Source organism: Salmo trutta, chromosome 34 (genome assembly GCF_901001165.1).
Source record: "Salmo trutta chromosome 34, fSalTru1.1, whole genome shotgun sequence".
NCBI lineage: Eukaryota > Metazoa > Chordata > Actinopteri > Salmoniformes > Salmonidae > Salmo > Salmo trutta.
This window is the reverse complement of record NC_042990.1, coordinates 2571170-2643258: the sequence shown is the minus strand read 5'-3', so window position 1 is coordinate 2643258 and position 72089 is coordinate 2571170. Positions and strand designations below refer to the sequence as shown.

At 43.4% G+C, this 72089-nt stretch overlaps 1 protein-coding gene across 1 annotated transcript; it reads right to left on the bottom strand.

The window, feature by feature from the left end:
• Positions 1-35796: 35796 nt before the first annotated feature.
• Positions 35797-60185, bottom strand: LOC115173307 (TGF-beta receptor type-2). The gene is made up of 7 exons (XM_029731290.1): positions 59853-60185; positions 54625-54775; positions 53729-53919; positions 48484-49256; positions 47915-48056; positions 36488-36612; positions 35797-36277 (listed from the first exon to the last, which is right to left on the bottom strand). Exons 1-7 carry the CDS (start codon positions 59923-59925, stop codon positions 36017-36019), a joined length of 1716 nt encoding a protein of 571 aa, XP_029587150.1. The 5' UTR covers positions 59926-60185; the 3' UTR covers positions 35797-36016.
• Positions 60186-72089: the final 11904 nt, after the last annotated feature.

The following is a 72089-nucleotide window of genomic DNA, read 5'->3' as shown; positions in this document are numbered from 1 at the left end:
TAAGATGGAAATCAAGAGGAATCAGAAAAGCAAGCACATCAAGTTCCAGCGTTAACCACTTGCCTTGCCTTGCCTTGCCTTAACACATCTGCATTATAATGCAAGCTAAAAAAGTTACAGAAAAGCCAAGGTTAGCAACTTACCAAATGATAATATCAAAATGATAATAACTTGACGAACATCACTTGCATGTAAAAACACAGAGACAGGATGTTTTGTCTCCTTTGCTTTTCAAGAGAGCCGGTCATTTCGTTTATTATTTTGAGTCTCTTGAACAGATTATTTTTCTTATTTTACAAGCACTACAATGTTGCAAACAGAGTTAGAAACCACTTAAATGTTTCTGTGTGAAAGCAGGGACTTTGAACAATATAATGGGCTAAACAGCATGCAGTACTCAGAAACATGCATGCATTGACTCTGTTGACCTCTACCTATTCTAACAGTGCTACAACCTCAGGAACAGCACAGCATATGCAGCTGTGCATCACAATCACAAGTGGAGAATAGACCTACTAGGTGAAATTGAAACAGTATATCTATGTATTCTGACCAAGGACACCATATTTTGTCAAGCAAACAAAATAAGACCTGAAAGCCTATAGTACTCTCCAAGGTAAAAATGCATAATATAGAGACTTTGATGTGCCCTTTTCAACATGTTCACATAGTCAACCTACAGCTGGGTTGTAATCCTGTATTACAAAGGTAGCAATAAGTTTAAAAAATATATATAAAAGTGTTATTAAAGGCACCTGCATAATTGCTCTATTAAACCTGCCCAAATTAAATAATGTTTCTATGGCAACATAATATTAATCCAATTTCACCAAAGCGTTGTTCATTTCCTTTTAACACAGACAGCTTTTGGTTCTGTAAAGTGGTGTTGAAGGGGGCAGGAAGCCAAATGAGTTCTGGTGTTAATATGTGGGTATCAACTGTCTTAACCCTGGCAAGGGGTGAAATTTGCTCTGAAAGTGTGTATGCCTGAGAGTGTGTCACATTGACTATAGTCTCACTTGGCCAGATTTACAGCACTGTAAGTAGTAGAAGGCAGACAACGTGAGACTATGGACTCTGGCTTGCGCAACATGCCAAGATATTCTTGCAATATATCAATCATCCAAGAAAAAAAGGTCATGTTAGTTAGGAGTACTTTACACTCTTGGGAAAAAAGGTTCCAAAAGGGTTCCTGGTAGAACCCATTGGTTTCAGATATAACCCTTTGGGTTCCATGTAGAACCCTCTGTGGAAAGGATTTCACCTGGAACCAAAACTAGTTATTCAAAGGGCTCTCCTACAGCCGAATAACACTTCTCTGTTCTAGACAGCACCTCTTTTTTAAAAGCGTAGGAAGATGCCTCTGGAATGCCCTCCCACACCACCTGAAGTCACCACGGACTCTGGGCTCCTTTAAAACGGGCCTAAATATCTTTCTCTTTAGGAAGGCTTTCTGTTGATAGCTGTGCTCCTTGGTGTCCTTGTCCCTTGAAGCGTTTATTTTGTGGAAATTATTCTGTATAATGAGAAGCACTTTACAAATGCAATAAATTATTACTATTATTATTATTATTATTAAGGGACATTACAATTAAAAAACAAAGCTTGTCAGATCTTTCAGACCTCAAAAGTGGCATTTTGGTGAGATAAGTCCACATCCCAGGCAATCTATTGTGTAGATCCAGTTGTATGCCACATACCCAAATTAATGAAAACGGTAAGCACCATACATTTCCAGATCTTAGACAATCTTATCTTTTCAGTTTGTGGTTGAGGCATACAGCTGGATCTGCACAATAGATGCAACCTTTCCAGTCCCATTGAGATACTTAACTGCAAAAACTTGGAGAAGGTTCTGGCTCAGAGAGAACAAACAGCTCATCATGCACATACTCACATCTACCTGAGCATAACGAAGACATCAGTTGTTTAGCAGTATATGTCAGCCCCTGAAGGGGATGCTGTGTTTTTACCTCCTAAAAGTATGGCTGCCTCTTCAACAAGCTCCCTGGCTTCGTTATAGATGGGAACTGCTCCAAGCTGCTCCCCATGATGCCTCTTGAGGTTGATAGCCTGCCATTCAATAATGAGAAATGTTACACGTGAAAAACAGTTGAACTTGGCCTAACATCATCCCACAGACAAAAAATATGATTCAGATGTTGAAAACAAGTGTGCCTCCAATTTCCAAGCTGCCTCGGCTGACGAATAGCTTCACTCTGAGATTCTTGAGCGGCCGAAGCTTGCCATTTAATTTGAAAAACAACAGATTTATGGGATGTTACTTGGGTGACACCTCCAAAACTAGACGGCAATATTCTGGCAGAAATATTCTATTCAAGAAGAGCACTGAGTTACATCAACCATGATGACGAATTATCCAAACAGGTTCCATGTTGGCTTTAAAGGGGCAGTGCAGTTAAAAACGTGATATTTCAGTTTTTTAAATGATAATTCCACACCATGAGGTCAACATCTTTAAATTTTTTGTGTAAAGCGCTGTTTGAATAAATTCCTGGAACTTTAGCCTGTTCAGGTGGGATGGAGCTTTTGGCCCACATCATGACATCACAATGTGATCTGTTTATAATAGACCAATGACTGTTCATTTGGGTAAGGGAGTGCGCTCTAAGACCATTCTATCAGCCAATCAGGACTGTGTATCTAAATATCTTCACATTTGTTTCCTAATCCCCACACAATCAGACTGAGCATTTCAATGGCCAAATGAATGCATATTCTATTTTCATGAAATAAACACACAGTGACGTATTAGACATACCGTGATGATTTAAAAATACATTTACAAAGACTTCATGGCTTTAAGGTCACATTTCACCCTAAAGTCAATGTCAATGATACAGAAAAAGAAAGTGAATGAATGATGAGCATTGTCAGCGAACATGTAACTGACCTCAGACATATAATCAGTAGTATGTCACAAAGCTGATTGTTAGCTAGAGGTGGAAGCAAGGTTGTTAGTGAGAGTGTATTGACTGTAATGAAAAAAAGATAACTGCAGGAGCCAGGAAACAATATGTGTGCAAGTGTATTCTATTGGAGTGGTGACCTGTATTAGGAATGCATACTATTAAGTGGCCACAAGGGGGGCCCCTTCAGGCTATTCTATAGTTGAAAGAGAATCCCACAATACATGAGTGAACCCTTTAACCCACTTTTCCTTCACCTTTCCTCTGACTTTCCTCTATCTTTCCTTTACTGACAGTGAAGGAATGTGTCATGTTATGTCCCACAATGATACAAAGTGTAGGATTGTAGAGGTTAATTCAAGGCTCTTCCAGGTTTCTATTAAAACAGTTGGCTCATGATTTGTAGTCAGAATAACCTGCAGGCCTAGTCTGTTCTATTTTTCTCATCAAAAGCCATGCAGCAAATGAGATTCAATACAGAGCAGCCCTCAACCCAGACTGTGCCTCAGTGGCCTGGTCGTGTCTAATCGATTCTTCCCCGGTCGCCCTAGCTCCGTCGTCTCACAGTGCACCATTCACGCCTCTGTAATAAAGTTAAACTGAGCTGGCCTCGTGGAGAAAATGAGGGAGGGAGAAATGGAAAGAAGGAAGAGAGGCGAGGAAGGTGGAGTTAGGCTGTCTGTCAATGCGGCTAGCTGCTAGGCGGTGAATTCACCAGCGACTATGCGTCTGTGACTTGAGAACGCAGTGGCCGAGAGTGATATCTTGATACCATTCACTCACAGCAGTGCTGCTGTGTCACCTGCTTGTAAAACATGGGAGACAAAATCTATTCAATTCATGATACAATGACCGTGTCCTTGGTAAGTTCTTCCTCTATTGAAGTCTAAGTGACTGGACAAGCCACATTAACTGGATAGTCCACACAGACAGAGGCAGTGGAGGCAGCTCTCTCTCCTTCTCCCTTCATCCATCCATCCTCTGACCCCATTCAAACAAAGAAACATGTCTGAAACGAAGAGCTGGGCTAAGGGCTCCTAATGCTGTAGACTTATCTCTGTTGCATCTCTGTTTCTCCGGGATGATCCGGGACGATTGGAAATCTTATCCTAATGGCAAATCAACTAAGTTACGATTTGGAGCTTTTCTACTTAACTTACTGTGCACTGCTACAGTAGCACAAGCCTAAGGGAATGCCTAGCAGAGCATCAACTAAACATCATATGATCCTATGGCTATGGGTTGATGTAAGCGAATCCTATCATAGGCTTAGGTCAATGTTACTCATGACATTTGCTTAATGAGGAGGGTAATGGAGTCACACTCATATTATTGACTGAGCAGCTGAAAGCCGAGTTGATATTCAGTTGTTCTCTGCTAGAATTATTTGTGTACGTTGTCCTCCCCACACTCAATCTTCCCTGCTGTTGCTTGTTACTCTCACCAACGCATACAGTACATCAGCTTGCTATGACAGATGATGTATGATGAGTTGCCATGGTAACGCAGTGTCTCCTTGATAGCAGATTTGGCCGTAGCTCGTCTCTTGCTGCGCTTGGCATTACATCAGCAGAAGTGAAAGGTGTTTTGGCCGAGCATTTGTTTCCATGCCCTCTCTTGCCACCCACTCAAAGGGTTAATCGGGTTAGCGAACACTGTGATTGGAGGGCTGGGGGTATAGAGTGATGGGTTTAGTATTATGCAAAGAGTTATCATGTGTCTGTGTGAAATATTATACTGTGCCTGGTAACAATGTTAAAGGGTAAGTGGAATTGCATGGTGATGTAATACCAGAAAAAAAACAGTGTCTGTGTGTATGTGTGTGTGTGTGTGTTCCAATTAGGGCACACCAGGTGACAGAATGATTCAAGTGTTTGGTTGGTTGGTCAATGGCTATGAGTAAGATATTTAGAAATAGAAAGTCTTTCATTTCTTTCTACCTCAGCCCCTACATTAATACTATTCATGAGACATGGGCATAATAAAAATGCCTATGTCTCATGAAGTCATGAATATGCACACAATATCGTATACAAACAAGATACTGTTATTTTGCCATTAGCCAGAATTCTCCAATGAATGAGGCATGTACTTCTGTGTTTAAACAGCAGCTCTGACGTCATCTGCTGATACTTTAGATACGTGTGAATGTCTTATAGGACAACCCTGCCCTCTACAGGGAGAAATGCACATTGCAAGAAGACCAAATATCCTTAGTCAAATTTCAACATAATGAAATAATTATATTTGCGATTAATATTGCATTGATTAATAACCTGCTTCGATTATTGAATACTTTTTATATTCTCACTGTGAGATTCCTCATATAAAAAAGTATTTGAGCTACTTCAACGTGTTTCGTGAATGTGATGCAAAACATGTCTGATGTTGATTGATGTAACACATGAAGTCATGTTCATATGATGAAGCATAGGCTGCAAAAAGTTTCATCGCATCAACATTTTTTCGTTGATCGTTAGGTTGCAATTTTGTTACATTGGTTTGGCTTGTTGCAGACACTGGCGCACATAACTATTTGTGCGTTCGTAGTGAATCTATTTCATCAACCCAAACCACACATATTAACCCCTATGATCCAGATGAACCCCGAAACGATAAAAAATTACCATGTAGTGTTAAAAAATATATATTGTAATGACCTGACTAGATCATGAAGGAACAATTGTCCAGACAGAGGATGGAGTTAACGAATGGACGGTTTATTAACCCAACTTAACACAGGCTACTGTTTGGCCGTAGCCCACGCCAAATAAATGAAATGTACACTACAAACCAACCGTGACCTTCTCTTGTGAAGGCCAGACGTAAGAGAGAGAACAATGGCTAAAACCCGGTCTTAACTTCCAATGCTCCATCCCCCTGCCCAACCCCCCTTCACGCCACTCCGCCAACCACCAGGCTGCCCGGTATCTGAACATTCCAGGCATTCCCGTGATTGGCAGATAGCAGGTTGATTGGCATGAACCCGCGAACACTGGTAAGTACGACACAACCCACTAATAGCCTAACACCTAACCCACAACTGTCTGTGCGGGTCGCTACAATATATACATTAGACTAGCTGTATTTTGCTTAAAATGACCATCATTTATTTTACCTGCTGGACAGCTAAATTGCGAACACAGTTCTTAAAACAATAACCTCCCGGGAGTTAAATAAAGTTGCTCTGATATGTTAAACAAAATTCCCTTTGCATGTAACAACAGTTTCCCCCGTATTATTTCGGCATACCGGTAGGCTACATGTGTTGCTTAAAAAAGAAAAGTATGCAAGTTCGGTTAGTCATTCATTTTGGCATTTGACGTCACGCTGTTGAAAAGGCATGTTTTGTTCATAGAATTAGAATAATTGAATAGGATCTCTATGGTTTTGTAACCCGCATTGTCATTAATTTTGGCCTATGACGTTACGCAATTTAGATAGGGCCTGAAACTGGGTTAAGGTCATTCAACATCAGTTGCAACTTCTACAGTTATTAGTAGCACCTTGATAGTTATTATAAATCTAATAATGATGTGTGTCAGTTCACTAGACCCTCAGTTTGCAGCCAACACATGGTCACTAGTAAAATGCCTCAGAGGAAAGTGATGCCCTTTCCTAAATTATCCATGAATTGAGATAGGGATTTGGATTTGTGACTACTTAATTCTCTGTACTGGCCAGTGATTATAACGGAGATTCTGATCCAACAATAAATTCATACATTGTGCCGCTTACCTGCGAGGATAGAAGTTCAATATGTAGCTATATATATATATATATATATATATAGTAGGCTAATGTCAACTCGCTGGCTCATCGTTGCCAATGAAAGGAAGTTAGGCTAGCGAGCAAGCGTTTTAACCAGGTAGCCAAGGGCATGATACACTAGCACAGGATGCCGCGCGGTGAAACACCTCTTCCCATTCATTTCAATGGAAGGAAAGCGGAGAGGGCGGGGGACTTTTGGGTGGTGTGGGAGGCAGTGAAAATAAACTTTACCCAACTTTATGCAAATCACCAGCAGCGACCGCTGGACGATGACCAATCATATCGAGTAGTTCCCATGATGAATTTGACGCTATGTGACCCAAGGCTGGAGACTTTCTTCAGCAAAGATGGCTGACAAAAATACTGGGATGGAAGCAAATGTGATTATAACGTCATAACGAATCATGCTAAAAATGTACAGTTGACAGAAATGTTAGTTAATATAGAGACAAATGATTATGCATATTTTTTATCATGAAGTTAATTTACGAAAATCCCGATTTAGCAAGCTAGCTGATTAGCAAACATTATCCATTTAGCTTTATGGGTGTTGTGGCATGAGTATGAAATTGTAATTCTGGTTGTTGGTTTTAGGGACTCCTGAAACAACCAGCAAACCAGGCTGTCATCTTGTGAGACAGTGGATGTAAAGAATCTAGCTAGCTAAAGCATTTACTGCAAGTTGAATGTACAATTTTGTAAGCTTGCCTTGCTGATATTTGCCATGAAATGCAGATAGATGAAATAACGTAGCTAGCCAACGTAGCTAGCCAATTTAACAAGTCGAATGCATGCCAGCAAAGCCACTACACAACAACACTAAACAATACATTAATTGCACTATAACGGTGACAAACGGTGCCCACAAACGGCCTACCTAAAGCAATGCCAACATCTTACCAGTGCTACACCTGGCTATCAGCGGAGCCTTGTCTGGCAGCGAAACAGTTCATTCAGCCTGTCACGTTGTTTAAGTGATTGGAAACAGGCACAGGAATTTGGTGACGTAGACCTCCGAAACTGGTGCATGGAATGAGCAGCAGTACCAGGGCATCCGTGACCGTCCCCCCCCCCCCCTTTGTTGCAGTGGAATGACACCAGCCTCAGGGACGACCACAGGGATGCGTTGCAGGTCGGTCAGGGCGCCGATGGTGAAAATCCCTGGTCAGTGAAGCATCCAGGATGTCCACCAAAGGAACCCAGCACCGCTCCTTTGGGCCGTACCCCTCCCCTGATGCACTGCATCAGCAGTGGGACGACACCGGCCTTGAGGATGACCACAGGAACGCGGTGTGGGTTGGTCAGGGCCAGTTGCAGCTGCCAAAGTTGCGTCGGCTTTGGACGGACCAGTTGCAGCTGCTGAAGTTGCGACAGCATTGGACGGGCCAGTTGCAGCTGCCGAAGTTGCGTCAGCTTTGGACGGACCAGTTGCAGCTGCTGAAGTTGCGGCGGCGTTGGACAGGCCAATTGCAGCTGCCAAAGTTGCGGCAGTGTCGGATGGGCTATTCCCGCTATCTCCATTTAGGGTCGGTTATTTTGTCACATTGTATAAATGATTAGAGACAGGTGCAGGAATTTGTAATAGGGGGGTTTAATACTCCACCCAAAATATACAACATGCCATGAAATGGCACTGGGACGATGCACAAAACAAACACACATACAAAAACACAGGGATGTAACCCAAACAAAAGAGTGAGGTAAAACCTCTAGTAAATACACGGGACAAGACCCGTAATATTTTACACGGGACGAGACCCATAAAAACAAGTTCACAATACACGCAGCACAAAAGCCAAAATAACAAAGCACAGGTACTAACGGACATGGGAACAATAACCGACCAGACAATGGTGAACAGAGGGCACATGTATACAATTACTAATCAGGGGAATTGGAATCAGGTTGCGTAATGAGACAGTTCGGTGACGCCTAGAGGCCAGTGACGTAGACCTCCGGAACTGGTGCATGGAATGAGCAGCAGCAGTACTGGAGGAATCCGTGACACAGCCTCATTTACTGCCTTAGAAAACATAACAGAAATGGCTGACTTGCTTAAACAAATGTGGTTTCTGATGACAATTGAGATGTACAAACTATGTCATAAGGGGACGATAAGCGGATAAGTGGCAATCCGCTAGGATGGACGTAGTCAATATAAATACTAGTTTAGCACTTTTGAAATGTACAGCAACAGAATTCAGAACATGGGCCGTTCTTACTGTGTTCTCCCTGTACACCAAGTCAGAACCATAGGATAAAAAGGAGCATATAAGCTCTTACAATATTCAATGATTACATGTCTCTAAAACAGGTTATAGGCACCACCAAATCAGAACAGTACGCAAAATTAAGAGGGGAAAACTGACCAAATTATTATGGTGAGTATACATATCATCCTGGCATATTACATAATTTATGCATCAGCATACAATACATTTTTAGACTCACCTTGTGCTGTGCTCACTTGAACAGGAAGGTGGCGTGGCGGTATTTCTGTCTGGCATTCTCTGGATTTATGGTGCTTTCAAAACAACTGGGAACTCGGAAAAAAACAAAGTCGAATCATGATGACATCATTGATCTTCAGGTTCTAGCTCTAGAAAGAGGCCGGATTTACAATTTCGAGTTGGATGACCGTTGAAAACGTATTTTCACAGTCGGAGCTCATTTATTCCTGACTTCCCAGTTGTCTTGAACTCACTGAAGTCAAGTTTTCGCAGTTCCGAGTTAACAGTGGTTTTGAGCGTGGCACAAATCATGCTTCATTGACAGCATGGCCAATGTTGAATGTTTATCATTTTAAACTTGGAAAAGAGCCCCTCAATCCCAGATTTGGGCACACAGCTACTCCACTGTCACTGATTCCTTCCAAACCACTCATTATTGAGTTTGCGATTTCCAACTTGTTGTGTAATGTTTATGTCCAATGGCCGATGAGCACCGATACGTTTTATCGATAATTTCTCTTCATTATTTATCTTCATGTGACAAGGATTAAAAAGGATTTGCCAGTAGATTGTCAACTTGATTCATGATGATGACTGCCAGCTAAGATTTTGAAAGTAGGACGTTGACATGTCCAATCAAAGCTACTCTACATATAACGTGATTTGATGTCATTTTATCTGTGGCCAATGACCTTGAGCTTTCTTGGATGGGCACTTCTAATGTAACTCTATGGCAGCACCCACAGGGCTAGAATTTTCTAGCTCTACCCTTAGACTTGGCGGTGACGTAGTGTCCTCATCAGTGGAGAGTCCCCTGAGGAGGACGGGGAGGACCATCCTCCTATGTGAAATTTAATAAAAAATAAAAATAGTGAAACATTAAAAAAGTTATCCTTTTTAGATAAAACTATATTAAATATATTCTTATGTCACCAAATAATTGATTATATAAAGCTTTTTTTGCAATGACGATCTACAGTAACTTCAACAGCACTGTCTGGGGTAGCACAATGGTGCAGCCGGAAGACAGCTAGCTTCCGTCCTCTGGCTACATTGACTTCAATACAAAACCTAGGAGGCTCGAAGGCCTCAGCCCCTTCCATAGACAGACATGGTAATTATGACCACTTCCGGAGGATGTCCTCCAACCAATCAAAGCTTTTGCAGTATGAACTGACATGTTGTCCATCCAATCATAGAATTAGGATCAGATAATTAACCTATTGAGTTGTATTGGGATTGTGCCACAGAGCATTATGGGGGTTCTATGTGTTGAGATGCTTAGCGATATTGTTGGATAGTTTTGATATTATTCAATTCAAATTTGTTTTTTCAAATTACAGGAGACTGAAGAGGTATATTATAAATTGTTTTCTTTGTTTTAGAACTTTATTTTTCTGTCCAGTTAGTGCAATGTATTAAAATTAGAATGACCAACACTGCCGAAAATGTTGTGGTCTTTTTTTGAAGAACCCCTTTCATTCTCTGGGGTACACAGAAAGGGTGTGCATTAAAAGTGAGGGTTGACCTCTGCCTGAGATCAGTTTCATGAAGAAGGATGAAAAGGTGAGGGCGTTCAATACCACCTTGTATCAAAAGTATAGCTGGTTAACAGGGAGCCTTTCATCAATACGCCTGTATTGCTGGCCTTGCCTGCGTTTTTGGGCATGCAAGCATTTGCTTTTAGAGGACACGACGAGATGGAAAGTTCCGCCGACAAGGGCAACTACAAGGAGCTTGCAGAGATAATTGCATGTTACGATGCTTTATTTGCTGAACATATCGAACTTTCGACTGTCTTTACTGGGATGTCGAAAACAATTCCGAATGATTTGATAGCTTCCATCGCATCATCCACCTCTTGACGTTACCCTAGGATAGGGGGCTCCACAGCGCATTTAAAAAAAATTCGTGCCCATTTTAAACGGCCTACTACTCAAACTCAGAAGCTAGGATATGCATATAATTAATACTTGTGGATAGAAAACACCCTAACGTTTCTAAAACTGTTTGAATGGTGTCTGTGAGTATAACAGAACTCATATGGCAGTCAAAACCCCGAGACCGATCGAAACAGGAAGTGGAATTCTGAATTGTGGACTCAACTTCACATCTTTGCCTATTAATCACACCGTGAGCTATGGTTCATTGAGCACTTTCTATTGCTTCCACTAGATGTCCCCAGTCTTTACAAAGTGGTTTGAGCCTTCTACTGTGGAAACTGACAGAATGAGAGTCTGTTGAAATTGGTCACAGGAGGAGGGCCATCACCATTATGACGCCGGCGGCCCTGTCTACCCCCTCCTTTCGAAACGTTTTGAAACACAATGCAATCGTCCCCCTCGAATCTTATTGGCTCTCTTGTTGAAACAGGCCCTGAAGATTTATGTTATACAACGTTTGACATGTTTGAACGAACCTAAATGGGGGAAAAATGTTTTTTTTCTGTCCCGCGGCCGACGAAGGTTGCTGTCCCGCGGCCGACGAAGGTTTTGGATACAGCCTTCAGACGCGCTAACAACAGCAAGCTAATGGAACATAAAGGATGGACTTTTTCGAACGAAAATACATTCGTTGTGGACCTGGGATTCCTGGAAGTGCTTTCTGATGAAGACAACTAAAGGTAAGGGATTATTGACAATAGTATACAAGATTAGATGTGATATGCGATTGTTCCAAGATGGCGCCGAGCTGTATTTACTAGCTAATTTTCTGAGTATCGCATCCCCTTTTATCGCAAAGTGTGATTACCCAGTAAAGTTATTTTTAAATCTAGTATTACAGGTGCTTTCAAGAGATATTCATCTATAAATCTTAGAATGACAATATTACATCTTAAAAATGTTTTCGAATAGTAATTGAGTAAATTGTAGCACTGTTTCCCGGGATGCATTTGAGGGAAAATAGTTAGTCAACGTCAGGCGCCGATGTAAAATGCTGTTTTTATATATAAATATGAACTTTATCGAACAAAAGAATGCATGCATTGTGTAACATGATGTCCTAGGTGTGTCATCTGATGAAGTTTGTAAAAGGTTAGTGCTGCATTTAGCTGTTTTTTGGTTATTTGTGATGCATGTGGTTGGTCGGAAAATGGCTATGTGGCTACTTTTACCATGTACTCCTCTAACATAATCTAATGTTTTGCTTTTCCTGTAAAGCCTTTTTGAAATCGGACGACGTGGGTCGATTCAGGAGAGGTGTATCTATAAAACGATATGAGACAGTCCTATATTTGAAAAAAAATATATATTAAATTTCGTTATGCTAATGTCGATAGGAGTTTTTCGCTGGATGTTCGTCCCGTAAGCGGGACGAGACCGTAGAGAGGTTTTAAAAGATTAAAGAGAGAGTTTGACTCACCTGATTTTTTTCACGTTAGCTCTAGTAGGCTTTCCACTTTCCTCCGGTATTTATTTAGCAAAGATGATAACACTCCAGACAGACACAAGCAAAAACTCATGATATAAATGTTGCAGCAGCTTAGGCTTCACCTAAACATTAGAAATCTGACATTCTGTATGGGATGAAAACGAGGCTTTTTTCCCGTGTGATCAACTGTAGGCTACTAATAAGAGCAGCTCCATACAGCCTATGCGCCTGGTCCATCTGGTCAGGGTAAACTAATTGGTAGCGTTATGTATTTATAGACCATTTGTGTGTAAGGAGAAAATGTCAATGTGATCAAATTTTGTTTATATTCAAAATTGGGCTGGCTAGGCTGCCTATATGTTTTTAATCCATAATGATTAACTGGAATTAATCAATCAACATAGTAGTGATGATGGATGTGAGTAAATGTTTTGTAAGGCCTACAGTTGCATAGACCTGCATGATCAAATCAAATCACATTTTATTTGTCACATGCGCCAAATACAACAGGTGTTGTGAAATGCTTACTTACAAGCCCTTAACCAACAATGCGGTTTTAAGAAAATACCCCCAAAAATCACAAATAAAATACCAAAAAATTAAGAGATAAGAACAACAAGTAATTAAAGAGCAGCATTAAATAACAATAGCGGGGCTATATACAGGAGGTACCAGTACAGAGTCATTGTGTCATGGTAATTGAGGTAATATTTACGTGTTGGTAGAGTTATTAAAGTGACTATGCATAGATAATAACAGAAAGTAGCAGCAGCGTAGAAGAGAGTGGGGGGGGGGGGACAATGCAAATAGTCCAGGTTGCCATTTGATTAGCTGTTCAGGAGTCTTATGGCTTGGGGGCAGAAACTGTTTAGAAGCCTCTTGGACCTAGACTTGGCACTCCGGTACCGCTTGCCGTGCAGTAGCAGAGAGAACAGTTTATGACTAGGGTGGTTGGAGTCTTCGACAAATTTTAGGGCCTTCCACTTACACCTCCTCGGAGAGAGGTCCTGGACGACAGGAAGCTTGACCCCAGTGATGGGCCGTACACACTACCCTCTGTAGTGCCTTGCGGTCGGAGGCAGAGCAGTTGCCATATCAGGCAGTGATGCAACCCGTCAGGATGCTCTCAATGGTGCAGCTGTAAAACCTTTTGAGGATCTGAGGACCCATGCCAAATCTTTTCAGTCTCCTGAGGGGGAATACGTTTTTTCGTGCCTTCTCCACGACTGTCTTGGTGTGCTTGGACCATGTCAGTTTGTTGGTGATGTGGACGCCAAGGAACTTGAAGCTCTCAACCTGCTCCACAACAGCACCGTCAATGAGAATGGGGGCGTGCTCGGTCCTCCTTTTCCTGTAGTCCACGACCATCTCCCTTGTCTTGATCACGTTGAGGGAGAGGTTGTTGTCCTTGCACCACACGGTCAGGTCTCTTACCTCCTCCCTATAGGCTGTCTCGTCGTTGTTGGTGATCAGGCCTACCACTGTTGTGTCATCAGCAAACTTAATGATGGTGTTGGAGTCGTGCCTGGCCGTGCAGTCATACGTGAACATGGAATACAGGAGGGGATTGAGCACGCACCCCTGAGGAGCCCCCGTGTTGAGGATCAGCGTGGCAGATGTGTTGTTACCTACCCTTACCACCTGGAGGCGGCCCGTTAGGAAGTCCAGGATCCAGTTGCAGAGGGAGGTGTTTAGTCCCAGGGTCCTTAGCTTAGTGATGAGCTTTGAGGGCACTATGGTGTTGAATGCTGAGCTGTAGTTCATGAATAGCATTCTCACATAGGTGTTTCTTTTGTCCAGGTGTGAAAGGGCAGTATGGAGCGCAATAGAGATTGCATCATCTGTGGATCTGTTGGGCCGGTATGCAAATTGGAGTGGGTCTAGGGTTTCTGGGATAATGGTGTTGATGTGAGCCATGACCAGCCTTTCAAAGCATTTCATGGCTACAGACAAGAGTGCTACAGGTCAGTAGTCATTTAGGCAGGTTACCTTAGTGTTCTTGGGCACAGAGACTATGGTGGTCTGCTTGAAACATGTTGGTATTACAGACTCAATCAGGGAGAGTTTGAAAATGTCAGTGAAGGCACTTGCCAGTTGGTCAACGCATGCTTGGAGTACACGTCCTGGTAATCCGTCTGGCCCTGCGGCCTTGGGAATGTTGACCTGTTTAAAGGTCTTACTCACATCGTCTGCGGAGAGCGTGATCACACAGTCGTCCGGGACAGCTAGTGCTCTCAATCATGTTTCAGTTTTACTTGGCTCGAAGCGAGCACAGAAGTTATTTAGCTGGTCTGGTAGGCTCGTGTCACTGGGCAGCTCACGGCTGTGCTTCCCTTTGTAGTCTGTAATAGTTTGCAAGCCCTGCCACATCCGACGAGTGTTGGAGCCGGTGTAATACAATTCGATCTTAGTCCTGTATTGATGCTTTGCCTGTTTGATGGTTCATCTGAGGGCGTAGCGGGATTTCTTATACGTTTCCGGGTTAGAGTCCCGCTCCTTGAAAGTGGCAGCTCTACCCTTTAGCTCAGTGTGAATGTTGCCTGTAATCCATGGCTTCTGGTTGGCGTATGTACGTACAGTCACTGTGGGGACGACATCCTCGATGCACTTATTGATAAAGCCAGTGACTGCAATCGGAAGAATCCCGGAACATATTCCAGTCTGTAGTTTAGCATCTGCTTCATCTGACCACTTTTTTATAGACCGAGTCACTTGTGCTTCCTGCTTTAATTTTTGCTTGTAAGCAGGAATCAGGAGGATAGAATTATGGTCAGATTTGCCAAAAGGAGGGCAAGGGAGAGCTTTGTGCGCGTCTCTGTATGTGGAGTAAAGGTGGTGTAGAATAATTTTCCATCTGGTTGCACATTTAACATGCTGATAGAAATGAGGTAAAACTGATTTAAGTTTCCCTACATTAATGTCCCCGGCCACTAGGAGCATCGCCTCTGGATGAGCGTTTTCCTGTTTGCTTATGGCGGTATACAGCTCATTGAGTGCGGTTTTAGTGCCAGCATCGGTCTGTGGTGGTATGGAGACAGCTACGAAAAATACAGATGAAACTCTCTAGGTAGATAGTGTGGTCTACAGCTTATCATGAGATACTCTACCTCAGGTGAGCAAAACCTTGAGACTTCCTTAGATATCGTGCACCAGCTGTTGTTCACAGGACAGATGGCAAAGGCAGATTAGCCACTCGTCGCCTGACCCTCACAAGGCACCCTGATCTTTTTCCGCAAAATCTCAATTTCCTTCTCCGGCGAATGACAGGGATCTGGGCCTGGTCGGGTGTCTGTAGTAGTATATCCCTCCCGTCCGAGTCAATGAAGAAAAACTCTCCGTCTAATCTGAGGTGAGTAATCACAGTTCTGATGTCCAGAAGCTCTTTTCGGTCATAAGAGACGGTAGCAGCAACATTATGTACAAAACTAGTTACGAACAACGCGAAAAAACACACAAAATAGCATGATTGGTTAAGAGCCGATAAGACGGCAGCCATCCCCTCTGGCGCCATCACGAACATGCATAAAGCAAGCTCAGCCCTGTGAGTTATATTGTCTATCAGTTGTTGTCTATGTGTCTGGGTAGAGGAAATCCCCCTCCTAATCTAGTCTAAATATAATTTATATGAATAAATATAAGGTAGATGCAGTTTGACAGTGTTTTCACCCCCCAGGGCCAGGAGTTTTTTTCAGGAGTTTAAAATCATGTAACCTGATTATTAAAAACTGGTCTCATCATAGCCCATTTAAAACTTTTTACAACTGATTAATCATGGTCTGTCATGAATCCCGCTTCCTGAGTCTGTTTTCTGCCTGAGTTGCCTGTTTTCTGTCTTGGAGTCTGTTTCCTGAGGTTCCTGAACGCACCCTGTCTGGTTGCCGGGCGACGAAGCTAGGCGGGAGATCTCTCGATTACCCGCACCTGCATGTCATCAGCTATCTGCACACCTGGTCCTGATCATCACCTCTTCTCTTCATAAGCCCTGACCTGACATCCATTCCCTGCTGGATCGTTAGCAATGAACAGTATGTTGTGTCAGCATCAAGTTTACTAGAGTTAGTTTTGTTGTTCTGTACTTTTTGCTTGCTGTGTTACTCACCTCCGTTTACTGTCTACAGTCATTCTCCCGGAACATTCACCCCACCCCTGCCTGGTTGTCGGTGGCTTCTGTGACATCATTGGATCTGCCTATTCACTCTCACCTCCGCTGCCCGCTCTGTCTCCTGGATTATTCTGCTTTCACATTTGAGTCTGTAAATAAGTACTCACCTTGTCCGGGTCTGCTTCTGGGTTCTGCTTTAGAGAATCGTGACATGGTCATACCTTATAGGGTCCAGAGCCTTCCTAGTTAGGTTAACATATAAGGAAAAACTCCATGCCCTAGGGAGTAAAAATTGCCCCAACGCTCTGGGACCTATGGTGGCACCAGTCTGCTTGCATTTGTCAGTTATCGTCAGGTATGTGGCTGATCAGGGCTTTATTCAGGAACGTTTCTTGGGATACTTTGTGTCAAGTGGGCGAGATGCGCAGTCTGTTTGACTTTGAATTTTGAGATGTCCGAGTTTAAGTTCATAGAGAAACTCGTTGTCCAAACCTAGGATGGCGCAGCTGTAATGGAATGTATCTGCTATTTGTATTTACAATTAAGTCCCCTCCAGTTCCCTGATTTAAGAGGTGATGACTACTCCACTACCTTTGTCAATTTCTCCTGACATGAACTGAAGCCATGACGTCTCATGTGCCCATTCACCCACTGGCACATTGAATGTTTACCCTCCATGCACTGTGAGTACCCCTATACATTTTCTCTTATTCCTGTATGTAGTCAATCACATTATTACACATCAATGATTTTACTCCTTGCTTGGACTAACTCATTCTTAACTCCTTTGTCTAACTGTAATATGGTGTTTTGTCTTCCCAGTCAAATCCTGTCCTGCACTGGTCAAGCCACTGAACACCAACTCATGCCTCATACCCTCATTCAATCACTGCTGTGATCCCTTTCCAAAACGGTGTAAGTAGCCCTCTCATTCCCATTGCCCATAATATTGTACTATAAATGCTTTAGGTTAAAATAATTAGTCTTTGCCGATTTCTGAAACACACTTTGTCGTCTCTGTGCATTACGCGCCTATAGCGTAGGTCTCCCAGCCTCCTCAATTTTTCAAGTCACCAGCCTCCACTGGTCCCCATGAGTGACAGAACACTGAGCCAATCACGGCGCAACACTCTGTATTTTCTGCTGGCTTGCCCCACCACCACAGAAAGCGCTAAGCTGAAACGCCTGCATTGGAGACTCAATTATATATTTTTTACATTGGTTGTGAACTGATATGTAACACGTATTAATGCCAAAATAACATGCAAAACAGGCCCAAACATTTCTGCCCCAACTGCCCTGAATGACGGGTTGCCACTGCCAGACAGTCTTTCTTGAGACTAGCAGAACAAAAATATAAACGCAACATGTAAAGTCACCAGACATCAACGGCAACAACGTTGCCTATGGGCACAAACCCACCGTCGCTGGACGAGACAGGACTGGCAAAAAGTGCTCTTCACTGACAAGTCGCGGTTTTATCTCACCAGGGGTGATGGTCGGATTCTCGTTTATCGTCGACGGAATGAGCGTTACACCGAGGCCTGTACTCTGGAGCGGGATCGATGTGGAGGGTCCGTCATGGTCTAGGGCAGTGTGTCACAGCATCACAGGGAACTTGTCTGGGAACTTGCAGGTGCCTTGGTGGAAGAGTGAGGTAACATCTCACAGCAAGAACTGGCAAATCTGGTGCAGTCAATGAGGAGATGCACTGAAGTACTTAATGCAGCTCGTGGCCACACCAGATACGGACTGTCACTTTTGATTTTGACCCCCCCCTTGTTCAGGGACACATTATTCCATTTTTGTTAGTCACATGTCTGTGGAACATGTTCAATTTGTCTCAGTTGAGTCTTATGTTCATACACATGTTAAGTTTGTTGAAAATAAACGCAGTTGACAGTGAGAGGACGTTTCTTTTTTTGCTGAGTTTATATATATATATATATATATATCACAAGTGAGTACATCCCTCACTTTTTTATAAAATTTGAGTATCTTTTCATGTGACAACACTGAAGAAATGACACTTTGCTACAATGTAAAGTAGTGTGTACAGATTGTATAACAGTGTAAATTTGCTGTCCCCTCAAAATAACACAAGACACAGCCATTAATGTCTAAAATGCTGGCAACAAAAGTGAGTACACCCCTAAGTGAAAATGTCCAAATTGGGCCCAATTAGCCATTTTCCCTCCCCGGTGTCATGTGACTCATTAGTGTTACAAGGTCTCAGGTGTGAATGGGGAGCAGGTGTGTTAAATTTGGTGTCATTGCTCTCACACTCCCTCATACTGACTGGTCACTGGAAGTTCAACATGGCACCTCATGGCAAAGAACTCTGAGGATCTGAAAAAAAGAATTGTTGCTCTACATAAAGATGGCCTGGGCTATAAGAAGATTGCCAAGACCCTGAAACTGAGCTGCAGCACGGTGGCCAAGACCATATAGCAGTTTAACAGGACAGGTTCCACTCAGAACAGGCCTCGCCATGGTCGACCAAAGAAGTTGAGTGCACGTGCTCAGCTTCATATCCAGAGGTTGTCTTTGGGAAATAGACGTATGAGTGCTGCCAGCATTGCTGCAGAGGTTGAAGGAGTGGGGGGTCAGCCTGTCAGTGCTCAGACCATACGCCGCACACTGCATCGAATTGGTCTGCATGGCTGTCGTCCCAGGGAAGGAAGCCTCTTCTAAAGATGATGCACAAGAAAGCCCGCAAGCAGTTTGCTGAAGACAAGCAGACTAAGGACATGGATTACTGGAACCATGTCCTGTGGTCTGATGAGACCAATAAACTTATTTGGTTCAGATGATATCAAGCGTGTGTGGCGGCAACCAGGTGAGGACTACAAAGACAAGTGTGTCTTGCCTACAGTCAAGTATGGTGGTGGGAGTGTCATGGTCTGGGGCTGCATGCTGCCGGCACTGGGGAGCTACAGTTCATTGAGGGAACCATGAATGCCAACATGTACTGTGACATACTGAAGCAGAGCATGATCCCCTGCCTTCGGAGACTGGGCCGCAGGGCAGTATTCCAACATAACAACCCCAAACACACCTCCAAGATGACCACTGCCTTGCTAAAGAAGCTGAGGGTAAAGATGATGGATTGGCCAAGCATGTCTACAGACCTAAACTCTATTGAGCATCTGTGGGGCATCCTCAAACGGAAGGTGGAGGAGTGCAAGGTCTCTAACATCCACCAGCTCCATGATGTCGTCATGGAGGAGTGGAAGAGGACTCCAGTGGCAACCTGTGAAGCTCTGGTGAACTCCATGCCCAAGAGGGTTAAAGCAGTGCTGGAAAATGATGGTGGCCACACAAAATATTGCCACTTTGGGCCCAATTTGGATATTTTCACTTAGGGGTGTACTCATTTTTGTTGCCAGTGGTTTAGACATTAATGGCTTTGTGTTGTGTTAATTTGAGGGGACAGCAAATTTACACTGTTATACAAGCTGTACACACACTACTTTACATTGTAGCAAAGTGTCATTTCTTCAGTGTTGTCACATGAAAAGATATACTCAAATATTTACAAAAATGTGAGGGGTGTACTCACTTTTGTGAGATACTGTGTGTGTGTGTGTGTGTGTATATGTGTATACTGCTCAAAAAAATAAAGGGAACACTTAAACAACATCCTAGATCTAAATGAAAGAAATAATCTTATTAAATACTTTTTTCTTTACATAGTTGAATGTGCTGACAACAAAATCACACAAAAATAATCAATGGAAATCCAATTTATCAACCGATGGAGGTCTGGATTTGGAGTCACACTCAAAATTAAAGTGGAAAACCACACTACAGGCTGATCCAACTTTGATGTAATGTCCTTAAAACAAGTCAAAATGAGGCTCAGTAGTGTGTGTGGCCTCCACGTGCCTGTATGACCTCCCTACAACGCCTGGGCATGTTCCTGATGAGGTGGCGGATGGTCTCCTGAGGGATCTCCTCCCAGACCTGGACTAAAGCATCCGCCAACTCCTGGACAGTCTGGGGTGCAACGTGGCATTGGTGGACGGAGCGAGACATGATGTCCCAGATGTGCTCAATTGGATTCAGGTCTGGGGAACAGGCGGGCCAGTCCATAGCATCAATGCCTTCCTCTTGCAGGAACTGCTGACACACTCCAGCCACATGAGGTCTTGCATTAGGAGGAACCCAGGGCCAACCACACCAGCATATGGTCTCACAAGGGGTCTGAAGATCTCATCTCGGTACCTAATGGCAGTCAGGCTACCTCTGGCGAGCACATGGAGGGCTGTGCGGCCCCCCAAAGAAATGCCACCCCACACCATGACTGACCCACCGCCAAACCCGTCATGCTGGAGGATGTTGCAGGCAGCAGAACGTTCTCCATGGCGTCTCCAGACTCTGTCACGTCTGTCACATGTGCTCAGTGTGAACCTGCTTTCATCTGTGAAGAGCACAGGGCGCCAGTGGCGAATTTGCCAATCTTGGTGTTCTCTGGCAAATGCCAAACGTTCTGCATGGTGTTGGGCTGTAAGCACAACCCCCACCTGTGGACGTCGGGCCCTCATACCACCCTCATGGAGTCTGTTTCTGACCGTTTGAGCAGACACATGCACATTTGTGGCCTGCTGGTGGTCATTTTGCAGGGCTCTGGCAGTGCTCCTCCTGCTCCTCCTTGCACAAAGGCGGAGGTAGCGGTCCTGCTGCTGGGTTGTTGCCCTCCTACGGCCTCCTCCACGTCTCCTGATGTACTGGCCTGTCTTCTGGTAGCGCCTCCATGCTCTGGACACTACGCTGACAGACACAGCAAACCTTCTTGCCACAGCTCACATTGATGTGCCATCCTGGGTGAGCTGTACTACCTGAGCCACTTGTGTGGGTTATAGACTCCATCTCATGCTACCACTAGAGTGAAAGCACCGCCAGCATTCAAAAGTGACCAAAACATCAGCCAGGAAGCATAGGAACTGAGAAGTGGTCTGTGGTTTCCACCTGCAGAACCACTCCTTTATTGGGGGTGTCTTGCTTATTGCCTATAATTTCCACCTGTTGTCTATTCCATTTGCACAACAGCATGTGAAATGTATTGTCAATCAGTGTTGCTTCCTAAGTGGACAGTTTGATTTCACAGAAGTGTGATTGACTTGGAGTTACATTGTGTTGTTTAAGTGTTCCCTTTATTTTTTTGAGCAGTGTATATATATATATATATATTAATTAATAATAAAACATTTTTTACTGAGCCTTTCCATAAGTCCACGCAAGTTCCTTCAACTGTCTTCTGACTGTTATTAGAGGGATGTTGTGCCTTGATGCCAGCAGATTACAGATGGCCTTTACCGATTGCTTATCATCTTCATTCATCAGTGAGTCAAGGGCTTGAACAGTCATTGACTCACTCACGCATTGAAAAGGGCGAGGAACGAGATGGAGTCACAATCCATGCCAGGCACACCTGTGAGCTCGAACTCCACCTCCGACAGGCAGAGTCAACATACGTGGCGGGTTCATCAGGTCGTCGGTTCACCCTGACATTTCCATTCCTCTTCTGACAACAGAACTTGACCAACTGCTCACCAGGCACAGCAAGGGCTGCCCGAACCGTTCTGCTATTCCAAGGATGTGTAACCGAAGAGCGATACCACGAGTGGGCACAGATACATAGCCTTCCCGCTGTGGACATCTATTTCAGCACCGTTTCGCGCTGCTCTAAGACAAGCATGGAGAAATGAAAATGTTCAAATATTCCATGATATTCTTAAAATATGTGTTGACTGAATATAAGCAAGTGATGTCTGCTAAATAATCAAGATGTTTCTCCAGAAATAAATAATTCTAAATAACAAACTGGCTTTATTTACAAATTAGTGTCAAGGGGTGTACTAGAGGTGAAGTCAGGTGCAGGAGAGCAGAGTAATGACAACAGGCACACTTTTATTTTCGTTCCAAAACGAGAGCATTACATAAATCAAACGCGCTCAAAACACTAACATAACAAAAGTAAGGCACGTAACAAAACACCACAATAACATGAAACAATTACACACAAATACATAATGGGAAACAGAGGGTTAAATACGTAAGGCTGATCAAGACCCCCTGACGTTCCATGAACGCCTTCCAAACTCTCAACGTGAACTGGGGACCCTGATCCGACACTATATCCTCAGGCAGCCCGTAGTGCCGGAAGACGTGAGTAAACAGGGCTTCCGCAGTCTGTAGGGCCGTAGGAAGACCGGGCAGAGGGAGGAGACGACAGGACTTAGAAAAAAGATCCAGAATGACCAGGATCATAGTGTTTCCCTGTGAAAGAGGAAGATCTGTTAGGAAATCCACTGACAGATGTGACCAAGGTCGTTGTGGAACGGGGTAAGGGATGTAACTTACCCTTGGGCAGGTGTCTCGGAGCCTTACACTGGACACACACCGAGCAGGAGGAGACATAAACCCTTACGTCCTTAGACAAAGTGGGCCACCAGTACTTCCCAGTCAGACAGCGCACCGTCCGACCGATCCCCGGATGACCAGAGGAGGGAGACGTGTGGGCCCAATAGATCAACTGGTCATGGACAGCAGACAGAACGTACATACGCCCAACGGGACACTGGAGGGGAGCGGGCTCTGTACGCAACGCCTGCTCAATGTCCGCATCCAGCTCCCACACGACCGGCACTACCAGGCAGGAGGCCGGGAGTATGGGAGTCTGATCCATGGGCCACTCCTCTGTGTCATACAGCCGGGACAGTGCGTCTGCCTTCTGATTCTGGGAACCTGGTCTGTAGGATAGGGTAAACACAAAACGGGTAAAGAACATGGCCCACCTTGCCTGACGAGGATTCAGTCTCCTCCCTGCCCAGATGTACTCCAGGTTGCGGTGGTCAGTCCAGATGAGGAAAGGGTGTTTAGCCCCCTCAAGCCAATGTCTCCACGCCTTCAACGCCTTAACCACAGCCAACAACTCCCGGTCCCCCACATCATAGTTACGCTCCGCTGGGCTGAGCTTCTTCGAGAAGAAAGCACATAGGCGGAGTTTCGGTGGCGTGCCCGAGCGCTGTGAGAGCACGGCTCTTAGCCCAGCCTCGGACGCGTCCACCCCCACTATGAACGCCAAAGAGGGATCCGGATGGGCCAGCACGGGAGCCGAAGTAAACAGATCTCTTAGCTGCCCAAAAGCCCTGTCCGCCTCAGCTGACCACTGCAACCATACAGGACCCCCCTTCAGCAGTGAGGTAATGGGCGCAGCAACCTGGCCAAAACCCCGGATAAATCTCCGGTAGTAATTGGCAAACCCTAAAAATCGCTGCACCTCCTTTACCATGTTGGGAGTCGGCCAATTACGCACGGCTGCAATGCGGTCACTCTCCATCTCCACCCCTGATGTGGAAATGCGATACCCTAGGAAGGAGACGGCCTGCTGAAAGAACAGGCATTTCTCAGCCTTGACATACCGGTCATGCTCCAACAGTCATCCAAGTACCTTGCGCACCAAGGACACATGCTCGGCGTGTCTAGCGGAGTATATCAGAATGTCATCGATATACACCACTACACCCTGCCCGTGCAGGTCCCTAAAAATCTTGTCTACAAAGGATTGGAAAACTGATGGAGCATTCATCAACCCGTACGGCATGACGAGGTACTCATAATTCCCTGTGGTGGTACTGAACGCTGTCTTCCACTTGTTTCCCTCCCGGATACGCATCAGGTTATACGCACTCCTGAGATCCAGTTTCGTGAAGAAGCGCGCCCCATGCATTGACTCAATCGCCGTGGCGATAAGAGGTAGCGGGTAACTTTACCTCACCGTGATTTAATTGAGACCTCTATAGTCAATGCACGGGCGTAAACCTCCATCCTTCTTCACAAAAAAGAAACTTGAGGAGGCGGGTGAAGTGGAGGGCCGAATGTACCCCTGACACAGGGATTCAGAGACGTATGTATCTATAGCCACTGTCTCCGCATGCGACAGGGGATACACGTGACTCCTGGGAAGCGCAGCATTTGCCAGGAGATTTATCGCACAATCCCCCCGTCGATGAGGTGGTAATTGAGTTGCCTTCTTTTTACAGAAGGCGAGAGCCAAATCGGCATATTCTGGGGGGATGTGCATGGTGGAGACCTGGTCTGGACTTTCCACCGTGGTAGCACCAACGGAAACCCCTACACACCTCCCTGAGCGCCCTCGTGACCACCCCGTGAGAGCCCTCTGTTGCCAGGAAATAGTGGGGTTATGCAGAGCCAACCAGGGAAGGCCTAGTACCACAGGAAACGCAGGAGATTCAATGAGGAAGAGACTGATTCTCTCCTTATGACTCCCCTGCATAACCATGGCCAAGGAGATGGTGGCCTCCCCGATTAGCCCAGACCTAATGGTCGACTATCTAGAGCCTGTACCGGGAAGGGTCTAACTATAGGAAAAATGGGGATCCCTAACCTAATGGCTAATGCTCTGTTAATAAAATTCCCAGCTGTGCCTGAATCGATGAGTGCCTTATGCTGGGAATGTGGGGAAAACTCAGGGAAACAAACAGGCACAAACAGTTGATCAACAGAGGACTCTGGATGAGTGTGGTGCAAACTCACCTGGGGTGACGCCAGAGTGCCCCGCCTGTTGCCTCGACTCCCAGAGGAACCAACACGGCACCGACAGACGCATCCCACTGGAATTCTCTCCAGATGGGACGGGTGGAGACAACCCCGGTTGTGCTGGTCGAGGCACTGGAGAGACTTCCTGTCTCTCCCAGCAGTCCATGGTCTGGTCCATCATGGCACCAATATGATGTAACATGGCCGAATGTTCCTGGACCTGCTCCAGCTGACTCCATTTGCGGTGTGTAATTCTGTCAAGGGGTGTACTAGAGGCGAAGTCGGGTACAGGAGAGCAGAGTGATAATAACAGGCACACTTTTATTTTCATTCCAAAATGAGAGCACTACATAAATCAAACGTGCTCAAAACACGGAACATAACAAAAGTAAGGCGCGTAACAAAACACCACAATAACATGAAACAATTACACACAAATACATAATGGGAAACAGGGTTAAATACAAGTAGATTGATTGAGACAATGAAAACCTGGTGTGTATGAAACAAGACGAGACCAATGGACATATGAAGAATGGAACGGCGATGGCTAGAAAGCCGGTGACGTTCGGGCGGCGTTCGGCAATTGACAATGAGAGGAGCCGACTTCGGCGGAAGTTGCGACAATTAGTGAGAATGACTCACCCACGTTCAAGAATTGCCTTTTTCCTCAGTCATTCCAGGTTAAAAGAAAAAAAAATATCCAAAATATCGTTACTTTTTAAACAAAGCGATTATTATTAATTAATTTAGAATTATATAAAAGCCCCTTAGGATCTGTGAGAATATCTGACAGTATCTAATGGAAAATGCCCCTTAGGTATTAATATAGAGTCCTCCAATCCTCAAAATGTCATTATTGGTGGAGAGTCGCATCATTGAAAAAAATATTTGTAGATATTCTGTTAAAAATGGTCTAGGCCTTATTTATTTAAAGAGCATATTGAAGTTCGAAGCAAAAGCCTACAACTATTTCAGCACCATTTCGCTCTGCTCTGACACAAGCATGGGGACTGGTCTTGATAAATCAATGAGATTTTCATTTTCACTTCATCTCCATTTGGGTATTGGTTAGACGAAAATTAGGGTGCAGATATGTTATGCTCTTAGTGTAACCTTTATTTAACTAGGCAAGTCAGTTAAGAACAAATTCTTGTTTACAAGGACAGCCTACTCCTTCCTCCAGTTGTACAGCACCATATTTTCCATTCCCAACCTAACGGAAACCCTAATGGTTTCGTTTTTTGTTTTTCCTCTAAATAGAAACACCATATTAATCAAATTAATTAAGCCACATTTCTTAAAATCAATCCCATATACTATGTTATTACAAAAAATATTTTAAATTCTCTGCTCATGCCAATACGGAAGACTATCAAATGCTTCTCAAAGATGCCCTCTGGTGGTCAAACTAGCAATAACTTGTATTAACAGAAAAAATGGCTGAGAATTAAATGACGTGCCACAGAATGCTGCAGCAGCCCGCAAGGTGTGCCGCAGTATGACACAAGTTTTAAAGGAGGAACCACTGTATGAACTGTCACTCAGTAAAATTGTTGAAATTGTTGCATGTATATTTTTGTTCAGTATATGTCCATTGCGCTGCACACAATTTAAACTTAGTCTTGAATGATGCATGCCAGTATATACCAGAGATAAGGGACTGTTGATATTGCAACCACACAACTCAAACACCGGTTTCTCCACTATCCTATGAACGAAATCGCATGCCGCTTTTTTTTCATCAAGCCCTCAAAAACTGTTGTCCGATAAAGATGATAATCTGTATGCATCGGACAATTTATTGGTGATGATGACCAGATGACCTGTCCCCAGAGCAACCTATACTGGTCTTATATGCACTTTTGATCACCTGAGTAAGCTCCGCTCATTGCACTGGCGCCGTCGTAGCCTTAACCACGGCATACAGTGCATTCGGAAAGTATTCTGACTGTTTTACTTTTTACATATTTGGTACGTTGCGGTTCAATTGTTTTTTTCCCCTCATCAATCTACACACAATACCCCATAACGACTAACCAAAAACTGTTTTTTTAATGACATTTACATAAGTACATAAGTACCCTTTACTCAGTACTTTGTTGAAGCGCATTTGGCAGCGATTACTGCCTCGAGTCATCTTGGGTATGACGCTACAAACTTGGTACACCTGTATTTGGGGAGTTTCTCCCATTCTTCTCTGCAGATCCTCTCAAGCTTTGTCAGGTTGGATGGAGAGCATTGCTGCACAGCTATTTTTAGATCCCTCCAGAGATGTTCGATCAGGTTCAAATCCGGGCTCTGACTGGGCCACTTAAGGACATTCAGAGACTTGTCCCGAAGCCACTCCTGCGTTGTCTTGGCTGTGTGGTTAGGGTCATTGTCCTGTTGGAAAGTGAACCTTTGCCCAAGTCTGAGGTGCTGCAGAGATGGTTGTCCTTCTGGAGGTTCCCCCATCTCCACAGAGTAACCCTGGAGCTCTGTCAGAGTGACCATCAGGTTCTTGGTCACCTTCCTGACCATGGCCCTTCTCCCACGATTGCTCAGTTTCCTAACTTCTTCCATTTAAGAATGATGGAGGCCTTTGTGTTCTTAGGGACCTTCTTGGTACCCTTCCCCAGATCTGTGCCTCGACACAATCCTGTCTCGGAGCTCTGCAGACAATTCATTTGACCTCATGGCTTGGTTTTTGCTCTGACATGCACTGTCAACTGTGGGACCTTATGTAGACAGGTGTACGCCTTTTCAAATCATGTCCAATCAATTGAATTAACCACAGGTGGACTCCAAGTTGTAGAAACATCTCAAGGATGATCAATGGAAATAGTATGCACCTGAGCTCAATTTCGAGTCTCAAAGCAAAGGGTCTGAATACTTATGTTAAGTTATTTCTGTTTTTTATTTTTAGTAAATTTGCAAAAAAAAATAAAAACCTGTTTTCACTTTGTCATTATGGGGTATTGTGTGTGGATTGTTGAGGGAAAACATTTATTTAATCAATTTCAGAACAAGGTTGTAACGTAACAAAATGTGGAAAAAGTCAAGGGGTCTGAATGCACTGCATGTTCACCAATATCTCCTTATACTTTCAATCAGTTACATTTTTACATTTTCAAGGCCCGAGGTACTTTTTCAGTCACATTTTTTGAAGCCCAAGAAATAAACACATAACTTCCAAGTACATATGGAAATTAAATTTATGAATTACGTTTTGGAGGGTTACTGTCAAAATAATGTATAATTTTTTTTTTTGACATCGATGACAGGCGCATATTGTGGAGACTACTCGCCTTTTACTATTTTCCCCATATGCAACGAGGAGTTCTCCCTGCAGCGAAGAGTCCCGTTATCGGGGCCTACCTCCAGCCTCATGGTAGTAGCAAAGACGAGGAACAGACAGCGACCGTGGCCTCCCCCCTGAATAAGGGCTGCAAGGCTATTGCTGAGACAAAGCCAAAGGTCTCAGACTGGAAGGCGTTTCACAGCTACCTGAGAAAGAAGGTGAGATCTTCCTCAGAGCAGACCTCCAGGGTCGAGACCAGGGAAAACTGCTGCCTGCCTTACTGGCAGCTGTTCAGACTATTTTGCAAAAGAAAATCGATTGACATAATATATATATATATTTTTTCATGTTTCTTTTAGATTAGTTCAAATAAGAAATAGGTAAGTTATAGGTTCAACAACAGTTGAACACTCACACACATACAAAAAAAGGAGCTAAGGAGGCCGAGATGCAAAAATATTTTATTCCATACAATTTAATTCCATTCAATAATGTGTTTAGCACTTTAAAATTTCACTCTGCACTGGCACTTTTTAGATTATTTTACGTATGGAACTGGCTGATGGACTAAATAAGGGTTATGACTACAGATAAGGAGAAGTTTGGACATAAGTAGCTTGTAATTAACAAATTAACTAATGCATTAATACTTTATTGTCCCATAGGGAAATTTGTCTGCAACAACATATCCAAATTCCACTGTGGGACAATGAGGTGTTCATTCATTCATAATTAAGTGCAAGCTATTTATGTCCAAGAATCCCCTTAATTAGTCTTTCAGCCAGTTCCATACTAAAAAGAATCTAATCCCTATTGTAAATACAGCATCAAACACCTTTGCTGCAGTAAAGGGAAGTCAGTTTGCCATAAAACATCAATCAACATAGTATCATGAAAAGTACCCAGTTGTCATACTTTAGTAAAAGTATAGATACCTTAATAGAAAATGACTCAAGTAAAAGTTACCCAGTAAAATAATACTGCAGTAAAAGTCTAAAAGTATTTGTTTCTAAATATACTTAAGTATCAAAAGTAAATGTAAGGCTCGGCGCTGGAGAGAGGAAGCAGGTACAGGGAGTAGACATTTCATTTAACTAACGAACAGGACAGCGCTAGGACAGGAACACACAACGACATTAATGCAGACACGGGGAACCAACAGTGGCAACAGACAGATAAAGGGGAGGCAATCAAATAATGATGGGGTTCATGTGAGTCCAATGATGCGCTGCTGTGCGTGATGGTGACCGGTGATGAAGCGCAGGTGCGCGTAACGATGGTGACAGGTGTGCGTAGTGAAGGCAGTCTGGCGCCCTTGAGTGACAGAGAGGGAGAGCGGGAGCAAGCGTGACAGTAAACGTAGAAATCATATATAACGCAAAGCATACGGCACCATTTTCTTGTTTTGAAAATGTACGGATAGCCAGGGATGCATTCCAGCACTCAAACAATATATTTGTGTTTAGTGAGTCTGCCAGATCGGAGGAAGTAGGGATGATGTTCTCTTGATAAGTGTGTGAATTGGACCATTTTCCTGTCCTGCTAAGCATTCAAAATGTAACAAGTACTTTTGGGTGTCAGGGAAAATGTATGGAGTAAAAAGTACATTATTTTCATTAGGAATGTAGTGAAGTAAAAGTTCTCAAAAATATAAATAGTAAAGGACAGATACCTAAAACTAAAAAAAAATTACTTAAGCGATTACTCACCTCGAACTGGACAAAGATCTTTTCTTTAATGAGTCCAATGTTAAGGATATACTGCTTTGTCAAGACAAGGCCCAAATCCCCATCATCAGCATGAAGAAAAGACGATGGAAAAGGGGGAAGACGGCGGGGTGCCTTGTAAGAATTCGCCGACGAGTAGGTAAACCACCACTTCCCTCCGTATTATTGGCCAACGTGAAATCATTGGAAAACAAACTGGATGATCTACGATTAAGCCTATCCTACCAACGGGACATTAAAAACTGTAATACTTTATGTTTCACAGAGACATGGCAGACTGACGACACAGATAATATAGAGCTGGCTGGCTTCTCCGTGCATTGGCAGGACAGAGCAGCTACGTCTGGTAAGACAAGGGGCGGGAGTGTGTGTCTATTTGTCAATAACTGCTGGTGCGTTATGTCTAATATTAAGGAAGTCACGAGGTATTGCTCGTCTGAGGTAGAATACCTCATGATAAGCTGTAGACCACACTATCTACCTAGAGAGTTCTCATCTATATTATTCATAGCCATCTATTTACCACCACAAACCAATGCTGGCAATAAGACCACACTCAACGAGCTGTATAAGGCCATAAGCAAACAAGAAAATGCTCATCCAGAAGCGGTGCTCCTTGTGGCTGGGGACTTTAATGCAGGCAAACTTAAATCCGTTTTACCTAATTTCTACCAGCATGTCAAATCAAATCAAATTTTATTGGTCACATACACATGGTTAGCAGATGTTAATGCGAGTTAATCACATGTGCAAGCAGAGGAAAAAAGCTCTAAGATTGAAGGACTAAGATTGAATCCTACTACACTGGCTTTGACACTCGTTGGATGTGGCAGGGCTTGAAAAATACTACGGACTACAAAGGGAAACCCAACCGCGAGCTTCCCAGTGACACAAGCCTACCAGATGAGCTAAATGCCTTATATGCTCGCTTTTAGGTAAGCAACACTGAAGCATGCATGAGAGCACTAGCTGCTCCGGACAACTGTGTGATCAAGCTCTCCGTAGCCGACATGAGTAAGACCTTTAAACAGGTCATCATTCACAAAGCCGCGGGGCCAGACGGATTACCAGGACGTGTACTCAAAGCATGCGCGGACCAACTGGCAATTGCCTTCACTGACATTTTCAACCTCTCCCTGACCGAGTCGGTAATACCTACATGTGTCAAACAGACCACCATGTCCCTGTGCCCAAGAAAGCGAAGGTAACCTGCCTAAATGATTACCGCCCCATAGCACTCACGTCAGTAGCCATGAAGTGCTTTGAAAGGCTGGTCATGGCTCACATCAACACCATCAATGCCGGAAACCCTAGATCCACTCCAATTCACGTTGTTTTACTTTTGTTTATTTAGTAAATATTTTGTTAACTCTTTCTTGAACTGTGTTGTTGGTTAAGGGCTTGTTAAGTAATCATTTCACGGTAAGGTCTACACCTGTGATTTGATTTGAACAACTTTCCCAGAACCATACAGTGAGGGAGTATACCATACCAGATATTATGTCTGTTTTTCTCCCCAACCGAACAGACTTGTTCTGGGGATCCATGCCAATACTCTGTGGCTGCTGTGGTAACGGGAAAAAGCATGTTTGGACCTGGTATCAAATCAGTGGGGAAAAACATCCTCTTTAGTCTTTTAGTGGCTCAGACATGTTTTTTTAAGCTCCAGAGAGGATTGTGTTCACCTGCCTCAGTGCCTCTGCAGATTTAGCATAGCATACATTCTTTTGATATTGAAAAATACATGCTACTCTTATGTTTGGTTTCCTTCTGGCCCATTCTTAATGAAAAACAGTACATCATTTGTCATCTGTGTATAGCCTCAGGCTTAGTCCAGACTCAATTTGTAATGTCTGTAATTTAGCCCACACTGTGACAGTGCCAGGGGTGCTATATAACATTCACAGAAACACAGCCAATGAACAGAGGGTCCAGGGATAGAAATGCTCCGCTGAGACCCTCTTTCTCTGTTGCTGCTTAATCACTTGCATGACGTTGCCAACTGCATTCCCACTGAACACAGACATCAATTCAACCTCTATTCCATGTTGGTTATTAAAGTGACACTGGTCACTTGAATAATGTTTACATGTTTTACCCATTTCATATGTGTATATATACTGTATTCTAGTAAAGGCCTATCCTATTTTACTATTGCTGTACATATACTATCCTACGTATTCTTCCGATATACTACATATTCTATCCATATACTGTCCATAATGTGTATACATCCCATTAAATATATATATTTATACTCCAGAGTCCGACATTGCTCGTCCTTATATTTCTTTATTCCATTCTTTACTTTTTAGTTTTGTGTGTATTGTTGTATTTTATTAGATATTACAGCATTGTTGGAGCTAGGAACACAAGCATTTTGCTACATCCCCAATAACATCGGGTAAATATGTGTATGCTAGAAACAACATTTGATTTGATTTGAAACAACATTGATTCAACCAGTGTGTGCCCAGTGGGTTCATTTCACAGTTCAATGCATTTTTCAGTAGGCATTTTACTCAGCCTGTATGCAAATGTATTTTGGAGGGAAGATTGAGCCTTTATTTATATAGCTTAAACGTAGTACGACTGCACTTCAAAGCCACGAGTTCTCACTTGCCAATTTCTTATTGATAGCTTGAGAGCAGAGGCTTCTAACCTTGAATTTAGCAAGGCGGCGGCTGCGAACAAACCCCAACCTCCATCTCTTCGTTGGTTCTGTAGCAGAGAATTCACGTGCATTCCCCAATGAGAGATGATTTGTAGTGGAGTCCGAGCAGCGAGCTCCTTGTTGGCAGTTCGCGTCTTGGCAAGGGAGTGTGTTTTCCACCGCGTTGCTATGGAACGCGGGAAACAGCAGATGTAGGTTAGGTTAGACCTGGGCAGCTGCTGCAGAGGCCCATGCAGAGACAGACCTGCACTGTCTGACGGAGGGTATCGGCTGGGAATGGGATCAAAGGTCTGTCAACGCTAGGCAGGTTTCAGTGCTCCAAACCTGCTGAACCTCCCACCTCCATCTAACCTAACAAACCCCTCAAACACTCACCAAGGAGTTATGGATGAGGATAAAGAACTGTCACACTGCCACAGTTTGGTTCTACAGAGGTGCAGACATTTATTTTATATTAAGTGTAAGGTAATGTGAGTTAAATGGGGGATAAATTATGAATTGGAGGTCACCTGTGTTCATGTTTACTGCTGTTAAAATGTGGTTTGGCAATATTCAAGTACCGGCATACAACCTCCAAAACATGTCCTGATATGACCTAAAGATTGAGCCAAACTAAGAGAGCCTTGTGTTATAGTCTGGTAGACCAGTGACAGCATTGGAAACTCTGACGAGAAGGAAATAGAACTCCACTTCAGAGTGGCAGTGAAATGAACTAACATATTACTGTAATGCGGTTTGACTGAATATCCTGTCTGGCAGTAGTCCACACATTGGAGTAGTCCACACACTGTGAGCCTTCAACACTGTGGGTAGAGAGCAAGCTGAAGACACTGTAGCCATTTAGCTAAAAGAGAATGGACATGAGCTACCTAAGTTTATTCAATCAAACTGGAGACCTAAGGTCAGGTCAAGGTCAATAATAGACAGCAAGAAAAATAGAACATTGATTCCTATGCCAAGAAAATGAAAATACGCCATCTTTAAAAGAGTAGAATACTGCAAGTCTTTAATTAAGGCTTTTAACATTATACATAGAGGGTTTTTGATAGAGATCTTTAATTGAGAAGGGATCAAGTTCCCTTCCTTGTCATTAAATATCAGCATTCCCCTGGGTTTATTTGTTGGGAATCATTTTCCATTTCATAGCTTGGCCCTTTTCTCATACCGTGCTTCCAGGAATGAAACTTTCACCTTGGTTCTTAATATAGCTCCATCCTCCAGTCCCTTTTATCATCCAATGATGCCTTTAAAAATGTCAAAAAGTGCCAGTCGAAAATGGGTAAAAATTGTATTAGTGTATCAGTATTGACTGCTCTCTTCTTTTTCCAGATACAATGGTACAGTACCCCTCTTTCCTATAATTGCACTGTATTGTCATCAAGAATATACAGTAACTGAATATACAGTACCAGTCAAAAGTTTGGACACACCTTCTCATTCAAGGGTTTTTCTTAATTTTTTACTATTTTCTACATTGTAGAATAATAGTGAAGATGTCAAAACTATTAAATAACACATGGAATCATGTAGTAACCAAAAAAGTGTTAAACAATTAAAAATATATTTTAGATTTTAGATTCTTCAAAGTATCACCCTTTGCCTTGATGACAGCTTTGCACACTCTTGGCATTCTCTCAACCAGCTTCACCTGGAATGCTTTTCCAACATTCTTGAAGAAGTTCCCACAGCACTTGTTGGCTGCTTTTCATTCACTCTGTGGTCCAACTCATCCCAAACCATCTCATTCGGGTTGAGGTTGGGTTATTGTGGAGGCCAGGTCATCTGATGCAGCACTCCATCACTCTCCTTCTTGGTCAAATAGCCCTTACCCAGCCTGGAGGTGTGTTGGATCATTGTCCTGTTGAAAAACAAATGATAGTCCCACTGATCGCAAACCAGATGTAATGGCATATCGCTGCAGGTAGCCATGCTGGTTAAGTGTGCCTTGAATTCTAAATAAATCACTGACAGTGTTACCAGCAAAGCACCCCCACACCATCACACCTCCTCCTCCATGTTTCACAGTGGGAACCACACATGCGGAGATCATCCGCTAACCTACTCTGTGTCTCTCAAAGACACGGTGGTTGGAACCAAAAATCTCAAAGCAAGTCTCTTCTTCTTATTGGTGTCCTTTAGTAGTGGTTTATTTGTAGCAATTTGACCATGACGGCCTGATTCACGCAGTCTCCTCTGAACAGTTGACGTTGAGATGGGTCTGTTACTTATTTATTTGGGTTGAAATTTCTAAGGCTGGTAACTCTGCAGAGGTAACTCTGGGTCTTCCTTTCCTGTGGAGGTCCTCATGAGAGCCAGTTTCATCATAGCGCATGATGGTTTTTGCGACTGCACTTGAATAAACTTTAAAAGGTCTTGAAAGATCTTCATGTCTTAAAGTAATGATGGACTGTCGTTTGTCTTACTTATTTGAGCCGTTCTTGCCATAATATGGACTTGGTCTTTTACCAAATAGGGCTTTCTTCTGTATACCTCCCCTACCTTGTCACAACACAACTGATTTGCTCAAACGTATTAAGAAGGAAAGGAATTCCACAAAATAACTTTTAACAAGGCATACCTGTTAACTGAAATGCATTCCAAGTGACTACCTCATGAGGCTGGTTGAGAGAATGCCAAGAGTGTGCAAAGCTGTCATCAAGGCAAAGGGTGGCTACTTTGAAGAATCTCAAATATAAAATATATTTTGATTTGTTTAACACTTTTGTGGTTACTACATGTTTCCATATGTGTTGATTCATAGTTTTGATGTCTTCACTATTATTCTACAATGTAAAAAATAGTACAAATAAAGGAAAATCCTGGAATGAGTAGGTGTGTCAACTTTTGACTGGTACTGTACATCATTTGGTATGCATAGCTATTGATAAAGTGCAAACAGTATTTAGTTAAGAGGGCTTTATATTTTCACCAGTCCAGTCATGGCTTTAATCCGTCTTTGGAGCAAATGCTGTAAATCTTTTAAAAAATAAAAAATAATGATAAATTCCTTGCTGATTGGATTGTTCAGTTTTGTTCCCTTTTACATCCATGACACACAACAGCCAATCTGTTTGTTCCTTGGAGTCACAAGCAGGACAAATAAACAGAGCATATACGAAGAGACTCTCCACTGAAATCTCTCTCAGCTGCGTGGTTGATTGTAGTTCTCAGCCTCCCCAGCAGGGGCATTGTAGTTTCTGAGGCATACTTCCTTCTTCTCAATCTCTTCAAACTCTGTCACAGAGATGTCCTGGGGAATCTTCTCCTCTGAGTTGCTGCGTCCAGACAGCTTGTCTGGGTGCTCCATGTCGTTGAAGCGTTCGGCCACACACTGTGCAGTCAGCCTGGCCTCGGGGTCGTGGTCCCAGCACTCGTCTATCGTGCCGCACACCACCTGGATGCCCTGAGGGAGGAGCAGCGGAGCACAGAGACTTACAGTCAGCAGTGGTACACAGATACTGGAGTCGGTAGAGAGAGAGGTTGGCCCTAATCAGATTATCCGATGAAAAAAATAGCTGTTGTAAAACATAAATAAAATGTGCAAGGAAATTATGCAATAATCCATCTGAGAATGTGTGCATTATGCATAATGAAAGCAGGTCTTGTTACTTACTGGGTGGTTGATCCAGCTGCTGGGGATCTCTGGTCGTCCCCTGTCTCTGAGAACGCTGTCCTTCATACTCTCCACACACGGGTGTTCCCTCACCTTACCGAAGGGGGGCTCGTAGTCCTTTACCTCTGTACACAAACACACACAGAGCCGAACATTTAAAACAGGAGCCAGAGAGATACAGAAGTCAAAAGATACGTTATAGGTTTATACAGTAGGTTCATAAACACACAGACAGAGCCACAGAACATTGTACTGTTTTGTGAATATTCAAATGTAGTCCTGGCCTCACTAAATGATTTTCCATGAAAGTGGACGATAAAGTATCATATCATATTGTATACTCAAACAGGAACAGAGAGATACAGAGGTCACAGAAGTAAAAAATGACATATGTTTTAGGTTTATAGGATCAGGGGCCAGGGAAAACCTGCCTGAGAGAAACAGTCAATATTATTGCATTAGATCTCAGTGAAAATGTGCTTGAAACAACTCACCAACTCAGCGGTGGCTCAGTGTCAGCTATCTTATAACGCGGCATCCAAGATGCTCGTCAAACCCCATGCAGAAATAAAGTTTACTCAAGGCAGAATTTCAAAGAGTTGGCTTGGGATGATGCAGTCTGGAAACTTTAGTCAATGGTTTGCAGAGAACTATTTATCTTTACATTGATCTGATCTGTACTTTGGGTAGAGCAACAAATCAAACTCAAGTTCACTTTGAAGAGTGGAGCTCTCATATAAAAACATTTGTTTCAGAAAGGCCAAATTGGGTACCTAAAGTAGTCTGACAAATTCTGTGTAGGAACCAAGTGCTAAATGAAACTAAAAGTAATTTTCCAGATTTCCGACGCAAAAAAAACTGTATGCCAGTAAGTAAACTATCCTCAATAGCTCCATATTGCAAAAACATTATTGGAAAATAACATTGAACAGACATGAGACAGAGCCAACTGAAAACAACAGGGTTATTATGGCGCAATGGCACTGTAGCATTAAGAAATACATCCACAATGAATACCTGTACTGTACTGAAACTATTGTTTCACTTTTGCATTCGTTTAGTACTGCCATCGTGAACAGAATGAAGACATGGAAATAGTATATGGATCATAATAAAACCTTTACCATCTCACAACACAGTCAATCAAAACAATGATGAGTTGACCTGTTAAGTAAGCGGAGTCAAAAGGCCCAGCAGTCAGAAATGTGATTTTCCTGTTTTTTTTATGAATATTTCCACACTATGAGGTTGGAATAACCACGGTGAAATTGTGTAAGAGCTGCTTGAAATTTCAGCCTGTTTTGATGGGGTGGAGTTTTGGCCTGCCAATTTTGACATCACCAGGCGGTAAATGAGTTAATAGACCAATAAGAAAGAGTTCCAAATCTCTCCAATAACAGCAAATGTTCAGTTTTCCCCACCTCAGTCAGACCACTCCCAGACAGTCCTAGCTAAATTCTTGCTTGAGAAATTGCTCTTTGCTAAGAAGCAATTTTTGTTTCTTTTTGACCATTTTAATTGAAGTAAGGTATTTAATGGGGCGGCAGGTAGCCTAGTGGTTAGAGTGTTGGACTAGCAACCGAAAGGTTGCAAGATCAAATCCCTGAGCTGACAAGGTAAAAATCTGTCGTTCTGCCCCTGAACAAGGCAGTTAACCCACTGTTCCTAATCTGTCATTGAAAATAAGAATATGTTCTTAACTGACTTGCCAAGTTAAATAAAGGTAAAATTAAAATTGTTACCCAGAAATTATTTGATATTGAGATAAAAATGGCTGCACTGGACCTTTAAAGCTGATCAGTTATTTCCCTGTACAGTACTGTAATACTGTTCAACTGAATTCTGGCTGACAGATGAGAAACGCACAGTCCCTGCCCAGAAGAGAGGCCTCACAGGAAGTCCAGATGAACACAGACAGGAATCGGATGCTAGGTCACCGCTTGAGCCAACAGCTGACTCTACAGGCATGAACTTCCTGTTTTTGAGAAGAAGATTTCCCTCGTTTCAGTGTTTTAGCAAAAGTACACCCACCTGCCCACCCATCTATCATTATTCAAGCGAGTAAAGGAATAGAGGTTATTTATTTTATTCCTGGTGTCCCGTGTAGCTCAGTTGGTAGAGCATGGTGCTTGCAATGCCATGGTAGTGGGTTTGATTCCCATGGGGGACAAGTATGAAAATGTATGCAATCACTAATGTAAGTCACTCGAGATAAGAGCATCTGCTAAAATGTAAACAGTTTTAGGGTTGTGTAATGGGAGCCTATAAAAAAATACAAAATTGTTTATTGTCTTATTCGAAAACATATGCCATATGAATAAATGGCATATTTTGGGAGCTATTGTTTTCGAATAAATTATAAACAATTTAGTATTTTTTTATAGGCTCCCATTTATAGGCTCCCATGCTAAGTCCACACTTAAGGTCATTTTGTGGTCTCCACACAAGAAGTGTTTGCTAAAAAGGAAGGAATGGTCAATATTGGTTTGAGAGAAACTTTTTTCAAGCCAACCAACCTAACATTAAATTCTGCAATGGATGAGACAACAACAAGACAAGAGAATGTAGATAGTGGTTTGAGAAAAAAGTTTTAACACTGACTGGGTATATTTCTGAGAACTGCTCATGCAAAGCAAGTGAGTTACAGTTGAAGTCGGAAGTTTACATACACCTCAGCCAAATACATTTAAACTCAGCAATTCACAATTCCTGACATTTAATCCTAGTAGAAATTCCCTGTCTTAGGTCAGTTAGGATCACCACTTTATTTTAAGAATGTGAAATGTCAGAATAATAGTAGAGAAAATGATTTATTTCAGATTTTATTTCTTTCATCACATTCCCAGTGGGTCAGAAGTTTGCATAAACTCAATTAGTATTTGGTAGCATTGCCTTTAAATTGTTTAACTTGGGTCAAACGTTTTGGGTGGCCTTCCACAAGCTTCCCCCAATATGTTTTGGCCCATTCCTCCTGACAGAGCTCGTGTAGCTGAGTGAGGTTTGTAGGCCTCCTTGCTCGCACACGCTTTTTCAGTTCTGCCCACAAATTGTCTATGGGATTGAGGTCAGGGCTTTGTGATGGCCACTCCAATACCATGATTTTGTTGTCCTTAAGCCATTTTGCCACAACTTTGGAAGTATGCTTGTCCATTTGGAAGACCCATGTGCGACCAAGCTTTAACTTCCTGACTGATGTCTTGAGATGTTGCTTCAATATATCCACATATGTTTCCTGTCTCATGATGCCATCTATTTTGTGAAGTGCACCAGTCCCTCCTGCAGCAAAGCACCCCCACAACATGAAGCTGCCACCCCCGTGCTTCACGGTTGGGATGGTGTTCTTTCCCCTTTTTCCTCCAAACATAACGATTGTCATTATGGCCAAACAGTTTTATTTTTGTTTCATCAGACCAGAGGACATTTCTCCAAAAAGTATGATCTTTGTCCCCATGTGCAGTTGCAAACCGTAGTCTGGCTTTTTTATGGCGGTTTTGGAGCAGTGGCTTCTTCCTTGCTGAGCGACCTTTCAGGTTATGTCGATATAGGACTCGTTTTGCTGTGGATATAGATACTTTTGTACCTGTTTCCTCCAGCATCTTCACAAGGTCCTTTGCTGTTGTTCTGGGATTGATTTGCACTTTTTGCACCAAAGTATGTTCATCTCTAGGAGACAGAACGTGTCTCCTTCCTGAGCAGTATGACGGCTGCGTGGTCCCATGGTGTTTGTACTTGCGTACTATTGTTTGTACAGATGAACGAGGTACCTTCAGACATTTGGAAATTGCTCCCAAGGATGAACCAGACTTGTGGATGTCTACAATTGTTTTTCTGAGGTCTTGGCGGATTTCTTTTGATTTTCCCATGATGTCAAGCAAAGAGGCACTGAGTTGAAAGGAAGGCCTTGAAATACATCCACAGGTACACCTCCAATTGACTCAAATGATGTCAATTAGCCTATCAGAAGCTTCTAAAGCCATGACATCATTTTCTGGAATTTTCCAAGCCGTTTTAAAATACAGTCAACTTAGTGTATGTAAACTTCTGACCCACTGGAATTTTGATACAGAGAATTATAAGTGAAATAATCTGTCTGTAAACAATTGTTGGAAAAATTACTTGCGTCATGCACAAAGTAGATGTCCTAACCGGCTTGCCAAAACTATAGTTTGTTAACAAGACATTTGTGGAGTGATTGAAAAACGAGTTTTAATGACCTAAGTGTATGCAAACTTCCGACTTCAACTGTAAATGAGGATGACCTGTTCAGTTAAGGTCAATTAATGATGTTATAAAGTATTTTTAAAGCACATATCACGTTCCTATTGACTCACATATCTGTATTAGAACTGTTAATGAAGAAATCACCTTTCATGATAACTGACAAATTGACACATCGAGATTCATCATACATCAGAGTGGTCAGATGACGCAGATGCTAAGCTAGAGGACTGTTTTGCTAACACAGACTGGACTATTTTTCATGATTTTCATCCAATGGCATTGAGGAGTATACCACATCAGTCACTGTGTCACGTCCTGACCAGTAAAGGGGTTATTTGTTATTATAGTTTGGTCAGGACGTGGCAGGGGGTATTTGTTTTATATGGTTTGAAGTGTGTGTTTTTGTAGAGGGGGTTTTTATTTATGTTTCTGGGGTTTTTGGTTTAGTTCTATGTTGTACAGTTCTATGTCTGTTTCTAGGGTGTTTATTTCTATGTTTATTATTTGGGATTGGGGCCTTCAATTGGAGGCAGCTGGTTATCGTTGCTTCTGATGGAAGGTCCTATAATTAGGAGTTTGTTTGTTTTGGGTATTGTGGGAGATTGTTCTTTGTATTGCTGTGTGAGCCTACAAGACTGTTTGTCGTCCGTTCACCGTTTTCTTGTTTTGTTTCGTGTTTAATAAAAATGAGCATTCACATACCCGCTGCGCCTTGGTCCAATATTTACAACAGCCGTGACACAGTGGCTTCATAATAACTGCATCGATGACGTTGTCCCCACATTGACCGTACGTACATATTCCAACCAGAAGCCATGGATTACAGGCAACATCCGCACTGAGCTAAAGGGTAGAGTTGCCGCTTTCAATGAGCAGGACACTAATCCAGACGCTTATGAGACATTCCGCTATGCCCTACAATGAACCATCAAACAGGCAAAGCGTCAATACAGGACTAAGATTGTATCCTACTACAGATGTGGCAGGGCTTGCAAACTATGGATTACAAATGGAACGCCAGCCGCGAGCTGCCCAGTGATTCAAGCCTACCAGACAAGCTAAATGACTTATATGTGTGCTTCAAGGCAAGTAACACTGAAGCATGCATGAGAGCACCAGCTGTTCCGGATGACTGTGTGATCATACTTGCCATAGCCGATGTGAGTAAGACCTTTAAACAGGTCAACCTTCAAAAGGTCGGATTACCAGGATGTGTACTCAGAGCATGCGCTGACCAACTGGTAAGTATCTTCACTGATATTTTCAACCTGTTCCTGATCGAGACTGTAACACCTACATGTTTCAAGCAGACCACCATAGTCCCTGTGCCCAAGAACACTAAGGTAACCTGCCTAAATGACTACCGACCCGTAGCACTCGCATCTGTAGCCGAAAAGTGCTTTGAAAGGCTGGTCATGGTTCACATCAACACCATCATCCCAGAAACCCTAGACCCACTCCAATTCCCATACCGCCCCAACAGATGCACAGATGACGCAATCTCTATTGCACTCAACACTGCCCTTTCCCACCTGGACAAAAGGAACACCTACGTGAGAATGCTGTTCATTGACTACAGCTCAGCGTACAACACCATAGTGCCCTCAAAGCCCATCACTAAGCTAAGGACCCTGGGACTAAACACCTCCCTCTGCAACTGGATCCTAGACTTCCTGACGGGCCGCCCCCAGGTGGTAAGGGTAGGCAACAACACATCTGCCACGCTGATCCTCAACACTGGGGCCCTCAGGGGTGTGTGCTGATTCCCCTCCAGTACTCCCTGTTCACCCATGACTGCATGGCCGAGCACGACTCCAACACCATCATTAAGTTTGCCGACGACACAACAGGGGTAGGCCTGGTCACCGACAACAATGAGACAGCCTATAGGGAGGAGGTCAGAGACCTGGCATTGTGGTGGCAGAACAACAAACAACCTCTCCCTCAACGTGATCAAGACAAAGAAGCTGATCGTGGGCTACAGGAAAGGAGGGCCGAGCACACCCCCATTCACATCGACGGGGCTGTTGTAGAGCGGGTCGAGAGCTTGTCCACATCACCAACAAACTATCAAGATCCAAACACACCAAGACAGTCATGAAGAGCGCACAACAATGCCTATTCCCCATCAGGAGAAAAGATTTTGCATGGGTCCTCAGATCCTCAAAAAGTTATTCTGCTACACCATCGAGAGCATCCTAACTAGTTGCATCACCGCCTGATATGGCAACTGCTCGGCATCCGACTGCAAGGCGCTACAGAGGGTAGTGCTTACGGCCCATTACATCACTAGGGCCAGCTTCCTGCCATCCTGGACCTCTATACCAGGCGGTGTCAGAGGAAGGCCCTAAAAATTGTCAAAGACTCCAGCTACCCGAGTCATAGAATGTTCTCTCTACTCCTGCATGGAAAGTGGTACCGGAGCACCAAGTCTAGGTCCAAAATGCTCCTTAACATCTTCTACCCCCAAGCCATAAGAATGGTGAACAGTTAATCCTTACCCCGCACATTGATTCGGTACCGGTAGCCCCTGTATACAGCCTCGTCATTTTCATTTTATTGTGTTACTTTTTTTTGTTTAGTTTATTTAGTAAATCTTTTCTAAACTTGTATTTTTCTTGAAACTGCAATGTAGGTTAAGGGCTTTTAGGTAAGCATTTCACTGTAAGGTCTAAACCTGTTGCATTCGGCGCATTTGACAAATTCAGTTTGATTTAATTTGAACAAGTGAATCAAGAAAATGTCTCAACATTCCCGCTCTGTAGTTCACCATCGATTTCCTCTTGCTGGTTTGTAATGTTGATACAGTACATTTTTGGCAGCTCAGACATGGGTTTCCATAGGTTTAGACTACATGGCCAGCCTCTCTCTCTCTCATGCTATTAACCATCAGGTCTCAGTCTGGTTTCCTGGTTCAAAGCCTGACCTGTTTAAGTTACTGTGCTACCACAGTCATATGTTTGCTACTATGACTCATTCTAGAGACTCCTGTTCAAACTGTACCCTGTGGTTGAGAAAGCATGCCACCACCTGAGTACATCTGACCCACCTGAGTATATCTGACCCACCTGAGTATATCTGACCCACCTGAGTATATCTGACCCACCTGAGTATATCTGACCCACCTGAGTATATCTGAACCACCTGAGTATATCTGAACCACCTGAGTATATCTGAACCACCTGAGTATATCTGAACCACAACTTGCCAGTTCACAAGTCAAATCAACTTGTATTAGTCGTGTACACATATTTTGCAGATGTTATCGCGGGTGTAGCGAAATAAATGCTTATGTTCCTAGCGCCAACAGTACAGTAACACCTAACAATACAATAAGATAAATGCATGCTTATGTTCCTAGCTCCAACAGTACAGTAACACCTAACAATACAATTTGACCAATGTAAACCCACAGACATATAGTACCCCTCATGCACATAGGAATGTGGTATTACCTGTATTCATCATACAGTAGTTTGTACTGGTTATTTTCTAGTACACTATCTGCAGTATAGTAGATATTAGGATTTCAGTCAACTTAAATAATTCAAGAAAACAGAGCCTCATAGAGCTAACAAAAGTTTGCTTCTGATCCGAGCCAAAAAAGTAACATGAATCTGTTTGAGACAGCTTGACAATCATGCTTGACACTCTTTCCCTCCCTCTTGGAGAACGATAAACTATTCTATTCTACTTCTCTCCTCTGATGGTTTTGATTAAGCTGAGAATTTGTGGCGATGGCTCTGACCTTGTTTTATCTTCCTCACAGGTTGTTAAAGTCCTGGGTGCCAGACAGGCAGCAAACCAGCCAGGAAGCCAGTCACAGACAGCCATCCAGACAGACAGGAAGTCATACCTTTACGAAATAACACATGCATTTCATGTGAACACATGTAAAGTCTTCCAAAAACACTTGCTTTCATGTGATCATGTGATCTTATGTGGAAGAAAAAAATGTCACCTTTATTTAACTAGGCAAGTCAGTTAAGAACAAATTCTTATTTACAATGACGGCCTACCCCAGCCAAACCCAGACGACGCTGGGCCAATTGTGCGGTGCCCTATGGGACTCCCAATCACGGCCGGATGTGATATAGCCTGGATTCAAACCAGGTACTATAGTGACACCTCTTGCACTGAGATGCAGTGCCTTAGACCGCCTCTCGGGAGCCCAACAAATTCATGTCGTAACATGTAAAGCAACATGTGATAACATGAAACTACACGTGAAAACTTGTGATCACATGTGAAGTGTTACAAAACACATGTTTTCACATGATTTCACGTGAAATTTCATGTGAAATCATGTGATTTTCCACATGTGAAACCATTTTCTGTAAGGGTACAGACAGACAGAAAAGACAGACAGACAGCTTGCTAGACAGCTTGCCAGACAGCTTGTCAGACAGCTTGTCAGACAGCTTGTCAGACAGCTTGCCAGACAGCTAGCCAGACAGCTAGCCAGACAGCTAGCCAGACAGACAGACAGACAGACAGACAGACAAGACAGACAGCATGGGGCCCATTCAGGCTTGAGGTGAGGCCATGACATCTGGATAGCAGCTGCCCTCCTCCACTCTACTCTAACCCTGTCTTCTCCCTCAGGGGAGTGAAGGAATTTCTCCTACAGTGGGACGGTCAACACCACTGTTCTCCCATTCCTCCCTAAACCAGCCAGTGAACGCCCTCCTGTCTTTCCTGCTCCTAATTCCAGCCGTGCAAATTATATGGGAAAAACATTTCGGGAAAAGAGATGGCCGTATTTATTACTTTCTCCCATAGTTGATTCTTTTTACTTGTCCTTACTTTTACTTTGAGGATAAAGAATGCATTGTGACGGCTGCTGCTGCTTTCTCTGAGGTTGCGACTGGCCCTGTTGACAGACAGGCGCGTTCGTACCGCGTTACAGATCCCAGATCATACGAAAGGCCCCCAAAACTGTGACAAAGTGGCTGACTGACTGACTGCCTGTGTTATGTGGCAGTCTGCCAGGCAAGGCAGCGAGACAACGGGAGCTTCTGACATCTGTCTGCTGAGGCACTGAGGCAGGTGGCGGCTGAGACAGACAGACAGACAGACAGACAGACAGACAGACAGACAGACAGACATGGAAGCCATGGCGGCTTCACCCACTCATTATAATGATGCACTGAGATGTGTCAGTCTGACTGTGTTTGGGGAAGAGGGGAGTGTTTGTGTTTTCGAAGTTGAGAGGAGTTTTGTGCCATCTGCTGTGTGTGTGTGTGTGTGTGTGTGTGTGTGTGTGTGTGTGTGTGTGTGTGTGTGTGTGTGTGTTCTCAGGTGAACAGAGTTTTATGCCGGCAATATTGACTCACCGAGCTGGGTTGATAGCATGGGAAGTTTTTATTGAAAGGATGACAAGTAGTAAAAATACATGTCCTGTATGTAGCTGTGTGAATGCCAGTTTCGCAGACATAGATAGCAGCATTTGTTGAGTTAGTCATTCTAACTCTGCAAACATTTTACCCCCCAAGGGAATTTCCAAACAAACTGTCAGTGCAGCACAGTAACGTTATTACACAAAATAAGGCAGCTTCTTGTTGTATCAAGGTGGGAGACTAGCTTAATTCCAACAGTGATTTAACCTTTCAACATGGGAAAGTCTCCTTGGGCTTTCCTAACGCACAACACATTTCACCCCTCCACTTTTATCAGAACAGATACCAATCTATGGGAAGACGAGTGGTATTGGTGGGCGAGATCAGACTAAGCCAAAACACATGGATTATCCCAATTGCTTCTCTCCCCACCGGTCCTATTCCCATCCAGGGATAGGAAGGCGCCGCGCTTCCCCTCTCCCGTAAATCTATGCTATCCTGTCCTCTCACCACTGTCTGTCTACAGTGCCAGCTGGAAAAGTCGTGGATGGTGGATGTACGTAATGTCATGACATGGGGAGATTCATTTATTACTGTAGAGTATAGGCCACAAGATACTGCTGAGAGAGACAGACAGACAGACAGACAGACAGACAGACAGACAGACAGACAGACAGACAGACAGACAGACAGACAGACAGACGGGGATAAAGAGAGAGAGAGACAAACAGACAGACAGAGATAGAAGAGGGAGGAAGACAGGGAGACAGAGAGAGAGAAAGCGAGAGAAAGAAAGAGAGAGGAAATTGACTATTTTCATTTCAGAGGTGTACCCAATGGGCACACATACAGTATTCTTTCACCCCATGCCATTGGAAGGAAAAAGTGAGAGGGTATAACAGGCTGATCATTCGGCCATGTTCCTTCAGAGGGCTCTGTGGCAGCGCTAAAGCGGTGACAGCGCTAAAGGGGCCCCTAGGTACCAAAGGGAAAACAGGAAATGGCCGCGCTGGAAGCAGGCAAGCACCAACACTAACATTCAATCAACATTCTGACACAATGGTCAAACAGGATCACCCACAAGACAAAATGGACCACAGAGACAGAGGGAAGTGAAAAACAAATTCCTCTATGTTATATAAAATATGTCCCTGTGGCTTGCCGTAGGATTCCCATTGGATAATCACCCATTTATATTATTGGCCCATATCCTGGCCTTGTTGTTCAGAGTGATGACAAACAGGAAGAATGGTACATTAGTGAATAGAAGGCTCTTGTTCTTTGAGAACTAACAGAGAATGAATTGTTTTTTGACACGTTTTGGTTTCTCTGAAATGTTTCCCACACCACAGTAAGTAATGGAGATGTGAGACAGTGGCTGTGTGAAAGTGTACACTTCGGGAGAAGGGTGGAAAAACAGGACACACCCACTCCCTTTACTTCCTTTGAGTGAAGGGCATCATGGGAAAAGGTGACCACTGTGCATAATAGGTGGCCATTACACTATAAACACCTTAAAGTGGTACTACCCGCCCCTGTTACGGTAAAAACTTAAGGGATGGGACTGGAGAAATCTAACCACTCCCAAATTCATTGAAAGAGCTATGGATGCAAGGACTGACCATCCATGATATCAAAATGATGGTTGTAACCATTTTTTAGGCTATATAGAGTTTGTTTACCTTGACTTTGTTTACAAGCATTGGAGTAAAACAAGCTTAATGGACCTTTACAGAGAAGTACACCTATTCCTTTATATCACTTACACAAGGTCACTACTTCAAATCGAAATATTGTCTGTCAATTGGCTACTGTCTAATGCAGCTCGGTCACGTGATTGGTCAGACATCATGTGGTGTTACTTTACCTCCAATGGCATTGCACCTGGAGGTGATCTCCCACAGTACCAGGGCCATGGAGTAGACGTCTGTCTGCTTGAACGACTCGATGTTCTCCAGGTTGATCCTGGACTCCAGCACCTCAGGGGCCATGTACCTGGCAGTGCCCACCTGTAGTGTGAGACTATTCTGTTTTATTCTGTTCTGTTCTACGCCATTCTAATGCTATTGATAGTAGAATATGCATGATTGCTTCTAGTACCATGTAACAGTACAATTCAACTGCAGTTTTAACTGACAGCCTGGGCTGTTTGTCTAATCACTGTAATAAAACTAAAGGCCTAGCAGCACTTGCTATATGGATATCATTAATTTGTTGTCCAGAAGAGGAACCAGTAAGAGAAAATGAGCCAGACACTAGTGTGTCTGAAATGGAACCCTATTCCCAAAATAGTGCACTACTTTTCACCAGAGCCCCTATAAGCCTTGGTCAAATAAAATGTCTCCCTTTTCCTATATAGTACCCTAATCATAGAGAATATGGTACCATTTTGGATGTAGCCTAAGTAGAAAGGAGAGACAAGAGAAGAATCTGTACCTGTCCACTGTTGGCCAGCTCGTCCACAGACAGCGAGTTGTCCAGACGCAGACCCAGGCCAAAGTCACACAGGACGCAGGTGAGGTCCCCTTTCACCAGGATGTTGGAGCTCTTGATGTCCCGGTGGACGATTGGCACCTTGTAGCGTCCGCACAACGTGTGGTCACTGTGCAGGTGGGCCACGCCCCTCGCCAGCGACCCGCCCAGCACCCACAGGTCGTCCCAGCTGATGACGTGGCACGTCAGGTACTCCTGGAGGTTGCCCTGGGGGTGGTAGGCCGTGATCAGCCAATACTGTTTCTCCACCTTACGTTCCTCCGCTGTCAGGAAGTGCAGGACGTTCTCGTGGCGCAGGTCAGCGTCCGAGAAGATGTCCTTCTCGTTCTTCCACGAGGCATACTCTTCATCGGCAAAAATCTTGACGGCGACGGTCTCGAAGGGCTCACCGGCTCCCGTGGCGCCCTGCTTCAGCTTGGCCTTGTAGACCTCAGCGAAGCGGCCCTTGCCCACCTGGGCATCCAGCTCAATGGGGAGGAGCTCCGTGTTGTGGTTGAGGTTGTTGGCGTGCGTGGAGCTGCTGTCCGAGCCGTCGTCGTCCATCATGATGGCGCGGGCATCGCTGAAGTCGAGAGGCGTCTTCTTGCGCTTGGCACCGGCATGGCGCTGGTGGTAGATGCGGTACCAATAGAAGGATGTGATGACCAGCATGGCCAGAACCAGCAGAGGAACCAGGCTGACCAGGATCACCGACACCACCTGGGAGTCCAGGGAGTCTGGGGTGGAGAGGAAAGACAAGAGAGAAAAAGGGAGACAAGGCAGATGTTATAGATTAGTTATACAGTACATTGCATACTCAGTAAAAATATTGTAGAATATACCTATTTTATTTCACCTTTATTTAACCAGGTAGGCTAGTTGAGAACAAGTTCTCATTTGCAACTGCGACCTGGCCAAGATAAAGCATAGCAATTCGACACATACAACAACACAGAGTTACATGGAATAAACAAAACATACAGTCAATAATACAGTAGAAAAAAAGAAAACAAAAAGTATATATACAGTGAGTGCAAATGAGGTAAGATAAGGGAGATAAGACATTAAATAGGCCATGGTGGCGAAGTCATTACAATATAGCAATTAAACACTGGAATGGTAGATGTGCAGAAGATGAATGTGCAAGTAGAGATACTGGGGTGCAAAGGAGCAAGATAAATAAAATAAATACAGTAAGGGGATGAGGTAGATAGATGGGCTATGTACAGGTGCAGTGATCTGTGAGATGCTCTGACAGCTGGTGCTTAAAGCTAGCGAGGGAGATATGAGCCTCCAGCTTCAGTGATTTTTGCAGTTCGTTCCAGTCATTGGCAGCAGAGAACTGGAAGGAAAGGCGACCAAAGGAGGAATTGGCTTTGGGGGTGACCAGTGAGATATACCTGCTGGAGCGCGTGCTACGAGTGGGTGCTGCTATAGTGACTAGTGAGCTGAGATAAGGCGGGGCTTTACCTAGCAGAGACTTGTAGATGACCAGTGGGTCATCCAGTGGGTTTGGCGACGAGTATGAAGCGAGGGCCAACCAACGAGAGCATACAGGTCGCAGTGGTGGGTAGTATATGAGGCTTTGGTGACAAAACGGATGGCACTGTGATAGACTTCATCCAATTTGTTGAGTAGAGTGTTGGAGGCTATTTTATAGATGACATCGCCGAAGTCAAGGATCGGTAGGATGGTCAGTTTTACGAGGGTATGTTTGGCAGCATGAGTGAAGGATGCTTTGTTGCGATATAGGAAGCCGATTCTAGATTTAATTTTGGATTGGAGATGCTTAATGTGAGTCTGGAAGAAGAGTTTACAGTCTAACCAGAAACCTAGGTATTTGTAGTTGTCCACGTATTCTACGTCAGAGCCGTCCAGAGTAGTGATGCTGGACAGGCGGGCAGGTGCGGGCAGTGATCGATTGAATAGCATGCATTTAGTTTTACTTGTAATTAAGAGCAGTTGGAGGCCACGGAAGGAGAGTTGTATGGCATTGAAGCTCGTCTGGAGGTTAGTTAACACAGTGTCCAAAGAGGGGCCAGAAGTATACAGAATGGTGATGTCTGCGTAGAGGTGGATCAGAAAATCACCAGCAGCAAGAGCGACATCATTGATGTATACAGAGAAGAGAGTCGGCCCGAGAATTGAACCCTGTGGCACCCCCATAGAGACTGCCAGAGGTCTGGACAACAGGCCCTCCGATTTGACACACTGAACTCTATCAGAGAAGTAGTTGGTAAACCAGGCGAGGCAATCATTTGAAAAACCAAGGCTGTCGAGTCTGCCAATAAGAATTTGGTGATTGACAGAGCCGAAAGCCTTGGTCAGGTCGATGAATACGGCTGCACAGTAATGTCTCTTATCGATGGCGGTTATGGTGTTGTTTAGGACCTTGAGCGTGGCTGAGGTGCACCCAAGACCAGCTCTGAAACCAGATTGCATAGTGGAGAAGGTACCGTGGGATTCGAAATGGTCGGTAATCTGTTTGTTAACTTGGCTTTCGAAGATCTTAGAAAGACAGGGTAGGATAGCTATAGGTCTGTAGCAGTTTGGGTCTAGAGTGTCACCCCCTTTGAAGAGGGGGATGACCATGGCAGCTTTCCAATCTTTGGGAATCTCAGACGATACGAAAGAGAGGTTGAACAAGCTAGTAATAGGGGTTGCAACAATTTCGGCAGATAATTTTAGAAAGAGAGGGTCCAGATTGTCTAGCCCGGCTGATTTCTGGGGGTTCAGATTTTGCAGCTCTTTCAGAACATCAGCTATCTGGATTTGGGTGAAGGAGAAATGTTGGGGGCTTTGGCGGGTTGCTGTGGACTTTACAGTGTCCCAGAACCTTTTTGAGTTTGTAATACAGGATGCACATTTTTGTTTGAAAAAGCAGGCCTTAGCTTTCTTAACTGCCTGTGTATATTTGTTCCTAACTTCACTGAAAAGTTGCATATCACGGGGGCTATTCGATGCTAATGCAGAACGCCACAGGATGTTTTTGTGCTGGTCAAGGGCAGCCCGCCAGTTAGGTATATTCTACAATACTTATACAATTATACACCTCTACAGTGCTCATACTATAGTCTAAAACTTTAGCATATTTTCACAATAGCCTTTTCACTCACTATGAGTAGCTGGACCAGCCACAAGGGTCAAGATCAAAGAAGTCTGTTTGTTTATTGACCTTAAGTGCCCACTGCATAGAAAACAATGACCACAAAGGACTTTGTGGGATACAATTTTTTATTTAACTAGGCAAGTCAGTTAAGAACACATTCTTATTTACAATGACGGCCTACCCCAGACAACACTGGGCCAATTGTGCGCTGCCCTATGGGACTCCCAATCACAGCCGGATGTGATACAGCCTGGATTCAAATCAGGGACTGCAGTGACACCTCTTGCACTGGGATGCAGTGCCTTAGACCACTGCGCCACTCAGGAGCCCTCAATACATGACGAGTGCAGTAGCCTATAATTAGACAGTTTACATTTTAGTCATTTAGCAGACACTCTTATCCAGAGCGACTTACTGTAGTGAATGCATACATTTCTTTCTCCGTACTGGTCCCCCGTGGGAATTGAACCCACAACCCTGGTGTTGCAAACACCATGCTCTACCAACTGAGCCACACGGGATTTAAGTTGTGCTTGAACGCCATACACACTATACATTACACTCCAATTCCCTTCAGCACTAGGAAATCAATAGGAAGTAGCCAAGTAGCTATGTTGTCTCAGAGCATCTTGCTATGCGCAACGTAGCCTGCTCCTTTCCAGCAAAGCAGTGGAACCTAACACTTCCATGAGGAATGTCAATAAGCATCTGCAAGCTACAAAGCTGAAGTTAGCTTGTTGGTCTGTTAAACACACCAAGGCTGAACCATGCCCCAGTCAACCACATATTGTGTTCCCTTTATAGACCTAGTCTATGTCTGATTCTTATGCTCTTAAGGGGTGATGTCTGTGTCTGCTAGTCCCAGTAATCTGGTGAAAGTTCATGCATATGCTATGTTTACAATCCTATTTCTGGGGATGGCTGAAGACTCTTAAAAACATAATAAAACACAACATGTCAGATCAGTTAGGATTTGAAGGGTTGTAAATGAGTCGTTAACACGTTGTCTGAACAGGCAGACTATCAGTGCTGGGGTGACTGCTGCTGTTCTATAATTACAGACAGAGATACTGTATTAGGCACATGTTTGGCAGTTAAGGATTGTGCGTGTTCCTGCGTACGTGCATGCATTTGTGTGTGTGTGTGCATACAGTACAGCAAGTGCCCGTCAAGCCCTCATTCGCGTGCTCCTTTTTTTCAGTCAGGAAACCACATGTCTGAAATTTTCAACGTGGCCCCAGTGGAGTTTGTTTTGGTTTTCGCAGAGTGAGAGAGAGCAGCGATCTGTCACATCAAACCTGTCCCTGTGCCTCTGCCATCTCTCAGTGAATACGGCCCACAGAGGAACGTTTTCTAGTTACTACCCCCTTAGGGTCGGGGCCAGGTTCGAGAGCATTGATTGTATTAATACACGCATGTGCTGTTTTTCACCTTTTATTTCCGTGTGTTACACTACGCACATCATGCTTCAAGTGGGCAGTGTTGTCACATGTTTTGTGGTGAACATGACGTTAGACAGTTTGCAGCAGAGCTATCCATCCTCCACGGTGAGGGGGAAATGTTTTTCCGTGATGTTGTTGATCGTCATGTGCAGATGCTTTCAATTTTGGGCTCTGGAAGGCCAGGTCTCGAAAATGTACCTCTGTGTTATTACTGCTTGGAGGCTGTAGTCAAAATACATAAGATTCCATGGCCAAGATTAGAACGAGAGACTGCAGCCAAAATGCCTCCACGATGCAAAACCTGTTTGCAATCTTGTATTTGGAGGGTGTACAACAGCGCACACATGTTAACATTCAATACGTGACACCTTACATGACAACCTAATAAGGAATTGCATAAACGTTCATTACTTTTGAGTTACGTCAAAGGTGCTGGTAAACTATATCCTCAATTGTAATGCCTAGCCTACATTACACAATCTTAGCGATGACATAACAGGTGACATAGCACCACATAAGGACTCGCGGAAGGTGAAGAAGTCATGGTCATTGCACTCGTATGACCAATCATAATGCCCACAAAAGGCTATCTTCAGCATGACATAACAGGTGACATAGCACTACATATGAGGTGACATAGCACTACATAGGGACTTACAGGGAGTGAAGAACACGTGGTTGTTGCACTCGTCCTCGGAGCAGGAGCAGATGAAGAACTGGGAGCCCATGCCATTCCTCTCCCTCATCTCACACTTGCTGTTGTTATAGTCCTCCAGCATCAGACCATGCAGCTTATGGGCTGGGTTGTGGCATATCGTGTCTATGGTGACGTTGTCAACTTTCTTTCTCCTGGAAACAAGACAACAGGAGCCATTAATTACACTACAATTAAGTTATGAGTTAAGTTTTATAGACAGTAACAAAAGGGAAAATAACTTGACTAATTAACAAATGGTAATGATTTGATACAGAGGTAATCCTGAAGGTGCACAAATGAACCTACAAATGGGCTACTCAGGTCTCTTGCTGGGTGGTGTGTAGATTATGTAGTGAAACCCATTTTAAGAGGTTTTGCTGTGAACATGACATTAGGAGTTCTGCTGACTTCAGTTCCTACTGCTGTAAATCAAACATCAAAATCAAATAAAATGTATTGGTCACATATGCATATTTAGCAGATGCTATTGCGGGTGTAGCGAAATGCTTGTGGTCCTAGCGCCCTCAAAAACTTCAATGAGAAACAGTGGCATTGCCTTCCGCTTCGAACAGGAGGCCAAATCTAGTTCTCTACTTTTCTAACATTCAAATTTCGCAACTATATTTGGGTTAGTGGGTGGGACACTTTTGGGTTTGGCTACTTAGTTAAACCTTGTTGACAGCAAATGTAGTATTTAAATGACAAATCACCAAGCAAGATTATGAATTTCCGCTCTGTCACTCACTAACATGCTCGTAGTGTGTCACTGAACCCACTACTACTGCTCTCCTAAGGTCAAGTTTAAAGGTCATTCCAACTCTCAATGAAAGATGATGAGGGGTGCTGTAGTCACTCACCAGATGCTGACGCACACGTCATCTGGATGAGGGCAGATGGATGTGATGCTACAGTCGGCCATACAGCTCCCTGTGCCCGTACAGCTGGTAGACTCCACGTCACAGAACTTACACAGACGCTTCAGCTTCAGCATGTTCATTGACGAGGCCCCTGGGGTGGAGACACAAAGAGATAGGGGGAAAGACATGTTAGATTGATAGTTTACAAAAGGGATATGGTTATTTGAGGCAGTCAACAGTTGGTTCATTAAGGTTACTCATGTGTCATCTCATCCAATACGTTCACTCTTTACTGCAGCACTTTACTTCATGCCAGCAGCATACCACCCTACATCACACTGCTGGATTGCCTCTGATGCTAAGCAGGGTTGGTCCTGGTTGTTCACTGAATGGGAGACCAGATGCTGCTGGAAGTGGTATTGAAGGGCCAGTAGGAGGTACTCTTTCCTCAGGTCTAAAAAATATCCCAATACCCCCAGGGCAGTGATGATTGGGGACATTGTCATGTGTAGGATGCTGTCTTTTGGATGGAACGTTAAACGGGTACCCTGACTCGCTGTGGTCACTAAAGAGCACATGGTACTTATCATAAGAATAGGAGTGTTAACCCTGGTGTCCTGACTCTCTGTGGTCACAGTAGGGGTGTTAATCCTGGTGTCCTGACTCTCTGTGGTCACTATAGATCCCATGGTACTTATCATAAGAGTAGAGGTGTTAACCCCGGTGTCCTGACTCTCTGTGGTCACTATAGATCCCATGGTACTTATCATAAGAGTAGGGGTGTTAACCCTGGTGTCCTGACTCTCTGTGGTCAGAGTAGGGGTATTAACACTGGCGTCCTGACTCTCTGTGGTCACTATAGATCCCATGGTACTTATCGTAAGAATAGGAGTGTTAACCCCGGTGTCCTGACTCTCTGTGGTCACTATAGATCCCATGGTACTTATCATAAGAGTAGAGGTGTTAACCCTGGTGTCCTGACTCTCTGTGGTCATTATAGATCCCATGGTACTTATCGTAAGAGTAGGGGTGTTAACCCTGGTGTCCTGACTGTGGTCAGAGTAGGGGTGTTAACCCTGGTGTCCTGACTCTCTGTGGAATGAGTAGGGGTGTTAACCCTGGTGTCCTGACTCTCTGTGGTCACTATAGATCCCATGGTACTTATCGTAAGAGTAGTGGTGTTAACCCCGGTGTCCTGACTCTCTGTGGTCACTATAGATCCCATGGTACTTATCGTAAGAGTAGGGGTGTTAACCCTGGTGTCCTGACTCTCTGTGGTCAGAGTAGTGGTGTTAACCCCGGTGTCCTGACTCTCTGTGGTCACTATAGATCCCATGGCACTTATCGTAAGAGTAGTGGTGTTAACCCCGGTGTCCTGACTCTCTGTGGTCACTATAGATCCCATGGTACTTATCGTAAGAATAGGAGTGTTAACCTGTTGTCCTGACTCTCTGTGGTCACTATAGATCCCATGGTACTTATCGTAAGAATAGGAGTGTTAACCTGTTGTCCTGACTCTCTGTGGTCACTATAGATCCCATGGTAATTATTGTAAGAGTAGGAGTGTTAACCCTGGTGCCCTGACTCTCTGTGGTCAGAGTAGGGGTGTTAACGCTGGTGTCCTGACTCTCTGTGGTCAGAGTAGGGGTGTTAACCCTGGTGTCCTGACACTCTGTGGTCGCTATAGATCCCATGGTACTTATCGTAAGAGTAGTGGTGCTAACCCCGGTGTCCTGACTCTCTGTGGTCACTAAAGAGCCCATGGCACTTATCGTAAGAGTAGTGGTGTTAACCCCGGTGTCCTGACTCTCTGTGGTCACTAAAGAGCCCATGGCACTTATCGTAAGAGTAGTGGTGTTAACCCCGGTGTCCTGACTCTCTGTGGTCACTAAAGAGCCCATGGTACTTATCGTAAGAATAGGAGTGTTAACCCCGGTACCCTGACTCTCTGTGGTCACTATAGATCCCATGGTACTTATCATAAGAGTAGGGGTGTTAACCCTGGTGTCCTGGGAAAATGACCAATCTGGCCCTCATACCATCATGGCCACCTAATCATCCCCAGCTTCCAATTGGCTCATTCATTCCCCCTCCTCTCCCTGTAACTATTCACCAGGTCATTGCTGTAAATGAGAATGTGTTCTTAGTCAACTTACCTGGTAAAATAAGGGTTACAAATAAGAAAAAAATGCACTATTACAAATGAGTACAGTTCACTCTCTGAGGGTCTAAAACACAAGATAAGAACTTTGACCGGGATTTAATTTGATCGTGGTAAATGTTGCAGATGTTGGCTCAATTACCTTTAAATGTCAAGCGCACTATATAGCACAGTTTTGGATTGAACCCCGGTCTTTGATTGCTGTTATATGGGCCTAAACTGTATTAACCTAACAAAGATGATAACTTTGCTCGACTTGGGAAACTGACATTTCCCTCCAATTACACAGACAAACAAAAGGCTACAAACACCAGAAAGGTGAACTTTCCCATCTAATATAGTAATATGGACATTTCCTACACTGGAAAAGTATGGTCTGTTGAACATCAGTGAGTACAGTGAAACCTTAACCTCATATCTCAGTCCAGACTACGTGAAGGAATGTATCATTACTGAGAGACTTGACAATTTCACTTTGAAAATAACATGCGAAATAGACAAAACTGATGTTCCTTGCGGTACTATGTCGCTAAGTATAATTATTCCAAGAGAGAGTTTAAATAAGTGATACATTATTTTTAAAAACATTCATTCTCCAATCCATTCATTTCAATTGAACATGTTCATTCATTTCAATTTAACATGTCCATTCATTTCAATTGAACATGTCCATTCATTTTTCAACCATATGTCAACTATTTCCCCAGAGCCTAAATTCTACTGTGAACAATCAGCACATTCCGCGGTGCCATCCATCTACCATGGTCGTGTTCAGACTTGACTTCACACGGGGAGCCAGTGGTGGGACGTGTCCTGTTTGTGTATGATAGTCATCTCTACTAAGACAACCGCCAGACAGGACAATAAAAACAAACAAAGGGAACATTGAACACCAGTATATCTTTCAGTCGTGTAGTCTTCAATTTGCAAATTTGTGTCTTGCCAATTGACTTTGTGAATATCAAAGACCAGGACATAATGTTAGAGCGTGTATTTGTGAGAAAGAGAGAGAGAGAGAGAAATTGAGAGATTTCACACCAGGAAGAGTACTACCACATCACTCCTTCTTTCTTATTTGCTCTCCTTCCAGACCTTTATGGCGTGTCTTTAGCATGAATAAAAAACAGAACCTGACTGAAATCAGAAATCAGACGCTCTTAATAGCTAAAACAGAGATGAGGTGAAATGAAGTAAAAAGAGATGAAGGAGGGAGAGATCTTACAGACTCAATTGACGTCACCGCCACATAACCACACTAAATCGAAGTGTAACAGACTGCACACATAGGAAGAGAAAGTTCAACCTGTTACTTGCATCAGCAGTGTCCTCGTGACACAACCGATAGTGAAAGTGGGTTATTGGCCGTTAACTGGGCCTGTCTGCATGTGCAGCTCAAGGATTTCCTCTTGAAGAATTTCCGTCGCAGAGAGCTGAGTTCAGCCAAGCGAAATGGGTTAGGATTGGGGGTTGTGTCCCAAATGGAACCCTATTTCATAAATAGTAGTTTACTATATAGAGAATAGAGCGCCATTTTAGACGCAGCCTGGGTCCCCAGTGTATTGGACCGGCTGGCAGGGGGGCGAACCCCTGCCATGTCAAAATAATCACCCCTCCCTCTAAAATCGGTACAGGAGAGAGAGCAAATGAGGTTCTCTTCCCTCCAACTTACTCAAAGTGCAGTAGTACACTCTATGTTAGAGAATATCAAGGTTACTGACTTAGGAGAGAATGTTGTACCTGTGCACCAGGACATAATGCCTACTGTAGCCGCCTGTTCACAATCTTCAGGTTGAAGTAGAGCTGTGGCTTGAAGCGACAGAAAAACCACCTGCAAGTCTGAAAACCAGAGTGACTGGAGCAGATCTAAAGAAGCCACATGCACTGCAGGTGGCAGCATTCACACAGCAGTATAGACGGTGAAGTCTCCACGGTGTCAGGATATTGCAGACGGATATTAGGCTATATTCTGTTATTCCTGTTTTTACGGTGTACTGTACATGTCTGTGTGCTCAAACCAATAAAGACATTAAGATTAAGTACTGCAGAGGTGTACAATTTAGAATTTGGCATGAGGTGAAGTTTGTAGTCTGTTGTAGAGCTATAACAGAATGGCTAAGAATTATCTTGGGCTGAGAGCTGGTAGTCGAGAGAGGTTGTGGAGTGAAAAGTGATTGTATCATTAGAAAAACTCCTCTCAAAATGTATGCCATTTAAGCCCAAGGAGACGGGCTATGGTGGGGATGAATGCTGTTAATTGTCACCCATGCCAAAATATAATTGCAGATGTGGGGGAGAGAGGATTATAAGAAGTCAAAGCTGTTTGGTGCCATTGGGACTGGGTTGGAGTTGGAGACAGGGGCAAATAGATGACAATTTATGATGTGTCTACCTTGGAAATTATAGACCAAATATAATTCCCACTTCCAGTGTCAACAATGTACATAAGAATGAAAAGTCCCATTGGTAGGACCACCATGCAGGTTTTCTCTTGCAACAGGTGGTGTAGCCAAACCTCCTCCCACTGTGTTAAGCAAGCACTTTAATACATAGGCCTACTTCCCGTTTGCAGAAACATCATGGCACACTCCAATTATTTTCTTATATGATTTCCTCTTGGAAAATACTAGCGCTCAATTGAAGTGTTGAAAATAGTTAGTCATTATGCTCATACAGTCATTCCATCCCCACTTTAGTAAAAAATGTGGATTTGGGTATAAATGTACCACAGTTCCTGAGTTCCTGATATTGAACAACACTGACTGCGTAATTTGCATACATTAAATACTATGCATTCAAATTCGCAGTAACACAAGCCAATCAATATATTTGCGAGTTTTAGCTCAAATGAGATGAACATTTTGCCTTCCACCAAAATCTAGAGCTGGATCATGTTTGACCACCTGCTACAAAAATCTGAATGGCAATTAGAAGTTCTAATTTGGGGAAAACAGAAACACGTGTCAATGTTACAATAACCTCATAAATGTCTCAATAATTACTTTAAGCCAACGATAACACTATAGCCAACCACCAACATTCAAAGGCTACTTGAAACGTTTTAACTCACCCTTCTGTTCAAGCAGAACACTACCAAAGAGTATCGTTCCACACCAGAAAGCAGAAAACCGAAGTAGCTCCATTTAGAAACGGATTACAAACTACTCTTCTTTTCATTTACTAAAAGCTTGATTATAGTAAATATCCAGACTTTAATTCGAGACGTTCTTCGGATGTATTTTTCCGTCTGCCTGTTGCTCTCATGCGTCTCAAGCAACCCTGGGTTAAAGTAAATAGTGCAGTCAGAATTTGCCGTATTTGAGTCAGACAGTATGTATGCACTTTCATGAAACAGGAAATCTTCAGAAAGGGCAGGACTGTTTTTTTTCTTTAGGCTACTTCCGAACTGCTGGGTTTGTAGCTCACAGGTCTTGAAACATGTTATTATGAGCACAGAGTTTATTGGAAGGCAAAACTTGAAATGACACGCTCCAAAATAGATGACAATGATTTCGAAAGAAGTGAGGAGAAGTATACATCCAAATAAAACATATGAATTGAACACTTCTCTACTTACAATGATGCAACATTTTTAATCATTCTTTCCATTTTTACACACTTCACTGTACCATGTACCATAAGACACACATTATTGATCAGACAAAATACAGCTGTGTCTGATATCCACAAACATAAGAACAAATGACATAACTTCTTTACTTGCTTCATTAGCACTTTTTCACATGGACCTCTGAAACAATTTGTAAAAGACTCCAGTCACCCAAGTCATAGACTGTTCAGTCTGCTACCACCGCATGGCAAGCATACCAAAGCGCCAAGTCTAGGTCCAAAAGGCTCCCTAACAGCTTCTACCCCCAAGCTATAAGACTGCTGAACAATTAATCAAATGGCCACCCGGACTATTTACATTGACTCCCCCTGTTTTTACACTGCTGCTACTTGCTGTTTATTATCTATGCATAGTCACTTTACCTCTACCTACATGTACAAATTACCTCAACTAACCTGTACCCCCGCACATTGACTCAGTACCGGTACCCCCTGTATATAGCCTCGTTATTGTTATTTTATTGTGTTACTTTTTATTTTACTTTTAACTTTAGTTTATTTAGTAAATATTTTCTTAACTCTATTTCTTGAACTGCGTTTTTGATTAAGGGCGTGTAAGTAAGCATTTCACACCAGGGTCTACACTTGTTGTATTCGGTGCATGTGATAAATAAAATTTGATTCGATTTGGTACATTTGGTACATTGGTACTCCCTTATCTCACATCATTTGCTCACATTGTATATAGTCTTATTTTTTTCTACTGTATTTTTGACTGTATGTTGTTTACTCCATGTGTAACTCTGTGTTGTTGTATGTTGTCGAACTGCTTTGCTTTATCTTGGCCAGGTCGCAATTGTAAATGAGAACTTGTTCTCAACTTGCCTACCTGGTTAAATAAAGGTGAAATAAATAAATAAAATAAAAAATTGCATATGTCTCTTCCTGAGGAAAGCTATCATTCATCAGAGGGGGGCAGTAAAGGTGGTGAACGCTCCTTGATGTTCCTAGGTGTTGGTTTGATGGGTGGTACTCAGGGGTTAAGTCTACTGTAACATAAATAACTGGTCTATTGCTGGGCTGCCAGCATATGTTTTTGCTTGGCATACTCAAACCATGATGTCAGGCTTCAGAACCTGGGGCGCAACTTTCACTGGGGACGGGGGACGGAGGGACATAATCCCCCCACATTCTGAAATTGCATTTTTGCCTTCCCCCCAGTTTTATCATTGCACTGTGATACACTCGGGCCCCACTTCCAAAATCCATCGCCCCCCTGTACACGCGTGCCACGTCTATTTCTATGGGCAATAGCACTGTTCATGACACAAACTGTTCACACCCTCTTGTTGGTGGAGAGAATTTTGCAATTTTAAGGCTTATTTCCTGCAATTCTACACATTTTGTCATTGGATGCAAAGAAAATTGTACAGTTTAAAGCAAATTTTCTTGCAATTCTATTAATTTTGCCATGTCTAATGTGTATTCATGTAAGTGACAAAAATATTACAACAATACCTATGTGATAAAAAAAACAATGTAATAAAACTAGCTGACATGGGGTTGTTGATCTGGACATTTCTGACAAGTTAGAAATAGCTCTCTAATGTATGCAATGACAAGAGGAACTGATTATGCACTACCCAATTTCCAAATTGCACCTTGTGCATTCTACTATTACAACTTTAAAAAGTAAGTATAAAGCTGGAGTGAGTTCCTTTAAAATACAAAAACTTTTCACCCAAAAAAATTGCGTTAGCTAATGTGTCATCCCCTCTTGACTGAAGTTCTGTCTGAAGTGAATGAACTAGCTAGATAGCTAGCTACCACAGCCAGTTCAGCTCAAGCCTCTAGCTACACTATATATACAAAAGTATGTAGACACCCCTTCAAATGGGTGGATTCGGCTATTTCAGCCACACCCGTTGCTGACAGGTGTATAAAATCGAGCACACAGCCATGCTATCTCCATAGACAAACATTGGCAGTAGAATGGCCTTACTGAAGAGCTCAATGACTTTCAACGTGGCACCGTCACGGACCCCTAGGGACAGGACGGGGCGATCCAGCTATGTTGTGTGCAAGATTAGGCCTATGATATCAAATCAAATCAAATCTTATTAGTCATATGCGCCGAATACAACCTTACAGTGAAATGCTTATTTACAAGACCCTAACCAGCAATGCAGCTAAAAACATAAGAATAAGAAATAAAAGGAAGAAGTAATTAAAGAGCAGCAGTAAAATAACTATAGCGAGACTATATACAGGAGGTACCGGCACTATAAGGGCACAGGGCGAGACCCAGATGCAGACACGGGAGGCAGATGGTAAGATCATAACAAAGTCAGAGTCCAGGAGGTACAGGGTGGCAGGCAGCTTGAGGTCAGGGCAGGCAGTATGGTCAGGCAGGCGGGTTCAGAGTCAAGGCAAGCAAGTGTCAAAACCGGGAGGACTAGCAAAAACAGAGAAAAGGACAAAACAGGAGCAAGGAAATAACACGCTGGTTGACTTGACAAGACAATACGAACTGGCAACAGACAAACAGGGAACACAGGAATAAGTACCCAGGGACTAATGAGGAAAACAGGTGACACCTGGAGGTGGGTGAAGACAATTACAAAGACAGGTGAAACAGACAGGTACAGAGTCAATGTGAGGTGGCACCGGTTAGTCGAGGTAATTGAGGTATAGTGCCTTGCAAAAGTATTCATCCCCCTTGGAGTTTTTCCTATTTTGTTGCATTACAACCTGAAATTTAAATGGATTTTTATTTGGATTTCATGTAATGGACAAACACAAAATAGTCCAAATTGGTGAAGTGAAATGAAAAAAAATAACTTGTTTCAAAAAATGAAAATAAAAATGAAAACGTAAAAGTGGTGCGTACATATGTATTCACTTTCCTACGAAGCCCTAAATTAGATCTGGTGCAACCAATTACCTTCAGAAGTCACATAATTAGTTAGATTGCACACAGGTGGACTTTATTTAAGTGTCACGTGATCTCAGTATATATACACCTGTTCTGAAACTTTGAACATCCCACGAAGCACCATTAAATCCATTATAGAAAAATGTAAAGAATATGGCACCACAGCAAACCTGCCAAGAGAGGGCCGCCCACCAAAACTCACGGACCAGGCAAGGAGGGCATTAATCAGAGGCAACAAAGAGACCAAAGATAACCCTGAAGGAGCTGTAAAGCTCCACAGCGGAGATTGAAGTATCTGTCCATAGGACCAATTTAAGCCATACACTCCATAGAGCTGGGCTTTAGGGAAGAGTGGCTAGAAAAAAAGCCATTGCTTAACCTCTCTTGGGTAGGGGGCAGTATTTTCACGGCCGGATAAAAAAACGTACCCAATTTAATCTGGTTACTACTCCTGCCCAGAAACTAGAATATGCATATAATTAGTAGATTTGGATAGAAAACACTCTACAGTTTCTAAAACTGTTTGAATGGTGTCTGTGAGTATAACAGAACTCATATGGCAGGCCAAAACCTGAGAAGATTCCATGCAGGAAGTGCCCTGTCTGACAATTTGTTGTCCTTCTGTTGCATCTCTATCGAAATTACAGCATCTGTGCTGTAACGTGACACTTTCTAAGGCTTCCATTAGCTCTCTAAAGCCGCCAGAAAGTGGAATGGGATGTCTGCTGTCTCTGGGCAAAGTATAGGAGCAGAGTTTGTAAGTGGTCAGCCTAGGGACAGTGACACTGGAGTTGCGTGTTCACGAGACTTCTTAATTTTTTTCTTTCAGTCTTTGAATGAATACAACGTTGCCCGGTTGGAATATTATTGCTATTTTACGAGAAACAGCATTTGACATGCTTCTAAGTACGGTAATGGGATATTTAGAATTTTTTTGTCACGAAATGCGCTCGCCCGTCACCCTTCGGATAGTGACCTGAACGCATGAACAAAACTGAGGTATTTGGATATAACTATGGATTATTTGGAACCAAAACAACATTTGTTGTTGAAGTAGAAGTCCTGGGAGTGCATTCTGACGAAGAACAGCAAAGGTAATCCAATTCTTCTAATAGTAATTCTGAGTTTAGGTGACCCCGAAGTTGGCGGATGTCAAAATAGCTAGCCGTGATGGCCGAGCTATGTACTCAGAATATTGCAAATGTGCTTTCGCCGAAAAGCTATTTTAAAATCGGACATAGCGATTGCATAAAGGAGTTCTGTATCTATAATTCTTAAAATAATTGTTCTGAATTTTGTCAACGTTTATCATGAGTAATTTAGTAAATTCACCGGAAGTTTTCTGTGGGTATGCTAGTTCTGAACATCACATGCTAATGTAAAAAGCAATTTTTTGATATAAATATGAACTTTATTGAACAAAACATGCATGTTTTGTGTAACATAATGTCCTAGGAGTGTCATCTGATGAAGATCATCAAAGGTTAGTGCTGCATTTAACTGTGGTTGGGGTTTATGTGACATATATGCTTGCTTGGAAAATGGCTGTGTGATTATTTGTGTCTATGTACTCTCCTAACATAATCGAATGTTTTGCTTTCGCTGTAAAGCCTTTTGGAAATCGGACAACGTGGTTCGATTCAGGAGAAGTGTATCAATAAAATGGTGTAAAATAGTCCTATGTTTGAGAACTTTCAATTATGACATTTTGTGGTTTTAAATTTGGCGCTCTGATTTTTCACTGGCTGTTGAATAGTGTGGGACGATTTCATCCCACCTCCCCTAGAGAGGTTAAACGGCCTACTACTCGGGCCCAGGAACTAGAATATGCATATTATTCGTAGATTTGGATGGAAAACACTCTGAAGTTTCTAAAACGGTTTGAATGATATCTATGAGTATAACAGAACTCATACGGCAGGCAAAAATCTGAGAAGAATCTAACCAGGAAGTGGGAAATCTGGAGCTTGTAGTCTTTTCAAGTCATTGCCTATCCAACACACAGTGACTTAGGATTCATTTTGCACTTCCTAAGGCTTCCACTAGATGTCAACAGTCTTTAGAACCTAGTTTCAGGCTTTTGCAGTGAACAGAGAGCGAACAAGAAGGCCGGGGAGTTGGTGACTCAGGGAAGGACATGAGTTCATTGGCTCGCGTTCACGTGATGAGGTAGCTGTGTTCCAAAACGTTTTTCAAGACATTGGAATCGTCCGGTTGGAATATTATTGAAGTTCTATGTTAAAAAGGCCCTAAAGATTGATGCTATACAACGTTTGATATGTTTCAACGAATGTAAATGTAACTTTTTTTAAACTTTTTGTCGTGAAATTTTGGGCGCGCTTCCTACATTTGGAGTAGCTTACTGAATGCGCAAAAAACAAGGAGGTATTTGGACATAGATTATGGACTTTATCAAACAAAACAACATTTATTGTGCACCTGGGATTCCTGGAAGTGCCTTCTGATGAAGATCATGAAAGGTAAGTGAATATTTATAATGCTATTTATGATTTTAGATGACTCCAAAATGGCGGGTATCTGTATTGCCTATTGTATGTTTCTGAGCGCCGTACTCAGATTATTGCAAAGTGTGCTTTCCCCGTGAAGCTTTTTTGAAATCTGTCACAGCGGTTGCATAAAGGAGATGGTTATCTAAAATTCTTTGAATAACAGTTTAATATTTTATCAACGTTTATGATGAGTATTCTTGTAAATTGTTGTGCTGATTCACCGGCAGTATTGGAGGCAAAATATTTTCTGAACATCACGTGCCAATGTAAAATGCTGTTTTTGGATATAAATATGAACTTTATCGAACAAAACATACATGTATTGTCTAACATTGAGTCCTAGGAGTGTCATCTGATGAAGATCGTCAAAGGTTAGTGCTTAATTTTAGCTGAATTTCTGGTATTTGTGACCCCTCTCCTGCTTGGAAAATGGCTGTGGGGTTTTTCTTGTGTTGTACCTGTCCTAACACAATCTAACTTTATGCTTTCGCCGTAAAGCCTTTTTGAAATAGGACAATGTGGTTACATTAAGGAGAAGTGTACTTTTATAATGGTGTAAAATAGTTGTATGTTTGAGAACTTTGAATTATGACATTTTGTTGATTTGAATTTGGCGCTCTGATTTTTCACTGGCTGTTGAATAGTGTGAACCGTGGGTGGGACGCTAGCGTCCCACCTCCCCAAGAGAGGTTAAAGAAAAAAATAAGCAAACAAGTTTGGTGTTTGCCAAAAGGCATGTGGGAGATTCCCCAAACACATGGAAGAAGGTACTCTGGTCAGATGAGACTAAAATTTAGCTTTTTCGCCATCAAGGAAAACGCTATGTCTGGCGCAAACCCAACACCTCCCATCACCCCGAGAATACCATCCCCACAGTAAAGCATGGTGGTGGCAGCATCATGCTGTGGGGATGTTTTTTACCAGCAGGGACTGGGAAACTGGTAAGAATTGAAGGAATGATGGATGGCACTAAATACAGGGAAATTCTTGAGGGAAACCTATTTGTCTTCCAAAGACTTGAGACTGGGACGGAGGTTCACCTTCCAGCAGGACAATGACCCTAAGCATACTGTTAACTTCCCTGGGCTAGACCCTTGTCAACAGCCAGTGGAATCGCGTGGCGTGAAATAGAAATACCTCAAAAATGCTATAACTTCAATTTCTCAAACATATGACTATTTTACACCATTTTAAAGACAAGACTCTCGTTAATCTAACCACATTGTCCGATTTCAAAAAGGCTTTACAGCGAAAGCAAAACATTAGATTATGTCAGGAGAGTACCCTGCCAAAAATAATCACACAGCCATTTTTAAAGTAAGCATATATGTCACAAAAACCAAAACCACAGCTAAATGCAGCACTAACCTTTGATGATCTTCATCAGATGACACTCCTAGGACATTATGTTATACAATACATGCATGTTTTGTTCAATCAAGTTCATATTTATATCAAAAAACAGCTTTTTACATTAGCATGTGATGTTCAGAACTAGCATACCCACCGCAAACTTCCGGTGAATTTACTAAATTACTCACGATAAACGTTCACAGAATACATAACAATTATTTTAAGAATTATAGATACAGAACTCCTTTATGCAATCGCGGTGTCAGATTTTAAAATAGCTTTTCGGCGAAAGCACATTTTGCAATATTCTGAGTAGATAGCTCGGCCATCACAGGCTAGCTAATTTGACACCCACCAAGTTTGGTGCTCACTAAACTCAGAATTACTATTAGAAAAATTGGACTACCTTTGCTGTTCTTCGTCAGAATGCCCTCCCAGGACTTCTACTTCAACAACAAATGTTGTTTTGGTTCCAAATAATCCATAGTTATATTCAAATAGCTCCGTTTTGTTCGTGCGTTCAGGTCACTATCCGAAGGGTGACGCGCGAGCGCATTTCGTGACAAAAAATGTCAAAATATTCCATTACCGTACTTAGAAGCATGTCAAATGCTGTTTAAAATCAATTTTATGCTATTTTTCTCGTAAAATAGCGCTAATATTCCAACCGGGCGACGTTGTATTCATTCAAAGGCTGAAATATATATTTTTTAATCTCCAGTGTCACTGTCCCCAGCTTGACCACTCACAAAATCTCCTGCTGTTCTTCGCCCAGAGACAGGAGACACGTCATTCCACTTTCTTGCGCCTTCTGAGAGCCAATGGAAGCCTTAGAAAATGTCACGTTACAGCAGAGATGCTGTATTTTCGATAGAGATGCAACAGAAGGATAACAAATTGTCAGACAGGGCACTTCCTGTATGGAATCTTCTCAGGTTTTGGCCTGCCATATGAGTTCTGTTATACTCACAGACACCATTCAAACAGTTTTAGAAACTTTAGAGTGTTTTCTATCCAAATCTACTAATTATATGCATATTCTCATTTCTGGGCAAGAGTAGTTACCAGTTTAAATCGGGAACGTTTTTTTATCCGGCCGTGCAAATAGTGCCCCCTAGCCCCAACAGGTTAAAGCAACACTCGAGTGGTTTAAGTGGAAACATTTAACTGACTTCAAATGGCCTAGTCAAAGCCCAGACCTCAATCCAATTGAGAATCTGTGGTATGACTTAAAGATTGCTGTACACCAGCGGAACCCATCCAACTTGAAGGAGCTGGAGCAAGAGACTTGCTGCTGTAATTGCTGCAAAAGGTGGTTCTACAAAGTATTGACTTTTTTGGGGTGGGGGGGTGAATAGTTATGCACACTCAAGTTTTCAGTTTTTTTGTCTTATTTCTTGTTTGTTTTACAAAAGAAACATATTTTGCATCTTCTAAGGCATGTTAAGGCATGTTGTGTAAATCAAATTATACAACCCCCCCAAAAATCCATTTTAATTCCAGGTTGTAAGGCAACAAAATAGGAAAAATGTCAAGGGGGTGAATACTTTCGCAAGCCACTGTAATATTTACGTGTGGGCAGAGTTATTAAGGTGACTATGCATAGATAATAACAGAGAGTAGCAGCGGCATAAAAGGGGGTTGGGGTGGGCAATGCAAATATGCAAATAGTCTGGGTAGCCATTTGATTAGATTTTCAGGAGTCTTATGGCTTGGGGGTAGAAGCTGTTTAGAAGCCTCTTGGACCTAGACTTGGTGCTCAGGTACCGCTTGCTGTGGGGTAGCATAGAGAACAGTCTATGACTAGGGTGGCTGGAGTCTTTGCCAATTTTTAGGGCCTTCCTCTGACACCGCCTGGTGTAGAGGTCCTGGATGGCAGGAAGCTTGGCCCCAGGGATGTACTGGGCCGTACACACTACCCTCGGTAGTGCCTTGCGGTCAGAGGCCAAGCACTTGCCAAACCAGGCAATGATGCAACCAGTCAACATGCTCTCGGTGGTGCAGCTGTAGAACCTTTTGAGGATCTGAGGACCCAAGCCAAATCTTTTCAGTCTCCTCAGGGGGAATAGGTTTTGTCGTGCCCTCTTCACGACTGTCTTGGAGTGCTTGGACCATGTTAGTTTGTTGATGTGGACACCAAGGAACTTGAAGCTCTCAACCTGCTCCACTATAGCCCCGTCGCTGAGAATGGGGGCATGCTCATCCTCCTTTTCCTGTAGTCCACAATCATCTCCTTTTTCTTGATCATGTTGAGGGAGAGGTTGTTGTCCTAGCATCACATGGCCAGGTCTCATACATCCTCCCTATAGGCTGTCTCGTTGTTATCGGTGATCATGCCTACCACTGTTGTGTCATCGGCAAACTTCATGATGGTGTTGGAGTTGTGCCTGGCCGTGCAGTCATGAGTGAACAGGGAGTACAGAAGGGGACTGAGCATGCACCCCTGAGGGGCCCCTGTGTTGAGGATCAGCGTGGCGGATGTGTTGTTACCTACCCTCCAGGATCCAGTTGCAGAGGGAGGTGTTTAGTCCCAGGGTCCTTATTGATGAGCTTTGAGGGCACTATGGTGTTGAACGCTGAGCTGCAGTCAATGAATAGCATTCTCACATAGGTGTTCCTTTTGTCCAGGTGGGAAAGGGCAATGTGGAGTGCAATAGAGATTGCATCATCTGTGGATATGTTAGGGCTGTATGCAAATTGGAGTGGGTCTAGGGTTTCTGGGATAATGGTGTTGATGTGAGCCATGACCAGCCTTTCAAAGCACTTCATGGCTACAGACGTGAGTGCTACGGGTCGGTAGTCTTTCAGGCAGGTTACCTTAATGTTCTTGGGCATAGGATTATGGTGGTTTGCTTAAAACATGTTGGTATTACAGACTCGGACAGGGAGAGGTTGAAAATGTTAGTGAAGACACTTGCCAGTTGGTCAGCGCATGCTCACAGTACACGTCCTGGTAATCACAGTACACGTCCGTGTGAAAGTTGACCTGTTTTAAAGGTCACATCGGCTGCGGAGAGCTTGATCACACAGTCGTCCGGAACAGCTGGTGCTCTCATGCATGTTTCAGTGTTGTTTGCCTCGAAACAAGCATAGAGGTAGTTTAGCTCGTCTGGTAGGCTTGTGTCACTGTGCAGTTCTCGGCTGCGCTTCCCTTTATAGTCTGTAATGGTTTGCAAGCCCTGCCACATCCGACGAGCGTCAGAGCCAGTGTAGTACAAGTGAATTACAGTGTCCTCTGTAATTATTGGGATAGTGAAGCATTTTTTCTTCTTTTGGCTCTATACTCCAAAAGTGTCACGCCCTGATCTGTTTCACCTGTGCTTGTGATTGTCTCCACCCCTCCAGGTGTCGCTTATTTTCCCTGGTTAATTTATCCCTGTGATTCCTGTCTCTCTGTGCCAGTTCATCTTGTATGTTCAAGTCAACCAGCTTGTTTTTCTCGTGCTCCTGCTTTTCTATTCTCTTTTACCGTCCTCCCATTTTTGACCTTTGCCTGTTTTTCATTCCCGCCTGCCTGACCATTCTGCCTGGCCTGCCTGCCTTTCTGTACCTCTGGAACTCTGAACTGGTTTTGACCTTTTGCCTGTCCACAACCATTCTCTTGCCTACCCTTTTTGGATTGTTAATAAACATCTTGGACTCTAACCATTTGCCTCCTGTGTCTGCATCTGGGTCAACCGTTGTGCCCTTACATTACGAACTGGCCATGACGGAGGCAGCAGACCTGGACCAGCTCCGCCACTCTGTCTCCCTGCAGGGAGCCGCCATTGGGAGGCATGAGGAGCTACTGCTGGATCTTCTGGAAGGGCTTTGTTCCTTGACGGAACGCCACGACCAGGGGTTTAAGGCTATTATTGAGCAAATCAGGGAGTTAGCTCATAGGCAGCCTGCCACCTCTGAGAACCCCCAACCACTCAGAAACGTTTTCCCTGTGAGTGGTGAGGTTTTACAGCCTACCCCGGCTCCCCGAGATCCCCGCTTACCTCCTTCGGACCGATACTCTGGGGATCCTGGTACCTGCCGGGGTTTTCTTTCTCAATGCTCCCTTATTTTTGAGCTACAGCCATCTTCCTTTCCTTCAGACCGATCTAAGATAGCATATATTATTACGCTAATGTCGGGAAGGGCGCTCTCCTGGGTGACGGCTGTTTGGGAGCAACAATCTGCCATTTGTCGTCATCTGGAGGACTTTATGGCAGAGGTGAGAAAGGTTTTCGATTCTTCGGTATCCGGGAAAGAGGCGGACCATAAACTGCCGGATTTACGTCAAAATTCTTGTAGTGTGGCAGACTACGCTGTTGACTTTTGCACGCTTTTTGATCTCTTCCTTCACGGACTATCTAAGGAGATAATGGATGAGCTAGCCGCTTGGGAATTGCCGGTGGACCTCGATTCCCTCATCGCCCTCACCATTAAAATTGATGGGTGGCTTAGGGAACGCAGGAGTGAGAGGAGGTCTGGCCTGGGTCACACATCCGCAGTGGCTAGCTCACCTTCGAAGGAATCCGGAAGTCCCCGAAGGCTATTTTTCCGAGAGGATCCGAAGCCACCCGAGCTCCCTCGAGAATCATCAGCGACGGGTGAGTCAGATACTCCGGAACCTATGCAACTGGGCAGAGCTAGATTATCGCCTAAGGGACGTTCACATAGGCTGAGTTCCAACAGCTGTCTGTACTGTGGGGCTGCAGGACATTATATAGCCACCTGCCCAGTTAAGAGACATATCTCTATAGTAGGCACAAGTACTCTGGTGAGCCAGACTGGGAATCTTCTTAATCCCATTAACCGTACTCCCTCCTTTGTTATACTGCTGTGGGGAGACCAGTCTAAATCTCATTGACTCTGGGGCAGATGAGAGTTTTATGGATGCTACTCTAGTTTCTGAATTAGGTATTCCCACTCAACTTCTCTCTGTTCCCATGGACAATAGAGCACTGGA

What these genes read in the sequence shown, in the direction of transcription:
- LOC115173307 (XM_029731290.1), bottom strand. Translation starts at nt 59,925, where the DNA reads ATGGAGCTACTTCGGTTTTCTGCTTTCTGGTGTGGAACGATACTCTTT. An exon ending in TGTTCTGCTTGAACAGAAGG is followed by an intron (nt 54,776 to 59,852) that starts GTGAGTTAAAAC and finishes TCTCCACCCCAG; the next exon opens with GGGCCTCGTCAATGAACATG. An exon ending in GCAGCTGGATCAACCACCCA is followed by an intron (nt 36,278 to 36,487) that starts GTAAGTAACAAG and finishes CTCCTCCCTCAG; the next exon opens with GGCATCCAGGTGGTGTGCGG.